This window comes from Balaenoptera musculus, chromosome 5, assembly GCF_009873245.2.
Source record: "Balaenoptera musculus isolate JJ_BM4_2016_0621 chromosome 5, mBalMus1.pri.v3, whole genome shotgun sequence".
NCBI classification, from domain to species: domain Eukaryota; kingdom Metazoa; phylum Chordata; class Mammalia; order Artiodactyla; family Balaenopteridae; genus Balaenoptera; species Balaenoptera musculus.
The window spans coordinates 49,985,169-50,057,257 of NC_045789.1; the positions used below are offsets into that span (position 1 = coordinate 49,985,169).

Genomic DNA, 72,089 nt, shown 5'->3' on the forward strand with positions numbered 1-72,089 from the left:
TCTAAGTTAATCTGGTCTGGTTTTAAGCAAATTCTTTCATAATTAAATTTAACATGCTAATTTGTTCCATTTATTGAAGTACTCCAAGATGTAGAAATTTCAACCGCAGGAAGGAATTTTATTTCTCAACTTGCACTTATTACACAAGAGGCAACAAATTGCTCATGAATTAACAGCAGGACAGCAATTGTCATTTCCTGGTGTGAGACTATCACAGTTAAGGCAGAAGTCTGACCCGGTCATCATGTGTCTTGGGATATGTTCTCAGATGGCTAAGCCTCATGTTCAGTTTATACAAACAATGTGACTGTATTAAATAGAGGGGAATCCAGATCTTAGAGCAAGAATGGTAAAGTCAGATGGCCTTGCCAAGTTCATCTTTGGAGCTTAACCTTTGACTACAGCTTCTCACTGACTGGCATTTCCACAGGAAATGCTGCTTTGTGGTTCAAAGAACTTGTTGGACTCATGGCTCAACAAACTAAAATATCAGCAAAATGAAATAGTATTGTGCAATATGCATTACTTACAGCACACAATATTGGGGGAAAAAAATCAGCAGGACTCAGTCTGCAGCCTCAGATCTGCCAAACTTGAGTCCACTAAAAGGAGAAGAAATGAAAGAAGAGGAGGAACAGTCTGATCTTGGTGGGAAAGGCAACAGGATACCATCAGACTCAAGGTCTTGTTGTTCTCCCTCTTCTATTGTAATGGTGAAACCAAGCATGACCCTGTGGGGCCCCTGAGCCTGGAAGCCTTTCTGTGTCCCCCGTTGAGGCTGAAATAGACTTCAGCCTCCATGACCTTCCCTGAATTCCAAAAGGCAGGTTCAAACAGTTGCTAATCAGGGAAGGCAGGAGATGCAGAGATAAGGGAGAAGCAGTCAAGAAACAATAGAATAGAATTCCCTGGAGGTCCAGCATTTAGAACTCTGTGCTTTCACTGCCGAGGGCCTGGGTTCAATCCCTGGTCAGGGAACTAAGATCCCACAAGCTGTGAGGTGTGGCCAGAAAAAACAAACAAAAAAAACATTAGTGCAGCCTTGGGACAGGATCCTGGTTCTGCTTCAAGAGATACACATAACAATAACAATGATTTAGCATAATTCTGAAGGACTGTAGGATTTTTGGAATAGTACATGAGCATTGGCTTCAACTTAAAATCACCAGCTGCATTAGCCCCTAACAAGTCAGCCTGTCCTTCGAAGCTCTGAAGCCGGGCATTGACTTCTCCTCTCTAGCTAACAAAGTCCTAGGTGGTATCTTCTTCCAATATATGGTTGTTTTATCTACATTGAAAATCTATTGCTTTGTGTAGCCACCTTCATTAATTATCTTAGCTAGAGCTTCTAGATAGCTTGCTGACATTTCTGCATTAGCACTTAATGCTTCACCTTGCACTTTTATATTGTGAAGACAGCTTCTTCCTTAAACCTCATGAACCAACCTCTGTTAGCTTCAAACTTTTCTTATGCTGCTTCCTCACCTCTCTCAGCCTTCACAGAATGGAAGAGAGTTATTAGGGCCTTGCTCTGGATTAGGCCTTGGCTTAAGGGAATGTTGTGGCTGATTTGATCTTCTATCCAGACCACTAAAACTTTCTCCATATCAGCAATAAGCCTGTTATGCTTTCTTATCATGTGCATGTTCACTGGAGTAGCGCTTTTAATTTCCTTCAATAACTTTTTCTTTACATTCACTACTTGGCTAGCTGTTTGGTCCAAAAGGCCTAGCTTTCAGCTTTTCTCAGCTTTAGACATGCCTTCCTCACTAAGCTTAATCAGTTATAGTTTTTGACAAAGTGAGAGCCTCTTTCTTTCACTTAAACTTTTAAAGACCATTGTATGGTTATTAACTGCCCTAATTTCAATATTGTTGCATCTCAGGGAATAGGGAGGTCTGAGGAGAGGGAAAGAGACGGAGAACAGCTGGTCAGTGGGGCAGTCAGAACACACATAACATTTATCGATTAAATTTACTGTCTTATATGAGGGCAGTTCATGGCACACCAAAACAATTGCAATAGTAACATCAAAGATCACTGATCACAGATTACAAATATATTAATAATAATAATGAAAAAGTTTGAAATCTTGTGAGAGTTATCAAAATGTGACACAGAGACAGGAAGTGAGCAAATGCTGTTGGAAAATTGGCACTGATAAACTTGGTCTACGCAGTTACCAAAAACCTTCAATTTGTAAAAAATGTAGCATAATAAAATGTAGCAAAGTACAATAAAATAAAGTGCAATAAAATGAGGTACACCTGTACTTTTAATTTTGTGACTATTACTGCTATGTTATTTGATCATAACTGTAATTCTGCATTTTGGATTGTACACATTTTCTTTTAGAGCATGCTTCTTCATGTAGTTCATCCTTCTTAACGTGTGTACTTCAATTAAAAATGGTTATGGCAAAAAAAAAAAAAAAAAAAAATTAGTGCAGCCTTGGGACAGGATCCTGGTTCTGCCGCAAGAGATACACATAACAATATCTCTGAGCTCTTCTGCAAAACTAAAACCCCCAACAAATGGAAGATGTTAACTACTTGATGAAGCATTCTTCATTCCAGAGAGAAGGTCACAATTTGATAACCTCCAGAACCACAGAAGTTCATCAGGAGACCACTTGAGGCCAGATTAAAGGAATGCAGGCCCTGCACACACCCTAATCTTATCAGAAGCCCCGCCCTTGAACCATTGCTACAAAACTCCTCACCAAATCCCCCCTGGGTTGGACACACAGTTTTGAGGGCATTAGCCCACTGTGTCCCTCTTTGCCTGGCAAAGCAATAAAGCTATTTTTTCTACTCTGTCTCCAAGATTCAGTTTGACACTGGTGCACAGAGGCTGAGTTTTGGCATCAATAACAGGCCCATGACAAATGTATGCAAATGTAACATGGAAGATAATTTCTCGAAGATGACGTCTTTGTGCCAAATGTTTCCCTGGTTTTCTTTGGCCTAGACTGTGGATGATAATTAGCTTATTTTAGAGTTTAGCCCTTCCAGTTTTCCTCCAAGCTAAGGCCAAGGGTGTTTATCTCACAGAAAGATCAGGGCCTTACATGCAGGGCTAGGAGTGAGAGAGGCCAGAGGGCAGGGTGAGAACACAGGGCCGTGTCCCTAATGCTCCATTCCTTTCTCCCACTCCTCCTACCATCTCAGAGTGGCTAGAGTTCACTCAAGGAATAGTGATTGTCATCTAAACTGGGGAGCAGAGATGCCTGTCATTTGAGGTGTAAAACCACTTTACTTTATACAAGCCCCTGCTCAAAAATCTCCTCTTGAAGAACAGGATATGCACACTGACCCCCTAGAGTAAAATATGGTCATAGTTTCATTAAAAGAAAAACTCAGAAGAAGTAAGTTTTTTGTAACTGGGAAGTTATCATCCCAAGGAGACCGTAGGAGCTTATCCTTCGGTCAGTGAGTTTTTCCTGGCATTGCTTACAGTCATTGCTGGGCTCAGGCCAGCTCATCCCACTGCAAGAGCTGAGTGGTAGGTTAATAATTCTGGTAGCCAGTTATTAATTCTCGGCAGCATAAATCTGGCCATGGGGAGAATGCTTATACCATGGAAATCAGCAAATGCTATAAATCTGGGCTTTTCTTTTTTTTTTTTTTTTTTTTCTTGAGAGTTGCTTTACCAACATGCTACTACATACATATAATCCCTCTCAGATCTGCATGAACATGATCCCCTATTCCCTCTCCCTTCTATAGCCTCCGTCCTCTGCCCCACTGTCCTCTGCTCAGGTCCTTTGGACATTTTTTATTTCGCTTAGCTGTCCTTTTCTCTTTCATTTTTTTTTTTTTCCCTGGGGTTTATCATTCAGGCAGCTTTCATGCATGGAAGATGCTTGGGACTTTGTTCTCCTTGGACTGATCAGAGAAAACAACTTTTTTTGGGGGGGGGTGGGTCGGTGGGCACAAGCAAAACTCTAGAAATGAAATTCTAGAAGATGAAGGATTTATTCCACTGAGATCATAAACCCGGGCACCCCTGCCTACATGTCCTGGGGCTGGTGAGGCATTCTGTAATCCCCAAATTACTGTTAATAGACACCAAGTGGCAATTCTCAATGACTAGCTCCGCTAATCAGCCTCAATCCCAGAACATACTGTTTTTTTCTAAGCAACATCTGAAGTCTGTATGCCCTAGGAATAAAGTGTGTATTTGTGGGTGGTTTAAATATTCCTAAAAGAATGTGGAAAGAGATAGTGTTTTAGAACTGAAGGAACCTTAGAAATAATCTTGTCCAGCTTGCTTTTTAATCTGGTGAGTAAACAGAGGCACCGAGAGATAGTGGTAGAGATAGTGGTGGAACCAAGACTGGGATTCAGAACCCTGACTCCTACTTCTGGGAACTTTCAAATTTGCAACAATGTCTATTTTTTTAAAAAATATTGTAACTGGGACCAAGATAATGTTCATTCAAATCAACAAATACTTTTTTTGACTATCAGATTTATATCTACGTGCACTTATTTATGCTAGGCACTGTACTAGGAGTTGAGGCTATAGATAAGTTCCCCACTTTCCTAGAGCTTTCGTTTGAGAACAAAGATTATTTGTGTTAGCATGACTTAATTACTCTGTGTTCCAGGAAATTCTTACCTATAAAATAAAACTGTCATCCAACTGAGAACTTTATTGTTTGCTTCAGGAAATGTTTATAAGTCAGTTTATCTGGATCAGCAATCTGATCATCTTGGCTAACAGCCCTTGTATTAGACAGTAGGCTGCTTATCAAGGTTCCCGTCCAGACACTTGTCATTCATCACCTCACTTGTCCACCAACCCGAAATTATCATGTCAGCTAACTTTGCCCAATTCCAGGCAATTTCCTGCCATGAATGTCCTGTTTTAAATTTTTGATCCCAGCCCCCCTAATACCCTCTCTTCTGAGAAACTACGATTCTGTCAAAAATACTCTTCGCCATGTTAAATAAATCTAACACCTACCTTCTGATCAAAAGGTTTATGTTGTTGGTATTTCTGAAGAGGTAACAGTGGATACATTCTACTTGAGAACTGGATGTTAGAATGAGGAATAGATATTTATCATGACCTGTCTGGGTATAGTAGGACCTTCACTTGCCACATTCTGTAGTGAGGTAATTTGCACTGGAAATGTCTGGCTGCATGTTGCTTTACAAACTTGGTAAGTACACAGAGGTTTTCTGTGAAATTCCAATTAAAAAAGTTCTCCTCTTCAGTGCATACTTAGGATTGGAAATTCTGCTCTCTGATTCTGGAAGCTGGGTGCCAAAATTCATAGGAGAATGCAGGAGTGGGTGACTGAATACAAGTAAAAGAAAGGCAGTCATGAGAGGAGCAACTCCAGGAAGCCACAGAACATTATCCCAAACTAGATGGGAAAGTTTTTGATTTAATGTAATTTTAAACATTATTGTTTTTATTTATTTTGCTTAGGGTTTAAGTCACTGTTTTCTCTAATTAGCCTTTTGTGTAAAATTCTCCACCCCTCCCCCCATTGGAAATACTGTATAGCATGAAATACAGTAACCACAAGCACCTAAATGACAAGGGCGGGACTGGGGGGACCCTGAACTGGTCACAAGGAGGTGATCTCTGGGAGGCCTCATCGTGGCCTGGACGGCACAGGCCTCAAAGCTACCTCCTTTGCCTTTAATCCCATCCAATCTTTGATTATTCAGGCATTTAGCAGAAAGAACCTTCTGGTTAGAGGCTAGCAACATACAGGTTAGGTTAAGACTAGGATTACAATTTGTAGAAATATCAATTTCTCAAAGAGGAATTATTTATTTGTTTGCTTATTTATTTATTATGCACCTGCTGAGATTTATCACTGTGCTATGTACTCTTGTCCTCAGACACAAGGTCCAACTTTTGTTCCATAAGACTTTACAGTGTAGGTGGGAGACCACCTGACACCTCACCTGACACCTGACAGCAGTTCCAGGTAAACTGTCCTAAGTGCTTTAAGAATTCAGACTAAGGGCCACCTTACAGCTGCCCAAAATTCCCTTGTGAGGTCAGAAGTCAGAATATCATTCTTGTTGAGTAGAACTCACTCATTTAACAAATATATATTGAGCACCTACTATGTTCCAGGTAGTATTATAGGAAGTTTGGACCCATGAGTGAATAAAATGGACAAAAATCCCTGCCCTCATGGAGCTTTCATTCTGGTAGGAGCTTGGTGTATCTGCTTTGGTACTGGGTTTGTTTTCGCATGCATGACCATGTCCCATGATGCTTTGCAGCACTCAAAATAAGCAGGATGGTTGAAGTTAACAAGATGAGTCACCAGAACCCATTCTGAGAAAGTAAGGAACAGAACAAGGAAGCAGAAATGACTTCCTCTTGTAATTTTAAACCTTGCCTTAAGCATGTCCTTGAAAATTTCCAGTCCAAAGTACTAATTCATGGACCCAGCACACTTTCCCTTTCTATAAAGTCCTGCCTATTGGATGTACCAGCCTGAAAGCTGTGTAAGACCCTCTGTGAGGAGAGTGGAGAATGAGGGGTTCTGCTGGACCTGGAGTCTGGAAAACTGGTTCCACAGTCTCCGCTCTGTAACTAACTAGCTGTGTAACCACAGGAAGTGGGTTATCGTCTCTGTTACCCATGACAGATCATTCTGAAAACTCCAAAGTATTTCACAAATGCACGAGCTCATTAGTAGACATGTTAATGTCTAGGTTTATGGGGCTTGAGGCTATCGTAGAGGTCACAATAAAGAAAAACAGCTGGGCAACGCTGCCAAGAGAGCGAGGATTAAAATATATGTTAAGTATCTGCTCAAAACAGTGTGCCCCAGGGTGCTGGTTTAGTGGGTGGATTAGTTTGATTCTCACACCAGACTTGAAGCTGAATCGGCCTCTCTACCCCAACACCGAATTAAATCTTGGAGACAGAGTTTTGGGTGAAGTAGAAAAGAATAGCCTTATTGCTTTGCCAGGCAAAGGGGGCCACAGCAGGATAATGCCCTCAAGATTGTGTGACCCAACCTGGAGGGGGTAGTGAGAAGTTTTATAATAATGGTTCAAAGAGGGTGTGATCAGCTCGTGAAAATTCTTCAATTGGTTGGTGGAGAGGTAAGTGGGAGGCAGCATCAACAACCTTCTGGTTCCAGCAGGTCTGGGGTCTATGTGTTTGTGGGTAGCATACCGTTAACTTCTCCCACCTGCTGGGGGCTTCAGCATCTGCAAAACAGCTCAAAGACATTGCTATGTATATGCCTTGAGGGGGGAACCAGGACCCTGCCCCAAGGCTGCACTGTTGTTTCTCTTGACTGGCCCTCCCTTGTCTGGGCATCCCCTCCCTTCCCTAATTAGCAACTGTTTGATCCCTTCCCTTGGAACCCAAGGAAGGTCCTGGAGGTTGAATGAAGCCTATTTCCCGTAATCAAGAAATGGGGGGCACAGAAAGGTTTTTGTGCCCAGGAGCCCCTCCTGCTTGGCATTAGCCTCACCAGGAAGCATTATCAGCCCTTCACCCACGAGTTGACTGGAACTCAGAGAGGTTGTCCTCAGTCACACAGGCAGCAAGTGGGAGAGCTGGGATTCTAGGTTAGAGCAATATGACTGGACCAGGTAGCTGCCTTTTCGCAGTAAGCGGTATATCACCGTGTTTGATTAAAATACCGTTTCCCTGAAACAAAGAAATAATGGCTTTAAAATTTTTTTTTTGGCCAGGGAAGACATTTTGAGCATATTTAAATATATGAGGACCATTTCTTTTCTTTAAAAAAATTTTAAAACAATTTATTGGATTATGAGTATAATGACTTTTTTGCTTGTTTTTTCAGCTTTATTGAGGTATAATTGACAAATTGTAAGATATTTAAAGTATACATGGTGATGATTTGATATATTATACATTGTGAAAGGATTCCTCCCATCTAGTTAATTAACACATCCATAACCTTACACACTTTTCCTCTTTTTTTTTTTTTTTTTTTGGTGAGAACATTTAAGTTCTACTCTCCTAGCAAATTTCAGTTACACAAAACAGTATTATCAACTACAGTCACCACGTTATACATTAGATTCTCTGGACCATTTTTTTCTTTAAATATGTATCTGGTATGAAATGTCTGATATTTATCTGGTTCAGTTAGTTGACTTATTTTCTAACATTAAGAGAGACTACAGTAGCAATTTCATTAGTGGATTTGAGATTGAGTTTAGAGTATTACTTTAAATAGATCTAAGTCTTTCAAAAATAATAAATAACTCATGTAAGAAATATAATTGAATTTCTGTGACACCTTGATAATGATACCTATCACTTATTGAGTATATATTCTGCGTTAGACACTGGTTGACAAAAATGTACCTTAATTGGCCCTCACCCCCTTCTGAGTTCCTTGGATCACCCTTGTATTAGAGGTAAGGAAATGGAGACTGAGAGAGAGCGAGCAGCAAAGTCATACAGCTAGTAAGTAAATTGTAGTGGTGGATTCAAACCCAGGGTGGACTGCCTTTTACAGCTACTGCTCTTGAATGCCATGTGAATCCAAGTGAGGGGACAAGGGCCCCTCTGCTGAAGACACCAACAGAGCAGTATACACATGAAACTTTTAAAAAATCTTAAGTTATGCATACCCTGGTTTTGTAGGGTCATACAATTCTGGAGCCACTCTAAACGAAAGAATACAAATTACAATGAAAAAATGAACATTAATTTTAAATAAGAAAAAATTTATAGCAAATTACAAATTCATAAAGCTGAAAAACACCATAAACAGAAAAAAATAGTATGTGCTTATTAAATAACTGTTTGCAATATCTCTAAAATACTCTTACTCTGGTTTTGGTTACATACTGTTGATCTCTTCATATAACAATGATTTTTTAAGATGATCTTCTATGCATAGAAAGATAGTTTATTCTTTCTGTTAGGATGGTTGATCAAAATTTGTTTTTATTATAGATAGCTGGATGCATAAAGCATGAAATTTCATATACAGATGTACTTATTTGTTGTGCTACTGCAGGTGCACGCTCCACAAACATAGGATTCCAGTCAAATAGGAAAAAACAGTATGAAACAATTGTAACTGTATTCCCTGAATTACTAACTATATTCCTGAAATGAGAGGGTTTGTTTTGTTGAGGGTTGATGTGAACTGAATCCTCTGCTCTTGACTTTACATTTTGATAACTGGAAGAGTTTTCCCCAGACTAGCTTCTGGCTCTGTGTATTTCAATCTTGTTTCTCCCATACCTACATCATTTTATTGTTGTGCACCTTAAGACCCATTCTAATCCTCATATCAGGAAGGTGGGTGAGTTGGCACAGTAAGTAGAGGGATATTCCTAGCAGCTAGTCTCACACCAGGATGGCTACTAAAAACAGAACCATTCCTAACATGACTGTGAACCAGTAAAATATATATCATTAAATCTACGTTTAAACATCTTCAACTCAACTTCTCCTCAGCCAGATCTCAAAAGCACAGCTAGATCGACATCAGCCAGTATAAGCAGAAGTGTAAAGAAGGAAAGTGAGAGTGAGAAAAATAAGCAGTCATGACAAATTTGGTTAAAATATGTGGCTTCAGCAAATTTTATAAAAATATATGACTCTTGTTAGTAAACTAGTGAGGGTCCTGGAGCTTAAACTAATTAGCTTCGTGATACATCCACCTATGGCTGTGATGAAGTTCTCATCTATCTGAGTGGCATCATTGCTTAAAACATGGAAAAATGTTCTTCCTTATGTTTAGGTTAGTAAATCTGACCCTAGTAACTGGTAACAGTGACAAATATGAGAGGATTCTGTTGTATGGTCAAAACGGTGAATCAGATCTGGGTCACTGAAATACTTTTATGAAAAACTTACATTAGGATAGGCTCAAAGAGATTTTTCTTTCCTTGGTTTAGTATTTTGAATTAGCCACAAAGATTTCTTTCTGCTTTTCTGATGTCCACCCAAACCACTCTCACATCTGCTATGTTAAAATTTGCACGTTAAATTTTAATTTATCAAATTTATAAACTAACTCTCACGTGGTTTCCTCTTTTGTAACTCCTAAAAGCAAAGTTAATGTGGGAGATTTTTTCAGTGGTTGATTTATCCTCAGGGTAGCAATGCCCTGTTACTCTTTTTCTCTGGAGGCACCTATGATAGAAATGTTGGGGGAAAGGGACTTTAGAGGGAGATTCTGAAATCGTTGGGAAATTCCATAACTGTTCTTCATAGCCATGTCAACAAATGATCTCATCCAGGATCCATGATTCATGCGTCAGGCAGGCCGATGTTGGAATAGAGTCAACAGAAGGAAGCTGGCCTCAGACACAGGGACTCACAGCTGCTGAGCCAGAATAACTTTGAAAGATGTCTTTTTTTTAGCAGATTTTTCTGGAATGTTTGCTCTGTGTGATGTGCTAGGGATTCAAATTCAACTCCTGTTGTTAAGGGAAAAGAAACCAAGAAGTCACTTAGGAAAGGGTACATTGGGCTATAGGAAGGCTCACAGACAGGAGAGGGCAAACCTTGAGATCCTCACCAGTATGGTGAGGTGGAGGCTGAAAGAATGAGCTTTCAGGAAGGGCCCACACCATGTTGTGACCTGGGTTGAATTTTAAAAGTTGCATTGGTTTTGTCATGTAAAAAAGGGGAAAGATAACTCCAGACAGAGAAAATAGTATGAGCAAAAATTCAGAGGTGCAAGAATGTAAAAGACTAAAGCTGAGGGTGGGAGGAGAGAGACATCTAGAGAGGAGGTTAGAGAGAACAGAAGGGGCCAAGCAGAGAAACACTTTTATCAGGGCAAGAATGTAAACTATCCTGAAGACCATGGCAAGGGGGTAGACACTGATGATTAAGCCTGGGAAAAGACATGGCCAGATTCCTATTTTAGAGAGTTCACTTGGCAGAGGTGAGTGAACAGTGGAGGGCAAAAGCTTGGGGTTAGACCATTTAGGAGATATTCTGTGGTGGTCTGGGGGAGAGAAAGGGGGGCTCAGTCCAGTGTAGTGGAGCTAGGAAGGGAGAAGAAATTCACTAAGAAATTATTTAAAAAGTTTAAAAGACTAGGTAGTGTTACATGTTGGAATACTTCACAGATGCAAGTAGAAGTAGAAATACTGGCCAGACAGTTGTGAAATAGAAATACTGATTGATATTAAGAAATGCTAACAGCACAATAGCAGGTGAAATAACCAAGACCTAAAGTTGTGGCATACACACAACACACAAGATTGAAATGAAATATATCAAAACCTTAATAGCCATAATCTCTGGATAGTGAGATGACAGATAACTTTTATTTTCTTTTTTATACTTTTATATACTCAGAATGAATCATATTTGTAATGCAGAACTATGACAAAAGTTAAGGAGAAAAGAAGGATGAAAAGAAGTGAAAAAAAGGAGGAAGGCAGAAAGGAGACATTTCAGAGATGTTAAGGAGATACGCTCAGTGGTGTATGGGAAGTGGAAATGGTTTCATAAACAGAGAGAGACTTATGATTCCTACAGAGGCCTCTTTAACTTAACCTATTCTAGAAGTTTCTACAAAGCAAGTGTTATAGGCTATAGGACCCAGGTTGGATATATAGTAGGTTGGGGAGTAAACATGAGATTGGAGCCAGGGCGGGAAAGTACTTAAGTTGTGTTCTTCTGACTGTCCATTAGTTTAGCTATGGCTGCTGAGGTAACTGGAGGGGAATGTGTAAAGTGTTTTGTAGGAAAGCAGCAGACTTTTATTCTGGTTTCTTGGATAGAGGCTGCCCTGCTGAAGTCGGGTCCCTGACTGGCTATGCAACTCTGCCCCGTCCCTGTCCAGCCCTAGGCTCTACTTTCCTGACTCAGAGCATTCGATGCCTTGGTTGTTCGTATATATTGAGAATTTGAATGTGTTGGAACAGAATATTGTGGTAAATACCCAGTCGTTATCTGCCCTGGCAGCTGCTTTTTCTTTTCTGAGCCCTTGGAAAATGAACCATAATACTCATAACTATATTAAAAACAATAGTCACAATGATGACTAAAAAATAGGGACAATACAATATATTTGCCAAAAGACTTAGGAATAATATCAGCAGCTTCACTGAGTGTTCTAAGATTCAAATTTGGGGGGGGGGTCATTTTTTTCCAAGAAGAGTCAGCAAGTGGCCTGAAATTCTGTGCAATATCTTCCTTTATTAGAGCTGTCTCTATGAGCAAGCTCAGTGTCTCTGAAGGAGAGACCGTGTGGATGTAGGTGCTCTTTTCTCCCTAGGAGTGCCACGTCTCTCTCTGTGTACCACCTTTGCCTTAAGAACTCTATGCTCAAACGCAGAGTTCAGTTCATAAATACATTCCCCCAACATGACTAAAAGGTCCTATCCATGTGCTCCCATGGCTTCTGCACTTATCTATATTATGACACTCCACCCATTGCATTTTACTTGCCTGTCTGTACTCGCACTAGATTTTAACATCTGTAAAGAAATTATATCTTATTCACTGTTGTATTCACAGCACCCACCACAAAGCCTGGCACATACATGCTGAAGAGGTTTTGCTAAATAATTAATAACACAGATTTTGTTAAGTGACATTGTTAAATTAATAAAGGATTAAGTTGAGAAAAAATACAAAAGTTAAAAACAAGAAGACCCAAATACTTCTAACATTTGCTCCCCTTCACTAGCGAGCACTTTAATGTAGATTTCACCCCTCCCTCCCCCAAGACACACACATATGCCTTACTGTTGCATTAAGCTCCTGAAAAGAGGAAAGGTGCTAGATCAAGATATTCACTAATTGTAACTACTGCAAGGCTCTTGGACAGTGCTCATTATACCCAGAAACTGAAACTATTCTTACAAAACAAGAGGAAGAACAGTGGGAACAGAGCAAGGGAGTTTCACTAAGCAAGTCTTTTTTCTAATGCACAAACTGATACTTTAATGTCTATTTTGAGGGGGTGCAAAATTATTTTAACTATTATTTGTGCATATGGAAATAAGGATATATATTCTTATATGAGGCAGCGAGAAGTACAAAACATCACCTTGGATATTGCTGCCCCAAATGAATCTAATCATGAAGAAATATGAGCCAAATCCAAGTTGAGGAAATTTTGTTTCAGAATAAAGAAAACCAAAGACATATGACAACTAAATGCAATATGTAATCCTAGATTTGGATCCTAGAATAGTTGTATCTTTCTCTGTCTCTATCCACCAATCCGTTCATCATTCATCTATCTATCCATCCATGTATCCATCTATCTATCCAACTATTCATCTATGTAAAGAATATCATTGGGGGCTTCCCTGGTGGCGCAGTGGTTGAGAATCTGCCTGCTAATGCAGGGGACACGGGTTCGAGCCCTGGTCTGGGAAGATCCCACATGCCGCGGAGCAACTGGGCCCGTGAGCCACAATTACTGAGCCTGCGCGTCTGGAGCCTGTGCCCCGCAACGGGAGGGGCCGCGATAGTGAAAGGCCCGCGCACCGCGATGAAGAGCGGTCCCCACTTGCCGCAACTAGAGAAAGCCCTCGCACAAACTGAAGACCCAACACAGTCAAAAATAAATAAATAAATAAATAAATAAATAAATAAATAAAGTAGCTATAAAAAAAAAATTGGAGTCATCAAAATATTCTTTAAAAAAAAAAAAAAGAATATCATTGGGACAATTGTCATAAATTGGATAAAGTTTGCAGATTAAATAATAGTATTGTATCACTCTTAATTTCCTAGTTTTGATCATTGTAATGGGTTAGAGGAGAATTTTCTTGTTCTTAGGAAATACTGGGAAATCTGAGTGAAGTGTATTCTAGAATTCTTTATACTCTTCTTACAACTTTTCTGTAAGTTTAAAGTTATTTCATATATAAAATAGATAACCAACAAGGACCTACTGTGTAGCACAGGGAACTATATTCAGTATTTTGTAATAACCTATATGGAAAAAGAATCTGAAAAAGAATACACACACACACACACACACACACACACACTCATATATATATGTAAAACCGAATCACTTTGCTGTACACCTGAAACTAACACAACATTGTAAATCAACTATACTTCAATTAAAAAATAAATGAATGAATTAAAAAAAAAATCCTGCGTGGGTTCCACGAGCTGCAGCATTTGATTAATGTGTGAACATATTTCTAAAAAGAAACTTGAATGAAATTTTCCAGACTGTGAAAAAAGTTTTCAAGAATGGAAAAAGAAATTTAAAAAACAACAAAACAAGTGGTAGTTTCTTAAAATTTGTGCCTAAATAAACCATATAAATAAATTTTTCATACTCTGTTCCATTAAAAAAAGTTATTTCAAAATAAAAATGTTATAAAAATTAGGGTTATAAATACAAACAATCAGATTGATAGATACATACTGTGATGGACTGAATGCTTGTGTTCCCCCCCACAAATTCATATGCTGAAACCTAATCCCCAATGTAATGGTATTTGGAAGTGGGGCCTTTGGGAGGTGATTGGGTCATGAGGGTGGAGCCTTCATGAATGGGATTACAGGCATACCTTGGAGATATGTGAGTTCTGTTCTAGAAACCCCCAATAAAGTGAATATCTCAACAAAGCAAGTCACACACTATTTTTGGTTTCCTAGTGCATATAAAAAGTATGTTCACACTGTACTGTAGTCTATTAAGTGTGCAACAGCATTATGTCTAAAAAAACAATGTACATACTTTATATTAAAAACACTTTATTGCTAAAAAATGCTTAAAATGCTAATCTGAGCCCTCAGTGAGTCCTAATCTTTTTGCTGGTGGAGGGTCTTGCCTCGATGCTGACGGCTGCTGACTGATGAGGGTGGTGGTTCCTGAAGGTTGGGGTGACGGTGACAACTTCATAAAATAACAATGAAGTCTGCATCATGAATTGACTCTTCCTTTAACAAACAATTTCTCTGTAGCATACAATGCTAGTTGACAGCATTTTACCCACAGTAGAACTTCTTTTCAAAATAGAAGTCAGTCTTTTCAAACCCTGCCGCTGCTTTATCAACTGAGTTTACATAATATTCTAAATCCTTAGTTGTCATTTCAACAATTTCCAATGCATCTTCACCAGGAGTAGATTCCATCTCAAGAAGCCATTTTCTTTGTTCATTCATAAGAAGCAACTCCTCATTCATTAAAATTTTATCATGCAATTGCAGCGATTTAGTCACATCTTCAGACTTTGCTTCTTAATCTAGTTCTCTTGCTATTTCCACCACATTTCCACTGAAGTCTTGAGCTCCTCGAAGTCATCCATGAGGGTTGGAATCAACTTCTTCTAAACTCCTGTTAATGTTGATAGTTTGATCTCTTCCCATGAACCGTGAAAATTCTTAATGGCATCTAGAATGGTGAATTTTTTCCAGAAGGTTTTCAATTGACTTTGCCCAAATCCACCAGAGGAATCACTGTCTATGACAGCTGTAGCCTTATGAAATATATTTCTTATAGAATAAGACTTGAAAGTTGAAATAACTCCTTGATCCATGGGCTGCAGAATGTATATTGTGTTAGCAGGCATGAAAAACAACATTAATCATAATCATACATGTCCATCAGAGCTCTCAGGTGACTGGGTACATTGTCGATGAGCATTAATATTTTGAAAAGAATCTTTTTTCCTGAGCAATGGGTCTCAACAGTGGGCTTAAAATATTCAGTAAACCATGTTGGGAAACGGATGTGCTGTCATCCAGACTTTCTTGTTCCATTTATAGAGCACAGGCAGAGTAGATTTGCCATAATTCTTAAGGGCCCTAGGATTTTCAGAATGGTACATGAGCATTGGCTTCAACTTAGAGTCACCAGCTGATTAACCATGAGAGTCAAAAGAGTCAGCCTGTCCTTTGAAACTTTGAAGCCAGGCATTGACTTCTCTCTAGCTGTAAAGGTCTTAGATGGCATCTTCTTCCAATAGAAGGCTGTCTCATCTACTTTGAAAAATCTGTTGTTTAGTGTAACCACCTTCATTAATTATCTTAGATGGATCTTCTGGATAAGTTGCTGCAGCTTCTACATCAGCAGTTGCTGCTTTACTTTGCAATTTTATCTTATGGAGACGGCTTCTTTCGTTAAACTTCATGAACAAGCCTCTGCTAGCTTCAGACCTTTCCTCTGCAGCTTCTTCACCTCTCTCAGCTTTCACAGAAGTGAGGAGAGTTAGAGCCTTGCTCTGGATAGGCTTTGGCTTAAGGGAATGTTGTAGTTGGTTTGATCATCTATCCAGACCACTAAAACTTTCTGCATATCAACAATAAAGCTGGGCTTCCCTGGTGGTGCAGTGGTTAAGAATCCACCTGCCAATGCAGGGAACAGGGGTTCGAGCCCTGGTCCGGGAAGATCCCACATGCTGTGGAGCAACTAAGCCCGTGCGCCACAACTACTGAGTCTGTGCTCTAGAGCCCGAGAGCCACAACTACAGAAGCCCGCACACCTAGAGCCTGTGCTCCGGAACAAGAGAAGTCACCGCAATAAGAAGCCCGCGCACCACAGCGAAGAGTAGCCCCCACTCACCGCAACCAGAGAAAGCCTGCATGCATCAAGGAAGACCCAACGCAACCAAAAATAAAATAAAAATAAATAAATTTATAAAAAACAACAACAAAAACCAATAAAGCTGTTTTGCTTTCTTATCATTTGTGTGTTCACTGGAGGAGCACTTTTAATTTCCTTCAAGAACTTTTTCTTTACGTTCACAATTGGGCTAAGTGTTTGGCACAAGAGGCCCAGCTTGCAAGCTACCTTGGCTTTCAACATGCCTTCTTCACTAAGCTTAACCATGCCTAGTTTATGATTTAAAGTAAGAGATGTGAGTCTCTTCACTTGAAGGCTTAGAGGTCATTGCAGGATTATTAACTGACCTAATTTCAAAATTGTTGTGTCTCAGGGACTAGGGAGGCCCAGGAGAGGGAGAGAGATGGGGGAATAGCTGGTCAGTGGAGCAGTCAGAACACACCCATTTATTGATTAAGCTCACCATTTTATATGTACATGGTTCGTGGTGCCCCAAAACAACTACAATAATTACATCAAAGATCACTGATCACAGATCACCATAACAAATCGAATAATAATGAAAAAGTTGGAAATATTACCAGAATTACCAAAATATGGTACAGAGACACAAAGTGAGCAAATGCTGTTGGAAAAATGGCATCAGAAGACTTGCTTGATACAGGGTTGCCCCAGACCTTTGATTTGTAAAAAAACGCAGTCTACAAAACGCAATAAAGCAAAACACAATACAATGAGGTATGCCTGTAGAGCCCTTATAAAAGAGACCCTAGAGACTTCTCTCACCCGTTCTGCCATATGAGGACACAGTGAGAAGGCTGCCTATTACCAGGAAGTGGGTTCTCACCAGACACCCAATCTGCTGGCACCTTGGTCTCGGACTTCCCAGCCTCAGAACTCTGAGAAATAAATGTTTCTTGTTTAAGCCACCCAGCCTATGGTATTTTTGTTACAGCAGCTCTAACAGATTAAGACACGTACATTAAACAAAATAGTTTTATACCAAATCAGTTAAACTGATGAAAATTTTTTGAGGCCTAGGAGTGTTTGTTTGGGTTAGTTTCAAAGTGCAGGGGGACATACTGGATTTTGTGTAATTTCCAGTGACGTAGTGCAAAGATGAGGTCCCACACACCTTTAGTGTTGCAATAATATAAAAAGCCTCAGGAGCACACCAACCAACACAATTGCTCAGAGACAGCCAAGCACACCAGCGTCTGGGGCTGCAGGACACTGGAAGGAAAGGATCCAGGGTAAACATGACTTCCAAGCTGACCATAGCTCTATTGCTTCCTTGGCAGTTCCATGCTTTCTGTACACCGTGCGAAGGTAGGCACATCCTTCTGACCACTAGAGCTTTCTTTTGTATAACTATGCTCCTCAGAAAGCAAGGGACTTTCAATCTGATCAAAATTGCTTTAAGGACAAACATTTATTTTTATTCAAACAAACAAAAAAAATTCATTTAACGTTGACAGGGCTACAAAATGACTTCCATGAACCCTAGACAATTTTACCTTTGTGGGGTTCTCCCATCATAATGATATCAATATTAAAAATTGTTTTTGATATAACTTTAAATACTTCACCTTTGTTTCTGCTTCAGGGAAAACTTAGTAGATTTTTGTGGGTCCAAAAAATTTCACCTTTTTCTGTCGTGAGGAAAAAAATAACACTTTTTTTGACTCTAAATCTTTGTTTCTTTTTTGATTTTAGAAGAAATCAAAATATTTTCAAAGGCCCCTAAAATTATTGTGGGCCCTAGGCACTGTGTCTGCTACGCTTAATGTATAAGTCAGCTCTGATTGAATTAGATTTTGAAATATTTAAGCTCTATCTCTATTCTTCTAAGGAAGGTGTAATATTTGAATTGATATAAGCATTTGGTTGCTAAAAATATATTTATATGTCTGAATATTAGTTGAATTTTATAGACCTATGTATCACTATATATACCTAAATCCATTTATAAGTTATATTATATTCCACTGGGAGCCACAGTTGATAAATATTGTCCATTAACATCAAACCAGGTAACCCATATATTTTTACTTAGCATTCTGTTAACAAAGGTTCAGACAACTATCATTTCCTATCTGTTTTGAAGACCCCATGATGGATCCTAGACCCTTCTGAGATCCTGTTCTATAACAAATAATATCTTGTTTTTAACATGTGGTTTCTGCACTTGAATTTTTTCTTTTATTAGCATTAAAGAATTTTTCTTAAACATAACACATGTCTGTGAAATAGTATATGTTTCTATTAATTCTTTCTAAAGGTGATTTCTTTGTTGATGAGATCATAGTTGACCTCCTGTAAATACCAGTATGGTGTCACAGAGGATTCTGCAAAATCAAGTAGAAGAAAAATTGTCATATGGAGGTTCAACATTAATTTTGAAAACTACAAATATTAATCTTCATATAGAAAGTTATTCAAAGTAGTCAGTGAAAATCATTTTTTAAAAAAGGAAATGGATGTCAAGGCCTGGCCAAAAAGTAATCTTTTATTTGTAGCAATCTGTTTCTTAAAATTAAGACTTTTTTTGTGGACCTCCAAATCATTATATTAGAGTTTAAAGAGTATGTAACAGAGTTATGACTTTTAATGAAACCGGTACCTGTTCCCTTATTGTTTTCACTGCTTCCATTGTGTCAAGTATGAGTGCAGTGTTTCAGTGCCAGTGGGTGATGACCCATTCCACTCCTTTCTATGCAAAATGTATCAAAGAATGAAGAATGATTCAGAATAAATCACGCTATAAAAGTTGAGAAATCATGTAAATGCTTTTAAAAGTGCCGAGTTATTTTGCATCTGCAAATGTAGAATATCTAGGTGCTGGGTGTTCAGTGGTAAACAAAAACGAGAAATATCTCTGTCTTGATGAAACTTAATGTGGTACTGATGTCTGTTTAGTTTTGGCTCCAGTGTTGCCTTACTTCTGAATCCTAGAGCAGTAGTTTCATTTATTTGATATAAGCAGATTCCAAAACACAGCCTGGGGAGCGGGTTAACCTCCATCCTGTAGAGTTAAAGTAATTGGAGAAGCAGGACAAAATTTCTGAAATAATTATTAAGTTTGAATTGGGAATTAGTGTGATCAAAGCAATTCTAGGTGCATGCTGGCTAACCCTAGCAATCTGACTCCAGGTAATCCGGGAATTCCTTTCCCTGTGACTGCTGGGTCCAATGGCCTTTGGCAATGTAAGTGAAGTGCTGCCGTGGCTTCCAGAAAATTGTGAAGAAATCCTGTTGGCACCATTTCAGTTCACCGCTGAACTCAAAGGACCATGATTTCAATAGCAAAGGAATATCTAAAACAGGTAAATAATTCATCCTCCAAATCTTTTTTTTTAATCTCATTCACAAAGACCTGTATCTCTGCCTAGACCTTCAGCAAAAGTGGGTGCAGACAGTTGTACAGATAGTTTTGAGGAGGTGAGCTGATTTTTCTCAATTAAAATTCTTTATTTATCATGCAACTAATAGGAAAATTCAGAAAACTCAGCTCCTCAATTACCTGATGGAATCTTACTAACTCCACTCCCCCTCTTTTTTTGCTGCTGCTTAAAAGTTTTCTTTCATGTATTTGCCTCTTCAATAATAGAAAAAAAATAGCAGCAATAGCAATTTTGCTTTTTTAATAACTGAAAATGTAGAGCAAATCAGTAAACCTAAAACTATTAATTTCTCAAAATAAAGAAAAAAGCACAACAAAAAATTCCTTTACTCTTTTTTTAAAATTAATTAATGTATTTATATATTTTTGGCTGTGTTGGGTCTTTGTTGCTGCGCGTGGACTTTCTCTAGTTACGGTGAGCGGGGGCTACTCTTAGTTGCAGTGCACAGGCTTCTCATTGCGGTGGCTTCTCTTGTTGCAGAGCACGGGCTGTAGGCACGCAGGCTTCAGTAGTTGTGGCACGCAGACTCAGTAGTTGTGGCGCACAGGCTTAGTTGCTCCGAGGCATGTGGGATCTTCCCAGACCAGGGCTCGAACTCGTGTCCCCTCCATTGGCAGGAGGATTCTAAACCACTGCGCCACCAGGGAAGTCCAAGTTCCTTTACTCTTAATTCATCGTTTGCTATTGATAGCTTTGAGGAATGAGAAAAAAATGATTATAAAAATTAAAGGATAATTCTTCCATGGTGTCCAAAAATTTCTCAGTGAATATGCTCATGAAATTCAAGTAAATAAAATCAGAGCTCTAGCCAATTCTGTTCGATCCCCACCCATATCACCCTATCCTCACTACTTCAGTACTCACTGTATTTAGTCTTTCAGGGCTTTCTCTGGCCACTGGAGTCCACTATAACAGCAGAACCAAAGGCTGGAAATACTGGGAAATTAATGCCCCTGGAAGCAGCCTTCAACTAATGACTCACTAGAGTAGTGTGTAAATAGCCCAGATCCCTCACCCCTCAGGTGGGATAACTCTGAAACATGCTGTACGTGGTTTCCAGTGAAGTTCCAATTAACCTATAGCAGTAACTGACACTTTATTGGTTGCCTTCTCTTTCCTTTGCTATTATCCCCCTCACCCACTGCTCTTGTTTACTGGGATCACTTCCAAAATAAACTATTGACACTTGAATCCATACCTGAGTGACAGCTTTTAGGGATAACCAGACTGAGACAGTAGCTTTGAATGCTCTGCAGGGCTGGGAACCAACCACTGTGTTTAGTTTCTCCTGAATTTCTAAAGTGGGATAAGAATATGCCACTTGGTATCACACAAGAGAATTGTGAGGACATGTAAAAATTCTTTAAGTTTTTAAATAGTCATATAAAATATTATATTCAAATGTAACTTAGTTCAAATATAGTATAACATATGTACTTAGATTGTAGGGTCAACCAAAGGTAATAGAGACAATTATAAAGAGAAAAAATATTAATAGGATAATATAATGGCCTATCAGAACATTTATATTTCTTTTAGATTCTTAATGATGTTCCATTAGAGAGCTTTTGATGCTGCTGGTCTCATCTTTTCTCTGCTGGTACCCTGCTTATCCTGCTTTCATTTTTACTCAGTTATAGCTTGAACCATGAGACTCTTGTTTTAGAGCAGTACCCCTATAATAGTTTCATTATATTGAAACACAAAATAGCAAGGATTCACTTGACATTGTGTTCAGTGTCATTGTTTATTGGTCAAAATTATTTATTCTCTACCATAGGTTGTCATTATTTTATTCAGATAAATGTCATTTGTCAATGTCAAGTTTTATTTTTTAAACTTTTAAAAACATATTTATTCATATGTTCCCAAAGACAGATTCTTTTTCTCCCACCATTTTGGTAGTTTGGAAATATATATGTTTGCTCCATTCTCTCTACTTCCTTCTTCCCTTTCTTCCTCTCTCCCTTCTTTCCTTCTTTTCCTCCTTTCCTTCATCCCTCCCTTCCCTCCTTGTAAATGTAAACTTTTCTTGAAAGCTTTTTATTTTATGAATCACATTTTGACTTAGAAAGTTTAAAATCTTCTACAGAAACTGTTATACCTTTATTTTCAAAATACAGAACTAATTCCAGAGAGGGTTTATATACTTGAGCCTCTTAGTTTCGGAATTTTCTCTCAAGTCCTCATAATGAGTTATTAGAAAAAGTCCTCACAGTTTAGATACTTGTTCCTAAGGCTGACTTCAGACTATCCATCAACCAGTGGCTATGCCTAGCAAGGCTAGCCCTCCTAGGCTCCCAGTGGAAGGGGAGAGGAAACACAATTGATGCTGAGATTATCAGTCAGTTAAGGAAATGAAATTTACACATATGAAGCAAAATCCTCTGATTATATGATCCTGAGGGTAAATTTACTAGCTTTTATTGTGTATCTAAATTGTGCCATACAGTTCACATCTTATTAACTGTTCACAACAATGCCATGAAGTAGATGGAATCCCCATTTTATCAATGAGAAAATTGAGGCTCAAAGAGGTTTAAAAACTTGTAGAGTTAATCTGAGTAGTAACAGGATAGTAAAGCCAGGCAGATGCTCAAATGAAAGATAACCTGGTTAGATCTAGTCAGGATGTTTAGTTCTAGCTCTGTTATCATGCTACCTTCAGGACACCCAGAATAAATTATGTTGTACAGATCATAAGACATAATGTAGGTATTATAAGGTTTGGACTAACCAGGATATTGATTGTGTTAGAAGTTCTGATTATCTTGGATCCATAGCACTTGAAGAATTTGTTTTCCCGTTTGCTGCTTCCTGTTGTTGTTTGTTTCAAGACGGCTTTGTGAGATTACATCTATAGTTAACTGAGGTTTAAAAATATGACCATGTGGTTACTTCCACTAACAATTGGGCTTCAAACAGATGGCTGCTTCTTCCTTAGATTCAATTTCCCTTCATTTTGAATCTACAGTCTATCCAAAGCTATACATGTTGTCCAGTCGGGGCAGATTATTAGCCTTAGGAGAGGGTCTGATTATTATCCACTTTCTCCCAGATAAGAGACTGGCCTGACAAGTGAGTTGACAGTAGACAATAGGACGAATATCTGTATTAGTAACCATTTTCAGAAACCAAAATGCTTTTCTTCCTAAATGCTTTACATATCCTAATGAGAAATGAACTTTTTTCAAGGGTTATAAGAGTGGATATAGTCACTCTTATAAGGAAATAAGGAATAGAATTATGGGCTTGAAACATAACTCTATAGACTTCTGTTTCTATCAAATGGAACAAGTATCTAGATTGACTCCTGAAGATAACTTTCAAAGCTATATTAAATATTATCTTAAACTATCTTTGAATCCATCAATAAACTGTTAAAAACATAAGGAAAACTTAAGCAAGGGAATGAGTAGAAGTTGGAATGCTTTTTGTGTGTTATATACTTTTGTCTAATTATCATTATTCTGTATCTTATCTGCATATTTATAATCCTTATAACAACCCAAAGTAGGTAGTATCATTTCTAAATTTAACAGATGAAGGGACTGAGGCACAGAGAAGTTAAGCGATATGCTAATGGTTATATAGCTAGAGGGTTCAAAGCTGGATGAAAACTTAAGTATTCCTATATATCTACAGATGTACAGATATATAGAACTACATATATATCAAGGCATATTAGAGTTGATGGGAGTAGTTTGGTGCAATAGTTAGGAGAAAGACTGGAAACTGTGAATAAAGGTAAAGCAGATTGAAAATTATTCCTGTTAAGACTTAGTACAGTCAGAGATACTTTGGGTACATCTGAAATGTGTCTCCAACAGGTTAATTTAAAACACGATGAAAATTTCATTTTTCCACAATGAGTTTTCAGCTTATTCAGTTAATTAATGATAACAAAGCAAGAAGAAAAAGACAATCTACTACAAAATGTGGGAGAACAAATATTGGCAATTCACAGGGAAGTAAAACTTAATGTAAGCCAATATGCATGTGAGAAGATGTTAATGCTCATTGCCCATCAGAGAAATGCAAATTAAACCACAATGAAGTACTAAAAAATAATATATTGAATAACTCTGATCATTAGTACATGGAGAAATGGGAACTCATACATTGCCCAAAGGGGAATGTAACTTTATATAACCACTTTGGAGATGATGAAGTAGCTTTCTAAATTACTTTCTATCTGCAACAGAGCATCTGGATATATAGACAGGATATAGCTGATGGAGAGTGAGGTGTACTGGGTTTCAGGGGAACTGTCCAAGGCGGTAAGAAGGAGGATCATTGGAACTAATCTGTAAGTCAGCGCCTATGAATACCTACTTTCAAAACACTTTTAAAAAAATTGTATTATCCTGAGGCTAGAAGCTAGAACTTGCAATTGGGAGTGTGATAATGTCCCTGGTAGAAGCTTTGAGGTCTCCAAAACAAGGTATATTTTGGAGAAGATAAAATTCCTTGAATAAATTTTAGGATTAAAGAAAGAGATAGACCTGGTTACTCTGGTCATATAGATCTAAAATTTATAGTAGGAAGAAGGGGCATTGACAAGACTATTTTTATTTTCTTTAAAGTCCAGGTATATTAGTGCCACAGCATGCCAGTGAAAATTAATTACCTCATAGAATATAGAGATGGGGAAAAAAAATAAAGCATACTCCTTTTCTCTCCTGGGCATCATTATAGAAAACCCCATGAATTGGATCTAAATAGCTTTTATTTAAGAGAAGCTCAAGTAATTGGGAAATAGAAGGATAAACTAGAGGGGAAGATTTGTGCTAGGGCTGAGGTATATTCTCTAGATGGAAAGAATACTGGATATATATATAAGGGAAGCAAGAAACGGTAACATTGAGTAACTGAAGGCTATTAAACAATCTCGGAGAATTATTTTTGGTAGAGACCAATGGTCTAAGAACATCTATTAATGAACAGATGACCAATATAATTATTATGGTATCTCATCATGAGAATACCTTTCAAGTTGTCATAGTGCAAAAGAATCCTGGGGAAAATGTGGCTGACTGTGGGTTTCCATACTTTTATTGGTCAACTAAGGCTGGCTGACAAGTACTTAGTTTCCATACCCTGTTATGAACTGTTCAGCTTGTTGTGAAGCCAGGGTTTCATAGTTAGATTGTGAGATGATAATACCAGGTACCAAAAGCTGTTAAAAATAAGAAAGAAACCACTTTTTCCCTTTCAAAAAGATTTTTATGAATTTTAATAGATGCTTCTGGGCTTATCTGAGAAGTCCCAGTAGGATTCAGTAGCTAAAGAGAAGATGGTCTGTGTTGAAACTCATCTGGAAAAGCTAGCTTAACTCTGGCATTGGGTGGTAGCAGAGGCAGCTGATGCCTTCCTTTTCAGATGAAGCACCAGAAACAAACACTTCCATGAAAGCAATCACTTTTTAGGAGTCCAGGGGTCAATGATGCAATCTGTGGTGTCCCTGTCCAATAAGGAAGAGTCATATTGTCTTTGTCAGCCTCATTCTGTTGTGAAATTCAGGTGAGTGTTTTTCCAGCTATGGGTCCTCTGGGCCAGACTTTCTGGCACCTGAGGAAATTCTCTGAGCTAATCAATCTCTCTCTCTCTCTTTCTCCAGCTTTGATGAGGCATACTTTTCCTACAAAAACTGCACATATTTAAAACGTATAATTTGATGATCTTTGATATACATGTATGTCTATGAAACCATCACCAGATTGTTGCATTACCAGAAACCATTCATCTTGGTAATTAATATATCCATTATCCTCAAAAGTTTCATCACCCTCCTGCCACTTGTAATCTCTCCCTCCAACCCTACCTCTCAAGTCCCCGGGAAAACACTGGTCTGCTCAGAGACTCCCAAGAAGAGTAGTCCTAGGGATTAAGGTGAAGCTGCAAGCCTTTATCTGTTCTAGCTCAAAAGTCATGTCATATCACTTGTACCACATCCTATTTGTTAAGCAAGTCACTAACATCAACTCAGTTTCAGACGAGGGTAATTAGATTCTACCTTTCAATGGAAGGAGTAGCAAAAAATTCTCAGCCATCTTTAAATTATCACAATAGGATTGAAAACCACTGTTAATAGCCTAACCTTCCCATTTTATAGATAGAGATACCGAAGCATGGAGTTTTGATGTGACATCAATTTTGAGTAAACACAATTAACTCTAAAACTCTAATTTTGAGTGAACACAATTAATTCTAAACTCCAAATGTGATTCTCAGGACTGAAAACTTTATGTAAAAACTTTGCTAGATACCTGCCACATTGCTTTTGGCCTCTCAATAAAAAGTACCTTTAGCTGTCTGCTTACCACTTCTCAGGAGAAAGCCTTCCAATTCCTATCTACTTCTCATGTGGGCTAGAAAAAAGAAAAACCTAAATCTTCAAGGTGCATGAAAAACATTCACAGACCCCGTTTTTAAAAAAAAGAGGGTGTAATCATTGCAAATACTCTGCATTATGTGGTTTCTGCCATCTTTCAATCTCACAATTTCATATTGCAAACCTGTTCAGGGTATTACCAAGAAAGAAGAGCTGCACTTCAAAACATCCGAAAAAGATTTAGATCATTAGAGAAAGTATGATCACAGACTGACTTTTCAGGAAGCAGATTCTGATGAAAAAGTTTTGGAGATTTATTGAACAGCAAAGTGCATACAGTTACCACTACTGTACGGTATACTTAAACATGGTTAAGGTAGTAAATTTGATGTCATGTGCTTTTTATCACAATAAAAAAAACTAGGAAGCAAATTCTGAGATGATTTTGGAGTTCAAGACATTTATTAAGGATCAAAACCTAAGAGAAGAAGTGTGAGGAAGTGGAATCGGGCAGAGGAGAACAGTCGAATTGCTTTGCAAACCTTACATAGACTTAGACAACCCAGCAGGGTAAGCCCCAGAGCAAATATTGTCATCCCACCTAGAACTGAAATGACCCACCTTTGCACTCTCACTGAGCTACTGGCTGCTGGCTGCTCCAGGAAGGCCATGACCTTGGTCAAAGCAGCTCCCTGCAGCAGAAACAGCAAGTTCTTCTATGAAGGGGGATCGGGGCAGTGGAACTCCATGTCTACTGCCATCACTGGAGATAGGAAATTCAGACAACATAGGGGGAAATTAATAATTCTACTTTTGAAGATGTTGTCTGCAATTCCTGAAGAAAAAATATAGGACACATGATTCAATGACAATTCCAGTACACTGAAAATAGACTTCAAGAGTATTTAGTACTAATTTTAACTAGAAAATATGTGCTCCTTTGTTTCACATACACACACACACACACACACACACATAGACACACAAATCATCTTTTAGCATGACAGAAAGGTCAAAAATAGGATCATAGGTGTATAAGTATAGGGCATGTAATTATTTATGCTTTTTAATTTCTATTCTGTTGAGTTTATTCATAATATTATCAGTTCTTTGGTTTTCTTCCAGGATTTTTGCATTTTTCTGTTATTTTGTGCATTTATAAATACAGAGCCTGTAATCCAAAATATGCTAATTAAATGCAATTTGAAGCTTTAAAATGTTACTAAAGGGTAATATGTTGATTTACTTCTTAATATTTTTATGTCATTTTTGCACTTTCATATAGAACAACTTTTTTTCCCCACATCTTCAGCCAGAGTATTTTGAGGCTTCTTAAGATCTCTCTTGCTCTCTGCAAGGACTTACACAAATTATTTATTCTCTCTAAACCTCAGTTGCATCAGCTGTAAAATGGACATATGATGGCACTTACTTCATAGGATTGTTGTGAGCATAAAATGATATAATATATGTAGGTGGCTTATGGCAGTGGCTGGCACATAGAAACGATTTAATATGTGTAACTTACTATAGCGTAACACTGGTAATCATGCTTTCATTAGTAAAAATCAGCCATTACCATATGAAACCCTTTTGCAAAATATATTTGTTGAAAGGTAACAATTTAGTAATTGAAACCAAAATTCCGATCCCAGGGCTTGGTCTCCAGGACTTTTCTAACTCTGTCACAAGGTGGCCCCAAATCCATATTCTTCATGGCTCTGTGTTCATGGAAAGTGAATCAAACAGCAAGAAGATATTGCAGCAAAAATCCATGGTAATAATAATCCAAAGTGTAGGTGGTCCACCTAATAATCAATTGTCCATTGCCTGGAAGAAGATAGAAAAGCAAGCCTTATATGTTTGAAATGGGCGAGAAGGTTGTTAAATGTGTCTAGATGATTTTTTTCAAGGTTAGTCTCAATAAAAGTGGTTAATATATCATCCTTGACATTGAACACTTCAAGTAGTATATGGCCTAGTATGCTTGGCTGAGAAAAATCTCTAATCTTTACCTTTTTCCTCTTTTATAAATTGGTTAGTTAGCAATTATTTATTTTTTGGTTTTTATCTGAACACTTATAAAGCAGTTTCAGAACCATTTCCTCTTTATTTTCTTCTACCTGAAACAGAGAGAAAAACTATAAATTATAAATCATGTAAGATCCTGTCAGGAAAGCCTCAGATTAAACGTTTTATAAGATCATGACTAATTCATTACTTCTTCCTCTTATTTCCAAATCTTTGAAGTCTCAAAACCTTCCTTCCAGACAGTGAAAAATGCTTTCCAGGCTAGGTAATGTAATTCTAGAAGAAATGCTTGTCAATTGATTGCAACTGGTAGATAATACTTGAATAAATGGTAAAAGAATTAATACCGTGGGACTGAGCATTTAAGAACTACCATATTGTAGTATAGTGGTTACGAGTCTTAGCATAAGAGTCAGAAGCTTGGTATTACAGTTTAACTTTATAGTGGAGTAGCTTGGATAAGTCACTTCAAGATTATCAAACTTTCTTCATGGAGGTTTTTGTGAGAAATGAATGTGTGTGTAAATTGCTGAATATTTTGCTTGGAACACAGTAAGGACATAATAGTACCTTTTATTACCATCACTGCTTTCACTCATGATACCATGGGATAAAGGAAAGAATTAATTTAATCTTCAATGGAAAGATCGAAACACATCCCTGCTGATATTTTTCAACTGATTCTGAATTGAGCTTCAAAACCCAGCTCTAACTGACACACCATCTTCCATGTTGGTTGGTTTGTTTTTGCAGAGCAAGAGGGGGTCAGCAGTATGGACAGCCCAGCATCGCTTGGAAGAGTGCAGCCTGGAATTTAGTAAGGTGGTCTGAGTATACACTTTAGCCAAAAATACAGAAAATTATATTTTTTGAGTGAGCTCATAGACTTTTCAAAGTAACTGAGTGAGACCTGCCTTGATGTGCACACTCTACTACATATTTGATTTTTATCTCAGGAAAAGAAGCAGAAATAAGATAAAATTGTTGGGCTTCCCTGGTGGCGCAGTGGTTGAGAATCTGCCTACCAATGCAGGGGACACGGGTTCGAGCCCTGGTCTGGGAAGATCCCACATGCCACGGAGCAACTAGGCCCGTGAGCCACAACTACTGAGCCTGCGCGTCTGGAGCTTGTGTGCCGCAACAAGAGAGGCCGCGACAGTGAGAGGCCCGCACACCGCGATGAAGAGTGGCCCCCGCTCGCCGCAACCAGAGAAAGCCCTCGCACAGAAACGAAGACCCAACACAGCCAAAAATAAATAAATAAATAAATAAATAATAAAAAAAAAAAAAAAAAAAAAGATAAAATTGTTGAACTGAGTAATCTACAGAAGTCTTTCCTGCATCTGTCTTTGTAAGTAAGGAGGTAATTTAGACAGTCTAATTGTAGTGTAGATAAATTACAATTCATATTCAAATGTGACTCACTGTATGCCCAGGATTTCCGACTAAATGTTTTATGTGAGTTGTTAAAATTCTATTTTTACTTGCCTTATGGCAAGGGCTTGCAGGTAGCCATCAAGACCAAGGCCTTAGACAGCATTTGTAACACCTGATGGAGGACACATGTTTGATATTCTCCCTCCACTTTAGAGAAAGCTGTTCAGTGCGTGTTTCCCAAGATAAATGTGTTATTAAGACATGGCCACATTCATCAAGAGTGTACTTGTAATAGATAACTAATAAGATCCTGCTGTATAGCATAGGGAACTCTACTTCACTGTACAGTAGAAACTAATACAACATTGTAAAACAACTATACCCCAACAAAAAAAAAAAAAGAAAAAAATGAAAATTCATTCTTCATTGTGCATTGTATTAAAATTACAAGCAAATCAAGAAAAAAGAAATGTACTCCTAAAACATTTCAAGATGGATTCAAATGCAATATTCATACATAATCTTTTGAAACTTACTAAAAATTAAATTACACTTTTAAAGACCAATTTTAAAATTGGAACAAAGATTAGCACAACTAGCTATATAAATTACACACACACATCAGGCACTCTGTTGCATATTTCATTCAATTTTAACAACAATTTTATAAGTATTATCCCCATTTGTTCTGAACCATCAATTTCTTCTGTGCATTTCTTTTTTTTTTTTTCAAATTTTAATCACAGGTTTTTTGTCTTTTGTGTTTAAACACCTATTAATTTCCAGAGTCACTAGTATTTCTCAAAACCCTTTTTTTTAAAATTAATTAATTTATTTATTTATTTTTGGCTGTGTTGGGTCTTCGTTTTTGTGCGAGGGCTTTCTCTAGTTGCGGCGAGCGGGGGCCACTCTTCATCGCGGTGCGCGGGCCTTCTCAGTATCGCGGCCTCTCTCGTTGCGGAGCACAGGCTCCAGACGCGCAGGCTCAGTAGTTGTGGCTCACGGGCCTAGTTGCTGCGCGGCATGTGGGATCTTCCCAGACCAGGGCTCGAACCCGTGTCCCCTGCATTGGCAGGCAGACTCTCAACCACTGCGCCACCAGGGAAGCCCTTATGTGCATTTCTTAATGTATCGCATGATAATTAGAAAAGATTAGTATTTGGGGATAGGTATCCTAATGTTTTTAATATACTGGTAATTAAGGATGGGGAGAGAGATGTGCTTAAACACTCATGTGTGTGATGTGTGTGCGTCGTAATATATAGAGCTTTACTTTTACAGCTCTTTTTAATTAACCTCTTTCTCTCTTTTTCCAGGTGGGGACCAAACTCGACGGGGAAAACTGGGATGAGTTGATAGGGAGTTTTGTCGCCTTCGTACTAACCTGGACATATTGTGAGTTCACTAGGTAAAATTAGCAAGGCATGATGGTTAAACAATTTTTCTTTTTGTCACCTTCCTACCTTCATTCCCAAGCCTTTTTGCTTCCCCCTTGTCCTTGCATCTTGGCACCTAGAACTTTGTCAGAGCTCTCCGGCAAACCAGAGCCTGCTCTCCAGAGCTTCTGCCTCTCCTTCCAAATAGAGATGACCCCTGCCACCACGCCTCCCCATTTCCACCCCCGCCTCAGTGTTGCAGATAAAATAAGTCACTGATCTGGTTATAATGCTTGATGCTAAGATAACTGAACGGGCCATAGCTTTTATCAACGAACTTTAAAGAGAATTTGCAGAACTAAAAGCCATCTCTAATAGAAAAATATATGGGGGTTAATTTTCATTGTGGACTACCTCTTTTTAATTTATTTATTTATTTTTGGCTGCGGTGGGTCTTCATTGCTGCGCGCGGGCTTTCTCTAGTTGCGGTGAGCGAGGGCTACTCTTCATTGTGGTGCGCGGGCTTCTCATTGCGGTGGCTTCTCTCGCTGCGGAGCACGGGCTCTAGCATGAGCTTCAGTAGTTGTAGTACGTGGGCTCAGTAGTTGTGGCGCACAGGCTTAGCTGCTCCACGGCATGTGGGATCTTCCCGGACCAGGGCTCGAACCCATGTCCCCTGCATTGGCAGGTGGATTCTTAACCACTGTGCCACCAGGGAAGTCCCTGCAGAGTACCTCTTAAGAACAACTTAACAATGCACAAACAGAAGCCGCCTCCCACCCCACACACACACTCCCATGCTGAAAGTAAAATGACAAGAAAGGAACTTTTCCAACACGTACAATCCTTTGCTTCCACACGTCTCCTCTCTCGCCCACTCTATATTTTCATACGCAGAGCTTTAGTGCTGGAGAGGTTTATATGTATGTTCTAACAGTGCACTCTTAAATGCCATGCTTCACTTCCTAGAAGTGTCCTGTAGATTGACGCATTGTTTTATCCAAAGGAATGCATCCTTGCTGTTAGCAAGCAATCTGGTATTGATTTGGTCAGGATGAGGTTCAGAAAGCGATGCAAAGAACTAACATGTTATTCAGTATTTTAAGTGATTTTGTTTCTCTCAGTTATAAATAATTTAATCTCCCTGCATCAGAATTCAACTGTTAAATAGAAGGATGAAAGATGACTCCTACTTCTTTTGTAGTCAAAGTATATTTCCAACCACATCAGGATAAAACAACTAATAGAAACACTTCAGGTTTTCAACACAGGAAAGTGCAGTGGAATTAGGGCCATTTCTAATTTAAGCTTCTAAGAGGCTCCTAGAACTATTAATTCTGTTTCTTTTAGTCTGAGATACAGGTAAGAGCTGGGTAGCTCCATTACAGATGGAAAAACTGCCCAGAGAGGGTAGGAGGTTTCTCAACATAATAAGTAGAATCGTAAAAAGGAATCAAGGGCCTCTGACTCAACAGTCCAGTGTTTTCTACAGGCAGACCACACTTAGATGTTTAGATTCATTGCCAAATACCTACAAACACAACTAACCGCAGGCACTGTGAGATCAGGCCACTTGGGAAAAATACATAAGGACTGTAGCCTCTTGAGCGAGTGTAAAACATACCCCTGAAGTATGGTGGTGTCTCAGCTTTGTTCACTGTAACATAAAATTAGGGGAGGTGAGGGACAGAGCATCAGGGGCTGCACTATCACCATCCTGTGACCAAACTAGGATCAGTGTCTGGGGGTAACTGGCTATTTCCAAAAAGAGAAGACAACATAGGATCAAAGAAAGGCAAAACAAAGCACTTTAATGTGGATAACTGGATAATGGAAAGCTAAATATTTTTACAATCCATAGAACTCCCAGAAAGAGATGTATTTCTGTAGACAAAAGAATTTTTTTGCGTCTCTCTCTCTCTTTATTTTAAAAAAAAAGAATTGCCATAATTTTTGCTTTCCTAAAATCAGAATCTGAGACGAGGCCTTGGGTGCTGGTAGTTCATCTGTGAAGGGATCCAGGACAGCAGAATAAGGAAGTAGAGAAGTGGAACAGGGAACAGTGGAAAGCCAGCGTAAGTAAGTATGCCTCACTGAGTTGCTGCTATGGGCGACAGGGAGGGTCTCCATTCCCCTGGAACTTCCAGGAAGTAGACAGAATGCCTCCTAGAATATTCTTCCTTAAAGGCGTGGAGTCTGGAGTATATAACATCAGTTCTCCTCACCCAGTGGTTGAGGATGGCCCTCAGGGGCATTAACTCCTACCCCCTACTTGTAGCTCTTCTTGCGCACTAGTCAGGCACACTCCCACTACCTTGCGGAAAGCTGTGAAAGCAGAATGCAGAAAGATGCCTGCTCTTGAGGTGGGAAGATGCAGTGCAAGATGCAGCTGAGATTATTGTATAGAACTCTTCCCCACTGTTGTGACTGAAATCAGAAAAACTTTTAGGGGTATGTGATGTGGAAAACAATAAATGCATGTTGGAGGCTGCCTCTTGTACTACTCAGATGTACTGGAGCTCCAAACTGAGTTCACTTGGTCAACTGAGCCTTATTGGAATAAGCTACACTCCCCATGACTGCCCCTGGTCCTAGGTAATTATTGATATTAGTCATCTCCTTCCTTCACATTCATTCTAGATTTTCATTATCCTTGGTCTGAAATTGAGCTGATTTCATTTGCTTACCTGGTGGAGGAAACTAGACCTTCATCCCTGAGGGGTTTGAGCTTTTGGTTGTCTTTGCCTTATCTGGCCAGTTTTTGAAATTGCCCATTTCCCATTTTCCCATGGCATAGAGACACCACAAGTCCCCATAAGTGTCCTAACTCCTCATGATAATCAGGGTCAATTATTTCAATCAGGAAGGTAACCCCTTTATTTATCTGCTGGTCCACAAGCCCAAAGTGACCAGGCAGCAATTGTAGTTTTAGATTCAGTGGAACACAATTTTTGTGCCTTGGTACCAACGTTTTTCTCCTTGGAACCAGAATCTTTGAGTTGTCAGAGTTTAGCATCATGAGTTCTGGAAGCACAAAACCTGCAAGTGGGTAGCTGAGCATGGTGGTTAGAGAGATCGGTACTACTGCTACCCTTTGTTTCCCAGATCTGTGTATATATTCTAGCACCATTTATAATGGCCATTATTTGATCCTTTTCTGAACGTTCTGAGTTGCTTCTGTCCCACAATGTCTTTGCAGAAATGTCTATTGCCTGTTTTGGAGCCCATATTATTAAACCATGATAATTCTTATACTAAAGTTACACATTTATTTTTTAAAAATCAAACTTCAATTATTGAGTTGTCTTTATTCCATATCCTTTGAAGGTTTTGCTGTCCTTCAGTATGATCTGCAAAATATTGCACAATGCCTATTATCTGGGAAAACAGTTGTGATTTTGCATCTCTTTCTCTAACACAGGCTCTCTATGTTCTCTTTGGGGAAGGAGGCCTCTGCCACAGGGAGAATTCTCAGCATTGTGTGGCAATGTAAGGAATGCCGGCAGTAAGTGTCAATTCCTATTTGGAGTACAAGCTGGAAGCACATCTTCATTTCACAGTGTCACATTCTTTCTGTGGGTTACCATTAAACACCCCCTCAAAGCATTAGTTAGGGTTGTTACTATTTGATCTCTTTCATGTCCCAAAAAACTTGGGCTACACTAGTGTAGATTCTATGCATTTATATTCCTCAGAAACTGTTATCACTTTACTGACAGCAGATAAAAACATGTAATTATTATTTGACAGTATTTCTTATCTTATAAAAACATGTATGGGACTGACTATTTATAAAGAGTGACTATTCCTGAGACAGCACATTTAAGCTTAGTTTAAAGCCACAATATGAAGAAGTTTTTGTATTTTATTACAAAGAACAAAGTGATTGATATTGTGGGAAAGCAATGGGAAGGGAGAAAGTAGAGACAGAATTGAAGGTATGTGCCCCTCGGCTCTCCACCTAAGATGTTTTGTTCCTTTTGAGGGGCAGCTGGAAAAATGGGGGAAAGAGGTTGTAAACAAGATCAGGAGAATGGGACTGAGATTGACTTGATCTCAAAGAAACGTCTGGCTATTTGAGCAGCTATTTTCATTTGTTATTCTCTGTTTTATCAGAACATTACTAGATTTTCACTTTGAACAAGCCAAAGCTCATTATCCTAATTCTCTCTGAACATTTTCTCTATTTTGCAAATTTCTACTGCCAATAGCCAGGTTCAAAGCATTGAATATTGGAGTAGCTCTATAGGTTACCATGTTTGTCCAACAGAAAGCACTTCCATGTGATTGTACACCTTTCATCATCAAATTCAAAATAGGGGCTACCTCTGGAGGTGCAATCAGGGAGAGTCCACAGGGGCTTCAAATACCATAGTAATTTTTTAGTTCCCAAAGGGGGACAATTATTTACTAGATTATTTTTACACTGTTCTTAATTTCCAAAATATTTTACAATAACAACTTTTAAGCTACTCAGTTAAAAAAAAGGATTATATACTTCTTCATGATTATTTACCTGTCAATACTGAGAATGTCTTATTAGCTCTACATCCACCTATAAATGGTAATCAGTAAAACAATACAATAGTTCTTGCAGAGATTTCATGCAAGTTCTTTTGTTCATTTACTTAACAGGAAAGAATAACTACATGATCAAGAACAGGTGATGAATATTCTTCCAAAAGTAGCCTTTGCAGAATATATGACCTCTCTTTAAGCTTCCGCCTGGCTAAGATGCTACACCATATTTTTCTTCACAGAATAGATGTACACATCTCCCTTCCAGAGTAGGTCATTAACCTACCTTTGGCTTAGCCTCGGTATTTTACTTTTTTCTTCTCTTTATTTACTAGTAGTTGGATCTGTATTTTTAGATTGCCAGGAAACTGGTGTTTATATTCAATATGATATTGTCTTTATTAATATACTTATAAACTTAACAGTCAACTTGACTTGCCTCCAGTCATGTCCTATAAATCATAATCCTTTGCTCAAACGTGTAGGACTGTCTAATTCCATGATCTCTGAGCATTCACTTTAGAAAGTGAAACTGATGCTCTATAATGTGTAATATTCCTTCCTACCTACTTAGCTTCTTCTTTTGAAGTTCTCAGGAGGGTGATACATTAATTTTGGAGCATTCTAACATAAACTGTGTAACAGATATGTTATATAATATCACTCCCAGCATCCTCAATCTTTCTATTATAGTGTTGAAATCAATATTTGACTAACATTTCTTTAAAAGTTATGTAAGGCCCTTAAAACAGTTTAAAAGAGATAAAAACATTAACAGTTCCTGCAAATAGCAATCAAAATTGCTCTCTAAAAAAGGTTGCATGATTATTTCCAAGGAGATGTTTATTGGTAGCCATTAGCATAGGTAGTTGCATCTTTAAATAAGTGTCATCTTGTATTACTGGAGAGTAAAATTTAAAGGAAATTATGGGCTTTTCAAATTACTCCATGTCCCTGTTGGAATATAAAAACACATTCCTGAACAACCATAGCATTTCCATAAGCCAATAAAATGATGACTCAGAAGGTGAAATATTCTAGACCACAAACCACTTACATATGAATATTTTAAAATTATGTAAAAGTCCTATTTTAAAAGCATTCGTATAATCAAGAAAATAAATGTATTGTGCAGAAGTCATTTAACCCCTGACTCTTCCCTGAAATGTCTGAAGGCAATTCATTGATTTCATGAAATACTGTTCTAAAGGAGATTTTTAGATTTCAAACAGATTTATTATAAAGACTTTAAACATTCTTTGGGGTTCATTTTCTTTGATGTCTTAATGCAGAAAAGAATTATATATAAGGACTGTTTGCTAGTATGCATTCTATTGCATTGCTTGCAGTTCTCTGATGAGCAAATCCTAGTGTATCTCACTTCAGCCATGTTAATGGCCACTTAACAAGACTCTGAAGATCGTGGCCTGGTCCCCGGTTATTTCTATGGTCTAATATCTGGTCCAAATTTTTAGACATTTGATTCTGTTAATTACGTGGACAGAGGACTTGAGTGAAGAGCAACACCAGATGAAAAGAATGGACTTAAAAAAAAAAAAAGGAATGGACTATGTTGTGGTTGATTCGGTGGACTCAGCAGAAGGGGATGAAAACACTAAAATGGCAGCAGAGATCCAAAAACAGCAATCTACAGCACCCCATGTAACTATCTCTATTGAGATGTTACTCAATACAAACTGATGAATGATCTTGGTAATTACTCTAAAACTGTGATCTTCAAGTATGAAAATATGTATTGTGGATGACGAAGATACACTTAATTCATTCTTTTGTAGCCGCTGAAATCTTAAATAAAATTAATTTCTGCACTGAACACGGTACTGATTTTCATCCACGGAGGCAGATAGATTCACTTTAGAATATATATATTTTATGTTTTCTATAAACCAGGCAAAAACTGTGAATACAAAGATCTGGTTTTTGTCCTTGAAGAGTTCACAGTCTAGAGCGAGAGACACACTTTTTAAGACAAATACTAATAGAGTTGGCATGGAGCTCCAAAGCATATTTCATACTTCAAACTACATTTTATACTTAGTAACCTCACTATCTAAAACAGAGAAAAGTTAATATTGTGTAAATTAATTTTGGGTAAAATAATATTATCCAACTCTAAAGGCTGTTGTGAGGATTAACTGTGTTAGTATAGGTAAAGTGCTCAAAATAGTGCTCGGCACATGTTAAATATTGGCAATTATTTGCACTTGTTGTCATTACGGAAACTCCACATTTCCTTTTGTTCTTAAGTTCCTGTACAGTAGTAGCTACCATTTAATGCATGCCTACTATATACCACATATCTTACCCCAAGGAATATTTTGTTAATCCTTTCAATAACTCTCTGAAATAACTGCTATAGCTTCTCATTATAAATGGAAAATTCAACATTCAGAAATTAAATAATTTTCCCAGTTTCAGCTCTAGTAAGTCCAGAGCTAAAATTCAGTCTATAATTTTCTACTAAACCACACAACCCCATGGATAGAGATCATTAATGAAGAATTGGGATTAAACTGCTTAGTTCTCTGAGGGATTGGCTCTTTCAATCCACCCTTTGTTCCCTTTTGGAGCAAAGACAGACACTGAGAGAACTATTATAACTTATAGGGAACTGGAAAAATATACAAAGTCAATCCAATGCATTGTTCTAACATTTCCTCCCTTTTCACAGCTGGCCTGTAGAGAAGATGGAGTTTTTGGTCCTTGATGAATGGAGAAGAAGTATGTGAGCATTATACTTCCCACATTCAATGGTTTGTAGAAAAATCTATATGTCCAAGTCTATCATGTCATATTCATAGGACATTATTAATAATCTCAAATCATCCCAAAGCAGTGAGCAATCAGGAGAGAACTGGATGAATATGATCCTTGAGGAACAGGGATGAATGAAGTAGGGAAGAGGCATGCTTTGCTTCGGCAGGACCTACACCTATGGCCCTGACCAGCCTACTCTTTGCTTGGTTCCTCCCTATGTCCGTCTCAAAGTAAACTAAGTAAGTAGGGTAACTAAGTGTGCTTAAATTGGGTTTTTAACAATACTCAACTCTCTTATTGAATGGGCATCTTGATTATTTTCTTTGTTTTAAAACTTAGATATGTGTGTGTGCATATGGACGTACTCTTTTTTTCCAAGGTAATAAATAGTTAAAATTTATTAGATGGTTAACTATGTGCCTGGACTGTTCTATGCACTTTACATTATTTCATTTAAGCTTTAAAACAGGTCTATGAGTTAGGTATTATTATTAACCCATTTTCACAGATGAGGAAACTGAGGCCCAAGATGATAAGGCTGGTAGACTATATGAGATCATAAAGCTGGTAAAAATGAGAAGCCAGACAGCCAAATGCAGACCTTGAGTTTTTATGTGTTATGTTAGACTGCTTTCCATGTTCCTTAGAAAATTTGGAAAATAATTGAGAAATAAATGTCACCTATAATTGCATTGCCAAAAGATAGCCATTATCTATATTTTTACAGTTTTGTGTACATAAAAATATTATGCCAAAGTTTTCATATTTTCACTTGGTACATCATAATGCACAATTTAAGATATTTTAAATTTTTTGAACATTATGACTTTTTTATTTTCCATGGTATATAATCATTTATTTAACAATTTCCATGGTTTTAAGAATTTATGTGGCTCATTTTTAATCATAAAAGTATTACATTGATATCTTTGTGTTTAAAGTTTTTTATGTAATTATTTAAGATTATCTTTTAGGATACATTCCTAGAAGTCTAATTCCTATTCCAAAGACACAATTTTGTTTTAATGCTTCAGATTTTTTTTGAATAAAAATTTATTTAGAACTTCCCATGAGACTTTCTGTCTATTCTTTCTGTTGACCCCTTATTTGCCCCTTTGTAATGGCTTTAACTCCCAAAGAATTCCGAATTTCCAATCATTTAGAGTTAGAGGACAAGTTAATTTTTAAATGGAGGTCACTATTTACTTTAGCTAATATTAGTATAGCAAGTTAGTGTTCTTTAGATTCTTGAGTGCTTCTGGATCGAGTTCTGTCTGTGCTGCCACTTACCCCAGAAAGTCTGGCTCTTCTTGAATTCTTTCCAGTTTCTCTCTTCCAGGCTTTCACATTCTGCCTGTCTCACAATATTATTGAAATGTGGCTTCAACCTCCAGGTTCAAGGTAGATCTACTGCTTTCCTAGCTTCTTTGGTGGCTGAAGGTCTGCTTGTTTTGGGGGGCGGGGGGTCTGGGCAAACAGACCTTGCATCTGAGGACACCTGCTTGTCCTCCCAAGTCCCCCGACTTCCCTTGGAGGCTGGGCTCTATGGCCAGGTTTTTACTTGGAGTTGTTGTGGAACATAACATGTCTAGGAGGGAGGGAAAGGAAAACATCTTTCAACCGACAAAATGTCTCATAAACATGACCTGAGAATAATTCAAAATCCTGGAGATAAGTGGGACTGTAATTATTCTCAACACCATAACTCAACACTTAAAAAATTCACCATGAAGAGAGAAACTTTTCAATTGCACACTTAGTGATAAATCCACATTGCAAACAAAAGGTAGAATAACACAAATTAGTTAGCTGGCAAATAAATTTCAACTTTTAATGAAAGGACTGGGAAGAGCTTTGCAATGAGTTGCAAAGATGATGGCCATGGGAGCCTGCAGAAGATCATTAGAGACCAATTGTATTGTCCATGACAGCTTTCTGTTTAGATGAGATATTAGTACCAGCCTTATAGAAATAGAGACCAGAAGGAGAAGAATCCTGTGAATCAAGCTGAGGACTAGGAGATAAGAACCAGAAAACCTGGGGTCTAATCCTAGCCTTGACAATGACTTTATATATTTGGACAAATTACTTTAACTTTTGTTTCTTAATAGCAAGTGCTAACTATGAGGGAACTTACATTGCAATAACAAATACTAACTACAAGAAAAATTACAAAGCAATCCATTCAGGTAAGATTCTTTATCTGAAGAAGATGTGGGAATAGAAGTCACTGTTCACCTTGCAATCCATATCATCTTTTAAGTGTGTGTGTGTTTTAGTATTAATATTTACAAATTTTTATGAAATAATGGAAAAATAGTTGTTATATTCCAGCATATAACAGTTGAAATCATTCTAAAATGTTGGTCAGCTGGTGGAGGAATTAACAAAGATGAAAGCCTCATAAAGATATTCATTGGCCAGACTGCATCTCTTAGATTATTCATTTCCCAAAAGAAGGAAAATACAGACTCATTTTGTTAATCACATGTTGACAGATTTTTGGAACCATGGGAAAGAGAATAGTCAGTCTTATTCAAAACACTTTTAAACATTTATCTCGAATCCTGAGTGACATTTCTTAACAAAGAAAGTATCCTGGCTGAGGCACAAGAGGTCAGGGAACACAGTAGAGAGGTAATGGGCTATTCTAGGGACAGACAGCCAAGAGCTTAGAAGATTTACAAATTCACTGAAACAAATATGGCTTGATTGTCTATGACTAAAAACTTGAACTTAGATAAGAAAAACTAGAAAATAAAATGGAATAAAGTATGGAATGTATTTTAAAGCCAAACAGGATAAGTAAAATCGAAACCCCATTTTGTAATGATTTGATAGGAAGTTCCTTGGAAACTACTGCATTACACAACTTGCCAAAGAAGCATGTTATTATTGATAGAGGGGATCTGTTCACTTCTAGCATGGTAATTAATTATTTATTCTAATGTGAGAGAGAAAAATAGGCCCATATTAATAGATTTCCGGGGATCTAGTAAATCAGTACTTGAAAAACTATATGGAAAAGGAAATCTACATCTTTTTGCTGGCAGAAAAACAAGGTAGTAAAATATTAGGTGGCAGGCCCAGATTTGCATTTTCTGTCATCAGTTTAAAATTTATAAGTGGGTTATATTCTAAAATTTTTAATCCAAGTTAGTTGGTTAGTATTTGAAATGTTTTTCCTCTAGAAATAATGTTCTGGATGATGGATTACTTCACAGAATTACCTTTGTCCTGACACACCCTCAACACACACACACACACACACACACACACACACACACACATTTCTATCAGTTTCATTTTACTCATTTGAAGATGGAAATAATAACTTCCTCATAGGGTGGTTTGTTGTCAGCCTTAAGTAAGGCAAGGTAAGCAAAAATTCTATTTACATTGCAATAGCCTACAAAATATTAATGATTAATGTACTCTAGTACTATATGGTTTAGCTTCTCTTTGGATTAAATCACCCTTTGTAAACAAGGTCGATAACTAAGTACTATTTATAATGTTTCTATAGAGGAAAGTGCATTGTGTGTTAAGAAGAGGCTGCAGCAGATCAAGAAATATGGAGTCCCCAGCTGTGGTGCTGCCAGCCAGCCATCTGGCCAACAGAAATATTTCTTCACTGCTTCCCCTCCCTTTCCCAGCTGTAGTGATTGCTATTTCCCAGAAAGCAGCGTACAGCTATTCTCATTCCTCTGGTGGGCCCATATCCTGTGTTTACCATATTCTCCCTTTTTTCATAATTTCCTTGCCTCTATTCTCTAGTTGTTTCATGCATATGAGATTTGTTTCTTTTATTAGATTCTAAACTGTTGAGAAGCCAGACCCATATTTTGCACCTGTAGACTCAGGGTACGTAGTACAACTATAGGCACAAAATCGGCACTTGACAAATGCTAAGTAGAGAACAGGAGGGCGCTTTCCAGGTAAAGTTAATGCTATTACAAAGCTAGAAGGTGAAAATAGCCCTGTTGCCTCCAAGAAGTATTATATGGATTGAAGGAAAGGCAGTAAGATCCAAACCACACGGAGGAGTGGTAATGACTACATAAAAGATTTATGAGCCATGGCCAAGCCTGAAGATATTTGAGAAGCAAATCACTTGATAAGAATGTTTAATAAAAGTAGTTTCTCAAGAAACAGAGAAGTTCTATATATCAGAAGTTTAGAAAAACAATTTTTTAATGGGAAAAGAAGATGGTATCTATTAGGAAAGTCATTTTCAGGAGAGTAAATTTAGGTTAATGCTATACTGAGTAAATCTAAGAAATTATATCATTCAGGCTGCAAGGTAGATGTCTAACTCATCTTCCTTGTCATCTGCACCACCTACAATAGCTAGATAATTACCTCTACTTTCCTTATTTTGAGCTGTGTTGACTTAGCTAAAAGCTGAAATCACAATTACAATATTTAACATTTTGAACACTCACTATGTGCAAAGACTATTTCACCTGCTTTGTATGGATTATAATATTTAATCATTGCATTAATGTGATGATTTAGGAACCACTGAGGAAACTGCTGCTCAGAAGTTTTTTCTTTTCTTTTTTTTTTTGAGTTTTTTTTTTTTAATTATTTATTTATTTTTGGCTGTGTTGAGTCTTCGTTTCTGTGCGAGGGCTTTCTCCAGTTGCGGCAAGCGGGGGCCACTCTTCATCGCGGTGCGCGGGCCTCTCACTATCGCGGCCTCTCTTGTGGCGGAGCACAGGCTCTAGACGCGCAGGCTCAGTAGTTGTGGCTCACGGTCTTAGTTGCTCCGAGGCATGTGGGATCCTCCCAGACCAGGGCTCGAACCCGTTTCTCCAGCATTGGCAGGCAGATTCTCAACCACTGCGCCACCAGGGAAGCCCTGCTCAGAAGTTTTAATTACCTTGCCAAGGCTATACTGCTCACAAGTGATGGAGTCAGGGTTGGAACTCAACAATCACTATTTCTAAAGCACATTTCTCAGCCACTATGCCATAACACCTTCCAAATATGAAGAAAGCTTATTCACTTAGGTGGTCTAAATCTGTGTTTTGATGTGAAAAAAAAAACCCCATCTCCCTCTAAATTAATGTATATGCTGTCCTCTGCTCTAGATCCATTATAATCATCACTTATAGTTTCGATCCCCAAATGCCCTGTCTGTTGGCCCTTCCTTCTTTCCTTATTTTCCACACTTTACCCAGTTGAAAACATTGCACAATGGCTCACCCACCCATTGGCGGTCTGTGGCTAATTTTGGTTATGTGTTAGTGGGAGACAGACAGCAAGAGGCCTGGAAAGTGAAGGGGTTGGTTTGGTTTCATTCTTCTTTTGTCCTTCTCTGAAACCCATAACTAATGATCCGAAACAGTGCCTATCTTCTGCCTGGCTTCTCACCAAGACTGGCTTTGAGGCTAGACATACCTAGGTTGAGGTCAGGGTGTGTGATTTTTCATCTCTTGCAGCAGATGTAAGAAGAAGCTCAAAAAAGATGGGGAATGAAACTTCTACTATGTGCTTACTCTGCATCAGTCTAGCTACTCTATGTAAATTGTTTCCTATGATCTTCACAACAACCTTTGGAGGGGGGAAGTACTCTAATTATTTCAGGAGGAAACAGGGTGGCCCTAGTTTTAGAAAAATGCCCACATTCACACCACTTTAAATGACAGAACAAGCATCAGGTTTACCTGATTCCAAAGCCTGTGCTCTTTGCATCCCAGGGGCTGGGAGTTATCCAAGGGTAAAGAATTATGGGATTACAAGCTCCCTGTGTGAATACTTCTTGATAATAAAAACTATCCTTTTGGGAGACCTTCAAGATGGAGGAGGAGTAAGACGAGGAGATCACCTTCCTCCCCACAAATACATCAAAAATACATCTACATGTGGAATGACTCCTACAGAACACCTACTAAACGCTGCAGAAGACCTCAGACTTCCAAAAAGGCAAGAAAATCCCCATGTACCTGGGTAGGGCAAGAGAAAACAGAAAAAAAAGAGTCAAAGGGATAGGAATGGGTCCTGTGCCTCTGGGAGGGAGATGTGAAGGAGGAAAAGTTTCCACACAGTAGGAAGTCCCCTCACTGGTGGGGACAGGGGGTGGGGAGCTTCAGAGCCACGGAGGAGAGCACAGCAACAGGGGTGCAGAGGCCAAAGTGGAGAGATTCCCACACAGAGGATTGGTGCAACCAGAACTCACCAGCCCGAGAAGCTTGTCTGCTCACCTGTCAGGCAGGTGGGGGCTGGGAGATGAGGCTTGGGCTTCAGAGGTCAGACCCCAGGGAGAGGACTGGGGTTGGCTGCGTGAACACAGCCTGAAGGGGGCTAGTGTGACACAGCTAGCTGGGAGGGAGTCCAGGAAAAAGTCTGGACCTGCCAGAGAGGCAAGAGACCATTGTTTCAGGGTGAGTGAAGAGAGAGGCTTCCTGCTCCATGTACCCACAGAGAGCAGAGCACCGCCTAAGCAAGCTCCAGAAACGGGGGTGAGCTGCAGCTATCATCTTGGACCCCAGAGGCGGACATGGACCGCTACCACTGCTGCCACTGCCACCGAGGGTCCTGTGTGCAAACACAGGTCACTACCCACACCCTCCCGGGAACCTGTGCAGCATGCCATTGCCAGGATCCCATGATCCAGGGCCAACTTCCCTGGGAGAACACACGACGCATCTCAGGCTGTTGCAACTACACACCGGCCTCTGCTGCTTCAGGCACTCCCTGCATGCAGTTATGACTACCGTACCCCTCCTTATCCCCAGCCTGAGTGAGTAAGAGACCCCTAATCAGCCACTGCTTTGACCAACTCCTGTCTGGGGGGGGAACAGATGCCTGAGGGCAACCTACATGCAGAGGTGGGACCAAAACCAAAGCTGAACCCCAGGAGCTGTGTGAACAAAGAAGAGAAAGGGAAATCTCTCTGAGCAGCCTCAGGAGCAGTGGATTAAATCCCCAAAACTGGCTTGGTAAACCCTGCATCTTTGGAATACCTGAATAGACAACGACTGTTCCCAAAATTGAGGTGGTGGACTTTGGGGGCAACTGTGGACACAGGGTTTGCTTTCTGTGTTTGATTTGTTTTTGGTTTTATGTTTCTCTTAGTTTAGTTTTTAGTGTTTGTTTTCATTTGTGGTTTTGTTTACTGGTTTGGTTGCTCTCTTCCTTCATTTAAAAAAATTATTTTTCCCTCTTTTTGTGACTGTGTGTGTGTATGTTTCTTTGTATGATTTTGTGTGTTTAGTTTTGTTTTTACCATTTGTTTTGGGGTTCTGCCTGTTCATTTTTTTGTTGTTTGTTTTCTTGCTTTTCTTCTGTGACATGCGGCTGCCAGGGTCTTGGTGCTCTGGCCAGGTGTTGGGCCTGAGCCTCTGAGGTGGGAAAGCTGAGTCCAGGACATTGGATGACCAGAGACCTCCCAGTCCCAAGTAATATTAATCGGTGAGAGCTCTCCCAGAGATCTCCATCTCAACACTAAGACCCAGCTTACCCAATGGCCAGCAAGCTCCAGTGCTGGACACCTAATGCCAAACAAGACAGGAACACAACACCACCCATTAGCAGACAGGCTGCCTAAAGTCATACTAAGTTCACAGACACCTTAAAACACACCACCAGACATGCCCACCTGAGGGACAACATCCAGCCCCACCAACTAGAACACAGGCACTAGTGTTCCCAACAGGAAGCCTACACAAGCCACTGAACCAACCTCACTCACTGGGGGCAGACACCAGACATAAGAGGAACTACGAACCTGCAGCCTGTGAAAAGGAGACCCCAAACACAGTAAGTTCAACAAAATGAGAAGACAGAGAACTATGCAACAGGTGAAGGAGCAAGGTAAAAACCGACTAGACCAAACAAATGAAAAGGAAATAGGCAGTCTATCTGAAAAAGAATTCACAGTAATGATAGTAAAGAAGACCCAAAAACTCAGAGATAGAATGTAGAAAATACAAAAAACGTTTAACAAGGACCTAGAAGAACTAAAGAACAAACAGTGATGAACAACACAATAAATGAAATTATAAATACTCTAGAAGGAATCAGTAGCAGAATAACTGAGGCAGAAGAATGGATAAGTGACGTGGAAGATAGAATAGTGGAAATAACTACCACAGAGCAGAATAAAGAAAAAAGAATAAAAAGAACTGAGGACAGTTTCAGAGACGTCTGAGACAACATTAAATGCAACAACATTTGAATTATAGGGGTCCCAGAAGAAGAAGAGAAAAAGAAAAGTCTGAGAAAATATTTGAAGAGATTATAGTTGAAAACTTCCCTAACATGGGAAAGGAAATAGTCAATCAAGTCCAGGAAGTGCAGAGTCCCATACAGGATAAACCCAAGGAGAAACACAACAAGACACATATTAATCAAACTATCAAAAATTGAATACAAAGAAAAACTATTAAAAGCAGCAAGGGAAAAGCAACGAATAACATACAAGGGAATCCCCATAAGGTTAACAGCTGATCTTTCAGCAGAAACTCTGCAAGTCAGAGGGAATGGCAGGACATATTTAAAGTAATGAAGGGGAAAGACATACAACCAAGGGTACTCTACCCAGCAAGGATCTCATTCAGATTTGACGGAGAAATTGAAAACTTCACAGACAAGCAAAGTTAAGAGAATTCATCACCACCAAACCAGGTTTACAACAAATGCTAAGGGAACTTCTCTAGGCAGGAAACACAAGAGAAGGAAAAGACCTACAAAAGCAAACCCAAAACAATTAAGAAAATGGTAACAGGAACATACATACCGATAATTACCTTAAATGTAAATGGATTAAATGCTCCAACCAAAAGACACAGACTGGCTGAATGGGTACAAAAACAAGACCCATATATATGCTGTCCCCAAGAGACCCACTTCAGACTTATGGACACATACAGACTGAAAGTCAGTGGATGGAAAAAGATGTTTCATGCAAATGGAAACCAAAAGAAAGCTGGAATAGCAATACTCGTATCAGACAAAATAGACTTTAAAATAAAGACTATAACAGAGACAAAGAAGGACACTACATAATGATCAAGGGATCAATCCAAGAAGAAGATATAACAATTGTAAATATTTATGCACCCAACATAGGAGCACCTCAATACATAAGGCAAATGCTAACAGCTTTAAAAGGGGAAATTGACGGTAACACAATAATAGTACGGGACTTTAACTCCCCCCTTACACCAATGGACAGATCATGCAAAGTGAAAATAAATAAGGAAACAAAAGCTTTAAATGACACTTTAGAGCAGATGGATTTAACTGATATTTATAGGACATTCCATCCAAAAACAACAGAATACACTTTCTTCTCAAGTGCACATGGAACATTCTCCAGGATAGATCATACCTTGGGTCACAAATCAAGTCTTGGTAAATTTAAGAAAATTGAAACTGCATCAAGTATCTTTTCCAACCACAACACTGTGAGACTACATATCAATTACAGGAACAAAAACGTAAAAAATACAAACAAATGGAGGCTAAACAATACACTACTAAATAACCAAGATATCACTGAGGAAATCAAAATATACCTAGAAATAAATGACAATGAAAACACAATGACCCAAAACCTATGGGATGCAGCAAAAGTAGTTCTAAGAGGGAAGTTTATAGCAATACAATCCTACCTCAAGAAACAAGAAACATCTCAAATAAACAACCTAACCTTACACCTAAAGCAATTAAAGAACAACAAAAAACCCAAAGGTACCAGAAAGAAAGAAATCATAAGGATCACATCAGAAATAAATGAAAAAGAAATGAAGGAAACGATAGCAAAGATCAATAAAACTAAAAGCTGGTTCCTTGAGAAGATAAACAAAATTGATAAACCATTAGCCAAACTCATCAGGAAAAAAAGGGAGAAGACTCAAATCAACAGAATTAGAAGTGAAAAAGGAGATGTAACAACTGCAGAAATACAAAGGATCATGAGAGACTACTACAAGCAAGTGCATGCCAATAAAATGGATAACCTGGAAGAAATGGACAAATCTTAGAAATGCACAACCTTCCGAGACTGAACCAGGAAGAAATAGGAAATATGAACAGACCAATCACAAGCACTGAAATTGAAACTGTGATTAAAAATCTTCCAACAAACAAAAGCCAAGGACCAGATGGCTTCACAGGAGAATTCTATCAAACATTTAGAGAAGAGCTAACACCTATCCTTCTCAAACTCTTCCAAAATATAGCAGAGGGAGGAACACTCCCAAACTCATTCTACGAGGCCACCATCACCCTGATACCAAAACCAGACAAAGATGTCACAAAGAAAGAAAACTACAGGCCAGTATCACTGATGAACATAGATGCAAAAATCCTCAACAAAATACTAGCAAACAAAATCCAACAGCACATTAAAAGGATCATACAATATGGTCAAGTGGGGTTTATTCCAGGAATGCAAGGATTTTTCAATATACACAAATCAATCAATGTGATACACCATATTAACAAATTGAAGGAGAAAATCCATATGATCATCTCAATAGATGCAGAAAAAGCTTTTGACAAAATTCAACACCCATTTATGATAAAAACTCTCAAGAAAGTGGGCATAGAGGGAACCTACCTCAACATAATAAAGGCCATATATGACAAACCCACAACCAACATCATTTTCAATGGTGAAAAACTGAAACCATTTCCTCTAACATCAGGAAAAAGAGAAGAGTGCCCACTCTCACCACTATTATTCAACATAGTTTTGGAAATTTTAGCCATGGCAATCAGAGAATAAAAAGGAATCCAAATCAGAAAATAAGAAGTAAAGCTGTCACTGTTTGCAGATGACATGATACTATACATAGAGAATCCTAAAGATGCTACCAGAAAACTACGAGAGCTAATCAATGAATTTGGTAAAGTAGCAGGATACAAAAGTAATGCACAGAAATCTCTTGCATTCCTATACACTAATGATGAAAAATCTGAAAGAGAAATTAAGGAAACACTCTCATTTTTCACTGCAACAAAAAGAATAAGATACCTAGGAATAAACCTACCTAAGGAGACAAAAGACCTGTATGCAGAAGACGATAAGACACTGATGAAAGAAACTTAAGATGATACAAAGAGATGGAGAGATATACCATGTTCCTGGATTGGAAGAATCAACATTGTGAAAATGACTATACTACCCAAAGCAATCTACAGATTCAATGCAATCCCTATGAAACTACCAATGACATTTTTCACAGAACTAGAACAAAAATTTTCACAATTTGTGTGGAAACACAAAAGACCCAAAATAGCCAAAGCACTCTTGAGAAAGAAAAACAGAGCTGGAGGAATCAGGCTCCCTGACTTCAGACTATACTACAAAGCTACAGTAATCAAGACAGTATGGTACTGGCACAAAAACAGAAATATAGATCAATGGAACAGGATAGAAAGCCCAGAGATAAGCCCACGCACATATGGCCACCTTATCTTTGACAAAGGAGGCAAGAATATACAATGGAGAAAAGACAGCCTCTTCTATAAGTGGTGCTGGGAAAACTGGACATGTAAAAGTATGAAACTAGAACACTTCCTAACACCATACACAAAAATAGACTCAAAATGGATTAAAGACCTAAATTTAAACCAGACACTACTAACTCTTAGAGGAAAACATAGGCAGAACGCTCTACGACATAAATCACAGCAAGATCCTTTTTGACCCACCACCTAGAGTAATGGAAATAAAAACAAAAATAAGCAAATGTGACCTAATGAAAGTTAAAAGCTTTTGCACAGCAAAGGAAACCATAAACAAGATGAAAAGACAACAAACAAAAGAACTGACAAACGATTAATCTTTAAAGTATAGCAGCCGCTGATGTAGCTCAATATCAAAAAGCAAACAACCCAATCCAAAAATGGGTGGAAGACCTAAATAGACATTTCTCCAAAGAAGATATACAGATTGCCAACAAACACATGAATGGATGCTCAACATCACTAATCATTAGAGAAATGCAAATCAAAACTACAATGAGGTATCACCTCACACTTGTTAGAATGGGCATCATCAGAAAATTTATAAAGAACAAATGCTGGTGAGGGTGTGGAGAAAAGGGAACCCTCTTGCACTGTTGGTGGGAATGTAAATTGATACAGCCACTCTGGAGAACAGTATGGAGGTTCCTTAAAAAACTAAAAATAAAACTACCATATGACCCAGCAATCCCACTACTGGGCATATACCCTGAGAAGCCATAATTCTAAAAGAATCATGTACCATGATGTTCATTGCAGCTCTATTTACTATAGCCGGGACAAGGAAGCAACTTAAGTGTCCATCGACAGATGAATGGATAAAGAAGGTGTGGCACATATATACAATGGAATATTACTCAGCCATAAAAAGAAACGAAACTGAGTTATTTGTAGTGAAGTGGATGGACCTTGTGTCTGACATACGGAGTGAAGTAAGTCAGAAAGAGAAAAACAAATACCATATGCTAACACATATATATGGAATCTAAAAAAAAAAAAAAAAAAAGGTTCTGAGGATCCTAAGGGCAGGACAGGAATAACAATGCAGATGTAGAGAATGGACTTGAGGACATGGGGAGGGGGAAGGGTAAGCTGGGACGAAGTGAGAGAGTAGCAGTGACATATATATGCTACTAAATGTATAAGATAGCTAGTGGGAAGCAGCTGCATAGTACAGGGAGAACAGCTGGGTGCTTTGTGACCACCTAGAGGGGTAGGATAGGGAGTTTGGGAGGGAGATGCAAAAGGGAGGGGATAAGGGGATATATGTATACATATAGCTGATTCAGTTTGTTATACAGCAGAAACTAACACACCATTGTAAAGCATCATACTCCAATAAAGATGTCCAAAAAATCCCCAAACTATCCTTTTGTGAGTGATTGCTAGGAACCAGGCTCTTTGCTGAGAACTTTGCATGTGTTTGTAACTAAATTTGTACCTAATTTAATCCCTCACAACTCTATGAAATAGGTAGTTATGCTTATTATATATCAGGCATTGTTCTAAACCCTTGACATGAATTACTTCATTCAGTCCTCATAACAACCCTATGAAGTAGCTATCATTATCATCCTTGTTTTACAGATGAGGAAAATAAGCCACTGATCAGGTAAATCATCTGCTCAATGTCACACAGCTATCAAGTGGCAGGATTCACTTTGGACACCATACTTCTATGCTCACTGAGCTCAGCTGCCTTTTACCATTCATGTTGTCCCCAGAGCTCTCTTCCTAAAACTTTGATCCAGTCATATCCATCCCCCTCTTAATGACCTGCAATAATTTCCCATTATTTATGAAACAAATTCAAAAATATTTTGCTCAGCATTCAAGGCTCTCCACAATTTGGGTCGCATAACATTCTATCTTATTTCTCCTTCTTTTGACTAGCTGCTCTATCTACTCTGGACTAATTGCCACCCCTAAACTAGCCAATCATACTCAGAAATTCATGATTTTTTTCGCAGATTGTAAGACTCTTCTATAGCTTTCAAACTCCAGATCAATGTTCAGGCTATCTCAGGTGGTTCTCTTCCCACAAAACCTACCTTGTTTTCTCTTCACAGAGTAACCACCGCCTTCTTCTGTCCTTATTTATACTGACATAATATCATGTCTTTTACTCTGCTCTGCATTATACTGTGGTGTTTGTTCCTCTTCCATTCAGATGAAACCCTGCAACTCTTGAGGTCAAGGACTCTGTCTTATTAACATCCCAGTGCCTAACACTTAGTATAGATTGTTGACATTCACGAACATTCCTGAATGAATGAGTGTATGAGTAAGTGAATGAAAGTACTGAATATATTTTCAGCTTTGTGGGAAAAACAGAAGTTCGAAGTGTTAGTGAAATAAATTAACTTTCAGAGTAAATAAAAATTATTTCTGTATTGCATGCATGTTTCAGATAAGTGTGCAGCAATATTTTCTGTTTTTGATAAAACTAGCACATCAGAAATATTAATTTGTTCAACAAGACTTTGATGCAAAGGAATTGTTCCTTAGTTGGAGAGATAAATAAAGTTGGTGCTATGATATTAGATGAAGATGGAGAGCATTGTTTTTCAAACACTTTTTGAACATAACTCAAGAAATTGATATTACATCTTGACTGCATGATCTATTTGTTATAATACTTCCTAGCTGTATTACTAATAGTGCAAAATTTCTCTTTGGGGACTATTTAAGGGTAGCATAGGCAAACTCTCTTTCTCATGATGTTTTAAGCTATAGCCCTTGCCACTCTTAGAATTCACCCTGAAATATCCTGGCTCCTTGCCTTTGCTTTTGCTCTGTACAAATGCTCTTCATTTTCCTTCCTATGTCCCCCCACCTGTCACCTTGCACCTAAATTCTTAGTCACAGAGGTGACTAAAATGTCCCATTCTCCACGATCTCCTGAGTAAAAAAAAAAATGACTCTTATTCTCTGCTACCAATACATCATGTTTGTTTGCATTTATAATAGCATTAATCATGTTTGCTTACTTCTGTCTCTCCTAGTGGATTATAAATTGATTGCAGGAGGGGATCCTGACATTTAGCCTCATGTCATACTACTTTCTCCAAGCCATTCTAGTCTCCATCCCATTCGTTTAGTGTGCCAAGCTCTTTCCAATATTTTGGCTTTTTATTTTTGGTTTCCTCTTCCTGTGTGGTAGACATCTAGGGGAAATCACAATTAGTTTTCCATTTTACTCAGAATATGATTGTCTAGTGAGAGACTACATTTCCTACTTGCTCTTTCATCGAGGTGTAGCCATATTACAAAGCCATCTGACATCAGTAGCATATGAGTGTAAGGGATTATCTCATTTAACCCTCTCAACAACCTATAGAGAAGGCACTGATATTAGCATTATACCACTTCACTAGGAAGAAATAAGCTTAGAAAGGTTGAGTAACTCAGTCAAGTAAAAGTTTATCCTTTTAAGGATACTCTTTGATGCTCATATATCTCTTGTGAGTTTGGTTTGCAAGAATCAGGTACACAATATCCAGACTGTTCTAGGATCTCTATAATTGAGATCCAGGTCCTAGTGAATTATGACGGCTACACCAAGGCAGGCCAGTTCAATGACAGCCTGTCGGAACATCCAGACAACCTTCCTGTATAAGTGCAAATTTTGGGTTGTCTGTTTAAAATTCTTCCTGGATGTCCATCTCCCTTTCCTTCCTGCTGGCTGGAAATGATGGTGGGGAGCAACTCTAGAAGTCACAGTGGAGAAAACAGACCTGCCCTTTCAGCCTGGATCCCCAGATGACTTTACAGAGCAGAGCCTGACTACTGACCCTGGACGGGAAAGGGAAAGAGAAATGAGCTTCTGTCTTGTTTAGTCATTGAATTTTAGTCTATTTATTAACCATTACTCCAAACTGACCTGTCCTGAAACACCTTTCTACCAGTGGTGAAACCTACTGATACTTCAGATCTCAGCTTAAATGTTCTTTCCTCCAAGAGTTCTTTCTGGGCCTCTCAATCTAAATGGTTTTCCTTATACATCCTATTTATGACTCAGCTCTTCTCAGAGAAAGCTCAGCACCAGCTAGAACTCTTATTTATTTATGTAATTGTTCGTCTCTCTTCCTCACTAGTTGTAAGCTCCATGTTGTGCAGGGACCACATCTGCTTATTCACCAGTACTAACGCACTGTCCAGCACATGATTGGCTCCCAATAAAGATTTGCTATGTAAACACAGCTAATAGTAATAATTTGGGCACTACCTGCCTCTTATTGAGTATTTTCAATTTTCAGGAGTTGTACTAAGTGTTTTACATACATTGTTTCATTTAATCCTCTCAACAACATATAGAGAAGCCACTAATAGCATCATTATCCCATGTTACTTGGGAAAAAAATAGGTTTAGAGAGATTTAGTAACTCATACAAGCGTCACACAATTCAAAGCTTATATTTTCAACTTGAGACTCTCCTCTTGGGAGTAGGATTAGCAAGAGTCAGGTGCACAATATCCAGACAATTCTACTAATTGAGAAATCCAGGATTTCTGCTAATTGAGATCCAGATGCTAATGAATAATGACTACACCAAAGCAGGCCAGTTTAACAATAATATGTCTGAACATCCAGCTGACCTTATGTAATTGCAACATTTACATTCTTGTCTCTTTGTAACTGCAACAGAAACAAAGCCCAAAACACTGTTTATAATTTAAAAACTATCATCTAAAGCCTGTGTAGTTAATTCAAGATGAGGCATGAATAAACATTCTTTCAAACTCTGTATAACTCTTAAATGGGCAACTACAAGATTTTTTTGTGTTTTTTTTTTCTTTTTTAGAGTCAAAGATTTGAGTTGGAATTTATATTTCAGAGCCACACATGATAATTCTCTTATTGTATGTTTGTTGTTAAATATCCCCTTACCTACCACATAAACCAAGCCAAGAGTTTAGTAGTTAGCAGAAGAAAAATGTGTTTCCAACTGTAAAAAAACTTGTGTAAAAGACTGGGAAAAATATTAAATCAGGAGTCAGGGCACTGAGGGTCTAGGTCTGCATTGCCCAATATGGTAGCCATCACCCACAGTGGCTATTTACATTTAAATTTAAACTACAAAAATTTAAAACTCAGTTCCTCAGTCGCACTAGCCACTAGCCACATTTTAGGTGCCATCAGTCACATGCAGTGCAGTGCAGATTTATAGAACAGAATATTTTATAGAATATTTCCATCATGACAATAAATTTTATTGGAAAGCATTGTTCTAGAAATGTAATTTTTTCTTCTCAAGATACTTTTAAACTGTTAAAAATTATTGAGGACCTCAAAGAGTTTTCTTTAAAATATGAGTTATAACAATTGATATTTACTGTATTAGACATTAAGACAGAAAATTCAAAATACCAACTCATATTCCATTAGCCATCAGAGCAATGACATCATCACACATCACTCGGTCACCGAAACCTCCCCTGTACACTCAGAGAGAGTCGGGGCAGGGCGGGGGAAGGCAGGCAACATCTTAATGTTGTGAAATGTTTTGACCTCACTTTGAGACCTGGAAGTGTCTCAAGATCTCCTAAGGGCCCCCAGATCACACTTTGAAAACCACTGGTCTAGACCTCACTCTAGTGACCCTACTCTGTCACTACCTAGTTCTTATTTTGCCCAATCAAAGATCAGTGTTCTGCCAAATGTTGTGTTTGGCAAAGGAAAATAAAAATAGTCTGAATCCTTTGTCAAAGCCAGGCTTCTTTGAGGGGAAGGAAATGAAGACCCTCTCACCCAGAGACTATTTCTGGCTAAATTGAGTAGGCTAACAGCCTACTCCAGGGAATGCATTAGCCGGGGTTTGAAGTGATTTCTCTGCTTTGGCTCCAATAGATTTTCCCAAACATGTATGAAAATCACAATGGCTCAAGCTGCACAGCCTCAGGCAGCAACTTGATATTTATACTTCGAATTCTCCCAATATCTTTTGTGTTCACCATCGTGTCACCATGTTAGATAGGGTCTCTTAAAAGATAGTTATGATTTTGCAAATGTATACAATTATGTGACTATTATGTTGAACACCTGAAACTAATATAATGTTATATGTAAACTACTCAATTTAAAAGACCGCTATGCAGTACAAATGGTAAGTTCAAAAAGCATCAAAGTCCTGACTCTGACCTAAACACCATTAAAATTATTTCAGAACATTTGATTTTAGACCAAGGAGTCACAGGTCCTTTCCACCTCGTCCTAAAAGTGTGAAAACGTTCCAAAATGCTATACCACATCTTGAACTTAAGAGTCGATTCTTTCTCTGTCAATGTACTATTTCTAAAAGTAGAATTGATTTGTTGATAAAGCACATTGTAACAGGTTAACCATAATAGAATATTCAAAAACGCCTTTAGTAAAAATATGGCTCTTTTCTGGGAATTTGTAAATGTCCATTCTGGTAATTATCTGAATTTGAATGATTTTAATGACCAAAACTCAAGGAAGATTCCATAGATTTTATTACTCTCTGTGATCCAATTTACCCCTTGCTAGGGTACCTTTTTAGGTAGGTGCATGATGTTTGAGATATATAGTGAATGAGATTGGAATGGAAGAATTCCCACTGCAGTGGTTAAAGGTAGACCCAACTTGGTAAACACTTCATCAAAGGAAATTGTTGCCTCTTCTCTTCTGAATATTCTTTGCTAGTCATTGGCAAGAGAAGTAACTCACAAATGGTCTCTTTACTCTGTGAATGACAAAGTCCTATTTCCTCTTCTTCTTTCTAGATCATATCTGTTCATCCTTCAAACCCATAAAAATATTTTTTTCTAGGTGAACCAAGTGTATATCTTGAGCCAGTGTGACCCTTGAGGCCGCCAAAACAAGACTCCTGAGTGATTCTGTTTGGCTGGGCTGCTGGATTGATCTTCATTCATTCCAATTTCTTTCAGTATTTGAACCAGGTCTACAGCTGAAGGCAGTGATATGAGGAGGACCTTTGTCATATATAACCCAAAGAGAAAGAAGTCACCTCTGCAGACTCATAACAGACTGACTCCTCCACAGTAAGCCTGGCCTTAGAAAAAAACAGGAATGGGTACAATTATTTCATTATTGATCTGGCCTCAGTGAGTTGCTTCTCCAGCTTTGCTTTGGAAATGTCTCACTGATAAAAATCTCACAAATACATAATCTGTAATTGTGTTGGAAACACACTGGGCTTGGCATCATGTGGTAATTGGATCATCTTGATTTGAAAAGAAGAGGCTTTGTAAAATAAGTTACCTATATTTAATAATTGTATCATTGCAATTTGTAATGTCTATGTAGCATGTTGTAATGGATTAGATCTATCTAGAAGTACTGAAAGTCTTCCAAAGAAGTCTAAAGTAGTATTTTTTAAATCATTGTAAGCAGAGTTGACCTTAGGCTAAATTATGTATTCATTGAGCACTGAGTCTCACTTTTGCTTCTTCATTCTTGCTCTCTTTCTAGTTGATGATCATAACCTCTCTTTCAGTTAGAGAGCTATATCAACATCCTTCCTTTAGGGCCAGTGCCTTTCTCTTGAAAGGATGTAAGATCAAAGTGTGGTACAAACTGGTTTGACCATCTCTGTCTGCATTATTCTAAATTCACTAGCTCAAAATGTTATTCTATCCTTTTGAGGAAGTTCGTGTTTTATCATACTTCTGATCTTTAGGGATGGAACCTCTACAACATGTTGCAGGTGCAGAGACAGTGATAGTACCCAGTGTAGATGTGCCTCAGAATTGTCTGCCTTAGGGACAGAAGGGGGAGAATTTACCCACCAGTATTCCCCAGTATCCACTGGTGGCACCAAAGGGGTCAACCGCCTTTCACTTCAGGGTGCCCCTGTGCCAGAGAAGTTCCAGGATGTAAATCGAGAGACATGATGTATAGCCAAGGCCAAGTGCTGTCAGGTTATACCTGCATAGAGCTGTTTGCTGCATAAATGGCTGGGTAGTGGGTGGGCCAGGGGATGTAAGACAAGACACAACCTAATAAAATAATTACAAATTGTATAAGTAATATGCAAGTATGTGGAATGCATGGGGATAGTTTCCCTCGGTGCAAAAACACAAAAGTAAGCATTGTGGCTGAATTTTTATGGCAAAAAATATAATTTATTTGTTTTGATACAGAATGTATACAAGGAAATAAGATGAGCATGGAGCTGGGCAAGATTCCTCCTGTCCAATGTCCTGGCTGTTCTCACATCTCAACTTCTTGATATTCCTGCATAGCTACCTTTGGTCCCAGTTTGTTGGTCTCTGAGAATGTGGCCAAGCAAAGTGGGTTGTGATTTTATTGGTAAAGTTCCTTATCCTCCTAATTTGATGGCTCACAGTAATTCAATATGTGGCCTTTGCTGGGCCTTTAGGTAATACTCTGTCATCTCATAGACTGCAGCTGCCTGCCCTTTATTTGGTTTGGATCAGTGCCTGGGTTGCTTCTCTGCTGGCTAGTGGCAATGAGAGGACAGCCAAGTTCATCACAGGCCAGAGATAAAGCTTTGGATAGCACTGTTGATGGGAGGAAGCTAAGACAAGCCAGAGAAGAGGGAAAATAAAGGAGTGGTCCCCCTCCTCAGCAGATAAGAAATATTTGATATGGGCTGGTTGTCTGACTGTATCAGACAGGGTGAGGAAGGGACGGTTATGGGATGAACTGAATTTCCCAATGACATCTTGAACAGGCAGCCTTTATCATCATTTCTGTATTCTAATACAGAGGCCTGCCTTTTCATTAGAGCCAAGGGCAGGTAGAATAGTTGTTCTTTTAGGGAACTTACAAATAGCACCTTGTTAAAACTTCCTGAATTATGAGTCTTGATCCAATTAAGAAAATGTACAGTAGAAAAGAGACCAAAATATCACCCTTACTAATAATAAAGCTGATGTTAGAAATTGTGGTTTATTTCTGTGGGTAGGTGAACTTTGTAACACTGATCCAAGGAATTAGGCAGATGTACCTACCCAGTCACAAACTGGGTTAGAAAATCTCAGACTTTCCCTGTGGGGTAACTTTCATACATGGCATAGCAGATCACTTCCTGTAGGTGGGCAGGTGGCTTTCCTGAGAAAGGTGAGAGGGAGATGTTATGTCATACAAACCCTGTTAATTTATTGCAAACTCACCCATTTAAATAAGTCAGTTTTCCTCTTGGAAGTGGAGAGATCAGACTAGTTAACTTTCTAATACCCCTTCTTCTCCATAGGTAGATACATCATGAGAGGGTATAAGCAAGTTTACAGATAAACTTTTTCTTTTTCTGAGCTGTACAACTTATAGCTCAACCAGCACAACCTCCTGTGATCTGTTTTTTTGTGGGTAGGTTTGGTGCCATATTCCTTACTTTCACACTCTGATTCATTCTGTTCCTGTAGATTGTGACTCCGCTGGGTCAGTATTGAGACTGATAAAGAAAGGATAACAAGGAAACTAACATTTATGAAGAACGTACTTTTTTATTTAGACTATTACATAAACTTAGTTGATAAAGCAGCAGGGTTTTTTTTTTATTGGAGTATAGTTAATTTGAAGAAAGTATTTTTATAACCATTTGTCTACTGAATGAAAACATGGAGCTTTAAAGATGTTAAGATCTATACTATACTCCAATTATTCTAAGAAGCATATTATACCACCTTTTACCATTCCTGAAATCACAATATGCTTACCACAAATGGGAAACATAGATTAGTTGACTGATTTTTTCCTTTCTAAATGGAAAGGAAATTATGATATTTTATAATCCAATAATGATATTTTATAATCCATGGTATCTCAGATTCAACAAGTAGGTAGAAAAGGGCAAGCCTAGAATTTGTCCCCTGGGTTGTGTGATTTCAAATTTTAGATGATTTTCTGGCAACAATAATTTTTCTTAGAAATACACAAGCAATTAAGGCAACACATGGTTCACCGTCTTTCCCCACATCATTTTATGTGTTGTCGTGCGGTTTGACATTCAGTCTTGCTTGACCCCGTCTGTATAGAATTATGCTCCTTGGGAGCCAATTCCTTCTTTCCCTGTGAACTGAGGCTACTTAGTGGGTCTGTGAAGTAGGCTGATGAAACGTCTTTGTTATCAAAAATTGAACTAATGGTGATTGAATGTTCTAGCAGCTGGGTCTTGTTAGAAGAAGAATAGACTGGGCTGTCACATTACTTTATGTAAACTCTACTTCAGTGGAATATGAGGGAAAAGAATTGGGAACTTTTTTTATTGCTCAAGACTATTCCTTGTTGCAATTGAGAAATGTGGGAAATAACTGAAGTGATTGTATTATGGTTGGTTTCTCAAGCAATACTTTGAAATCTTTTTCAGTTAAATAAAGTGTTTGCTTTGTGCAAAGCATGAACTAGTTGCTTCAGGGGATAAGACATGCCACCTGCCATTAAGAATCTGCATGATATAAAAAGAGAACTGCTGAATGCACTCATGACTAATAGATAGAAGAGTAACAGAGGGTCAGAGATATGATATGGGGTTTTGAAGGAGGAGGAAATCACATGTGTATGAGGCAATCAAGAAGAACACTGTGGAAGCAATGGCAGAGTTTTGAAAACTTGGGTAAAATTTTCTCTAGTAGCTACGGGAGTGAGACTTCTGGTTTCCAATAATAGCAGGCTAGGTTATTTGGATCACAATCCCACAGAAAACAAATAAAAATGGTAGATAAAACATTTTAAAAAAATCTTTTAAAAGTTGAATGGTCAAAAAAGAGAGAATTATTAGATCAAAATTTGAAGAACATCAGGAACTCAGATAAATAAATGGAGCATGAAAGACCCCTTTGTCCCTAAGGAGATTTGTTAATTCCCCCAAATCTGAACTTAATTTTGATCACCTACATATAATGTCCAGTCTAATAAAAGACTGCCTTCAATAAGTTCATAACCTAGGAGACAGCACAGACAAGATGAAGAAGAACCAGGTGTAAACTAGCCTTCAACCATATTTCATATTGGATGATGAAGTCCAGGTAATAACCTCAAACTTTAAGATTTAAGGTGGTCCTGGGCTGGTAGCAATTTGGAGCACAAATCAGTTTGGAGAAAGGCAATGAGCAGCATACGGGCATGTACCATCAAGTTCAGTATACTTTATTTGCTGCTGGTAAGAATAAGACCACATCAGTGCAGAAACTGAGAATGTGTAAAGGTGTGAGTGTGTGTGTGTGTGTGTGTGTGTGTATCTGTTGGTGACACTACTTTACTTGTAGCTATTACCACTTTTTTTTTTTTTTCAGGCTGGCACCTTTAATGATGAAGAATCTGCCTGCACTTGTAATTTTCTCAAATTAAGATACTGGGTGAATATTTAAGTGAAAAAATACCCAGTTTAAGGTTTTACCTGTATCACACATCTTTCCTGCCATGAAATAGTTTCTCTTATTCTAATAGTACTGAGTATTGAGCCATTACAAAGAATTTCTATCTTCAAAATACACTAATCATGGATCAGTGCCCTTTGAGAATTTGTAATCAATAAAGCAACTTTACTCAGAGTAAAGTATGGCAGATATTTTCCTTCAGTTATTTGGAATATTATCAGGTGTCACATATTTGGTGCATTCATGTTGGAACCAGGTTCATTAGTTATTTGAAATACAAGTATAAAATATAAAGTTTTTTTCTTTCAGTCTCCATTGCTGGATCATCTTCAATATTCTTTTTTTTTTTGGCCATGCCACGCATGGGATCTTAGTTCCCCATTCAGGGATTGAACCCAGGCCCACAGCAGTGAAAGCGCTGAGTCTTAACCACTGGACTGTCAGGAAATTCCCAATCTTCTATGTGCTGACCCCTAAATGCTGGCATGTACTCAAGTCCCTCTTGTGTGACCTCTTCTAAATTTCATCTACAATCATGACTTATGTTAACTGATCTCCTTCCATGGCTTTTATTACCACTTGTATGCAAAACTTGCATGTCCAAAAAAGAACTTGAGTTATTCTCCAACACAAACTTACTTATTCCTCATCTTTCTTTCATAAATGGCACCATCATTCACTTAATTACTAGGACAAAACTGTGCTGCGTGTTTGGATTCTTCACTTTTCTTGCTTTACACCCTGCATCAAATCCATCAGCAAATCCTGTAAACTCTATCTTCAGAATGAACCACTCCTTCAGTATTCTCACTTCCCCTACTCTTACCTCCTTGGTCCAAGCCACCATCACTCTCTCACATGAACTACCAAGCTTGTCCCTTTGCCTGTATTCTTGCTCCCCATCCTCACTGCCTACTCCCTACACTTTAGCCAGGGTGATATTTTACAAGGAAACAGAACATTTCACTCTCTTGCCCTCAGGCCTTCAATGGCTTCTCACCTCCACTACATGGAAAATGGAAAATAGTTTCCATGGCTACAAAGTCCTTTATTTTAGTCCCTGGCTACCTCTTCAGCTTCATTTCCGAGACCCTTCCTCTCATTTATTCCACTATTTTCACCCTTTTTTCATTATTCTTTCTAGAACTTGCTACTCAAGTTTCATTTCAGGAATTTTGTTCTTGCTCTTCCATCTGCCAGGAATGTTCTTCCACCAGAAATTCACATGACTTGCTCCCTCATTTTATTCACTTTTCTGTTCAAATGTCCCCTCCTCAGAAAAGCCTTTCTGGAACATCCTAGCAATTTCCTTGACTGTTTATTTTTCTTCCTTGCCCCATTTCATTTTTCTGATGTAAATATCAGAATAATCCTAATATAACCTGATATTATGTGATATATTTGTTTGTTTGTTTGCTATGGTCTTGTCTCTCCCACTATGACATAAGCTCCTTGAAGTCAGAGCTTTGCTAGATCCTCAGTTTCTAGAAATAGGTCAGGTAAATGGAAGCACTCAACACATATCTGTTGATTTATTGAATGAATGAATGAATGAAAATATACTGGTTAAACTTAAATAAAATAGTTCTGTTCATTCCACATAACTAGATTATTAAATCTCTTCACCCCGTTGTAACTGTGGCGATAATAACTACCTACTTTATAAGATTGTTGTGGAGATTAAGTAACTTGATACAAAAAATGTTATAAGGTACCTGGCATATAGTAAGTGTTCAATAAGTATTATCTATTGCCATTAATATTACCGTTACGTTATCATTTTTTCATTTTTTCATTGAAGTACAGTTGATTTAGAATGGTGTGTTAGTTTCTGGTGTACAGCAAAGTGATTCAGTTATACATATATATATTCTTCTTCATATTCTTTTCCATTATAGCTTATTACAAGATACTGAATATAGTTCCTTTTGCTATACAGTAGGACTTTGTTCTTTATCCATTTTATACACAGTAGTTTATATCTGCTAATCGCAAACTCCTAATTTATCCCTCCCCCACCCCCTTTCACCTTTGGTAACTGAGTCTGTTTCTGCTCTGTAAATAAGTCCATTTTTACCATATTTTAGATTTCACACATAAGTGACATCATATGGTATTTGTGTTTCTCTGACTTACTTCACTTAGTGTGATAATCTCTAAGTCCATTCATGTTGCTGCAGATGGCATTATTTCATTCTTTTTTTATGGCTGAGTAGTATTACATTGTGTGTGTATCATATATTATATATATATATATATATATATATATATATATAAAATCTCACATCTTCTTTATCCATTCATCTGTTGATGATCCATTTAGGTTGCTTAATATTGTTGTTACTTTAAATTTAGAGTTTCCTGCTACAAATTAAAAACATCTAAAAAAAAATTTAGAGTTTCCTTCTATATTTATTTTAACCAATAATGGGTTGCTTTCATTCTCTGTATCTGGCATATGGAAGCACTCATTAAATGTTACTGTATTTACTCTATCTGATATAGACTGTTCTGTCCTCAATTTACACAAATGTGTGAGGCTACAAAAATGACCGTGCAAGATGCAATTATACAAAGCGTTCTTAGTAATTATGGGGAAAATTATGATTTTTCCATCACTTTAAAAATTTTTGTCAACACATTAAAATTCATCTTACTGTCAGTTATAAACGTATAGGGAAATGAAAAAATAGAAAAATAAAATTTATTTAGTACATTAATTTTCAAGATTATAAACATCGAGTATGAAAGTGTTTTATTTATTTGTAAAAAAAAAACTTGGCTAGTTAAATAGTGTTTACCTTCTTCTCACTGTATAACTTAGGCTATGGCCTGAGCATCTTTTCTATGTGTTGGCTGTTAGATTTCTTTCTAACTTTGGATCAGCATTTTACATTTTATCCTTTGTACTTTCATTGTCATGAAAGTTACATATGTCTGAAGTTATGTAAATGTGCAGGTTTTTTTGTTTGTTTTTGTTCGTATTTTTTTTTTTTTTTTTTTGCCAGAGTCAATTCCTCTGGCATATTCTTATCCTTTTCATCACAACCACTCTCCTATCAAGGTGGATAAGTTCACCTTGTCCAAATTCCTCTGGCGACATAGCTAGAGTGTCTTCAAAGGCAGTAGCGTCAGCACAGTCATGACATCAGTTATTTTTTCTGTAACTACATTTATGTTTGACTTGAATTTCACATCCAGACTTACCACTTTTCATTTATTTGCTGCACTTTCTTCTTTGCTGGCCACGTTCCCTCTTTCAATGATCCTTTTGTAAAATATCCTGTGGGTTTACCACTGAGAGGACAGAGAAGCACCATGACTACACTCCTGGCTGTATGTGAACTAACATCAGATGTGCTGTGACCAATCACCGACAGACTTTGTAAGAAGTACCATGATTGGTCACTGATATGATGCTCATCTGTTATTTACATAGTGATTTGTGAGCTGAGGAACTAGCAGCAAAGTTTGCACCTTATGCAATTACTCATGGTTAATATAACTGAAATTTGACATGTATTGGGGGATTGGAGTTATTTAACTAAACTGTACTAGCTGAAATTTGTGCACATTGGAACTGGAATCATGCAAAGCAAGGGCTGCCAGTATATTAGGCTAATACGAGTTGCTGCATTGTTTGCCGGAATTATAAGTAAAAAGATCTTCCTCTGCTATATCCATTTCATTCTTCGTTGTCTAGAAGTTGTGTTAGCATAACTGTGAAAGAGCTATTTATGGTACTTTCTTTTCTTACCTTTAATGTATAAAGATAAAAAATTCTCACTCACTGGAGTTTTAAAGAGGCAAGGGACTTGTGTAATTTCTTTATGAACCTATCTAGACCCCCATGAACCCCTTGGGAATGTTCACCAGGATGTCTAACACGGGGATTTTGTAAAATGTAAATTAGCTGTTAAAGAGTTGGGTATTGGGTATTTTTAAAATTTTTTTCAATTGAAGTATAGTTAATTTACAATGTTGCATTAGTTTCCAGTGTACAGCAAAGTGATTCAGTTATACATGTATATATGCATATATATATATAATATTCTTTTCCATTATAGTTTATTATAAGATATTGAATATAGTTCCCTTTGCTATACAGTAGGACCTTGTTGTAGAGATTATCATACTAAGTGAAGTAAGTCAGTCAGAGAAAGACAAATATCATATAATATCACTTATATGTGGAATCTAAAAAAAGATAAAAATGAACTTATTTACAAAACAAAAACAGACTCAGAGACATAGAAAGCAAACTTATGGTTACCAAAGGGAAAAGGGGGTAGGGAAGGGATAAATTAGGAGTTTGGGATTAGCAGATACCAACTACTATATATAAAATGGGTATTGGGTATTGACTGAGCACTGATTCTCCATATTTTAAAGCAGTGTTTCTCAATGTTGTTTTTGCTATTATTAGTTATTATTATTAACCTCTCTCCTGCAAAGAGACTTTTTAAACATGATTTTCCTAATCAACCCCCACTCCTCTATGACATTTTAAAACCACAGATACGTCTGTTCATGTACTGTGGCCTTTTGGAAAGTCATGAACCGATGTATTATCTAAGACGATTCTACTCTCCAAGCATCAATGTTTTTGTCTCTTTAAGGGCACTATCTCCCTCACTGAGGTTGCATGTCTTAATGTAACTCCAGGTTGCTATACTCAGTTCCCATTAGAAACATCTATAAATTTTAACTCATACAAAGGAGATAAGTTGGAAATAGCAAAGTCAGATGGGGTGACATCCTATTATTTAAGCAAATAATTTGGGACCACAGCTTCATGAAATATAGACCCGAGCCAGACCCCTATCTGCCCAATAGAATAGGGTCAACCTTCCCCCTCATTCTCCAACTTCTTGCAAATTTCTTTCCCGTTGCCTTATCGTAATGTCTGTAATTCTACTGCTGCCTTCAGTGGGGGTGGGGGGCTAGGTTTATTTGATTTCCAAAGGCCCTCACTAGTAAAGGCCTACTTCCTCAAACTCCCACTTACCTTTCGAGTCTCAGCTCCTGTGTGGCCTCCTCTCTAAACGACTCTTCCCCACCCACCCGGCCCTGGCTCTCTGGGTCACTTGCAGCCACTCTCACCAGGCTCATTACCCCTCCTCCTCTGTCTGAGTCTCCACTATATGTCCAGCTCCTTGTAAAGTATCTTAGAAGGTCGTGTGGAACAACAAAAGAGAGAACAAGATAAGGGGACCAAGGGTGCTAGACAGGGTAGGTAGCAATTGTAAATAGGCTGATGGGTCGACTTAATGGAGAAGTTAACATTTGAACAAAGACTTGAAGGAATGATGGAGTTATCCATGGGGATGTCTGAAGGTAGTATACTCCAGGCAGAGGAAACAACCAGTACAGAGTCCCTAAAGAAGGCATGTGTATAAATTGTTCAAGGATCATCAACCAGGTCCATGTGGCTGGAGAGAGTGAGCAAGGGGGACTTAGTAGGAGATAAGGTCTTATTGTTAGTGAGGGTATTATGGACTGAATGTATTGCCGCCCTACCCCCCCAAAAAAATTCATGTTGAATCCCTAATCTCTGATGTGACTGTGTTTGGAGATAGTACCTTTACAGAAGTAATTAGGGTTAATTAAGGTCATAAGGGTAGGACTCTCATCCAGTAGGGTTAGTATCTCTATAAGAAGAGACACCAGAGGACTCATTTCTCTCTCTCTCTCTCTCTGCCACATGAGGATGCAGCAAGAAGGTGGCCATCAGCAAGCCAGGAAGATCACTCTCACCAGAAACTGACCACGCTGGCACTCTGATCCAGCCTCCACAACTGTGAGAAAATAAACTTCTGTTGTTTGAGCCACCCAGTCTATGTTATTTTGTTATGGTAGACTAAAACAGAATGAGGTGGAGGTAATGGGGAGGGGCAGATAACATAAGGCTTGTTGGCCGTTGTTAGAACTTTGGCTTTTCTCTGAGACAAAAAATGATTGAAAAGTTTTGAGTCAAAGAATGACAATCTGATTTATGTTTTTAAGACAGAGTTATGGCTGCTATTTTGAAATAGACTGTGGGAGTGAGGGAGACAAGTATAGAAACAGGAGGTCTGTTTGGAGATCGGGGCGTCTCCAGGGAAGAGAAGATGCTAGATCCAATCAGAGAGGTAGTAATTGAGGTGGCGAGAAGTGGTCAGAGTCCATATATATTTTAAAGGTAGACTCCACAGGATTTTCTGACAAAAAAATAATATGCAATGTGTGGGTCAAGAGAAGTCACGAAAAACTCCAAGATTTTTGGTCTGAACAATTGGAAGGGTAAAGTTGCCATCAACTATAATGGAGAGAGTTTGCAGGTAGATAAGTTCGTTGGGGATGATCAAATGTTCAATTCTGGATGTGTTAACTTTGAGACGTGTATAAAGTGGAGATGTTCAGTAGAAGAGTAGATATACAAGTCTGGAATTCAACAGAAGGTTCAAGGGTGGAGCTATAAGTTTGAGAGTCATTGGCACATAGATGACATTTAAAGTCATGAGACTGGATGAAATCACTAAGGTCTGTTCTTTCTCTCTTTCTCTACTTTCAATTTCCTCTCTTCCTCCTCTACTCATTGTGCTGCTTCTGCATTTTCTAGGGTCAGAACAGGGGTAGAGGGATATAGTGGAAAAGGGCAAAACTTTATTATTTTTTGCTTAACTGGTACTGTTTGCAATTGTTTCTTGGCTGACAGTGGCTGGTTATACATTATTTTATAGCAGGCTACACATGTTAGCTTTTTATGGGTATGTTGGTTAGTTCTCCAAATACACTTACACAAAATACTCTGCAACTTTCCATTTCCTGATTAGGGGTGGGGTAGTGTGGGATGGGATGCAGGCCCCACCAAACTTCTTATAAACCCCTCCCTCCAACTTCTGCTCCCAAAGCACTAGACCTCCAACTTCTTTCTGCTGTTATTTCCTTGATCTAACAGGAGACCCCTTTATAGTGTCCCTTAAAGATGACTTATGCCATTATATTTATAACTAAAATATATATACATGGGAAAACAGACTGAAATGAGACACACTAAAATGATGGCAGTAATTATATTAATATAGTGGGACTTGGGTAATTACTTTCTCATCAATTATCCAAAATATATTATAATGTGGTTAAATAAATATCTTTTTCAGTGAAAAAGTTACGTATATAGCATTTTTGTATATAAGTATGTATAGTATATTTTGTATACAAGTATGTATATCATATTTTTGTCTTAAATATATATGTATATAAATATATATAAATATGTAAAGATAGATATTTCTATACATATATATTTAAGACAAAAATACTACATATATAGTTTTTACTGAATATATATACATACACAAAGACACACAGACACTACTAAGGAAACATTTAATGAATTAACTATGCTAAAAATAATACTTTTTAAAAACTGAAATAAAATAAAAATACAAGTGGAAAGTAAAAAATAAATATTTTACAATTTATTCTGAAGAAAAACGTTTCTTTCCTCAAAGTATAAATACCATTTTTAAAAATGATAAGGCTCATGAACAATAGAAAAACTCCCCAGCAAGTAAAATATAAATGGCTGGGGAAAAAAGAAAAGAAATGCAAAGAAGCCCTATATCACTCAGAATTAGAGAAATACAGACTCAAACAATGAAATGGCATTTTTCACCTATCAGTCTGGCAAAGGTCAAAATGTTTGATATGAGCATGATTACCAGGATGTTGAGAAATAGATATTTTCAAAGTTTAAGAGGGAGTTCACTACTGCAAATTCTTTGAAACTGTTTTGGCGATGCTTATCAAAATGTAAAATGCCCATACCCTTTGTTTGTTTTGGGTTTTTTGGGGGAGGAGGATTTTTTTTTTAACACCTTTATTGGAGTATAATTGCTTTACAACGGTGTGTTAGTTTCTGCTTTATAACAAAGTGAATCAGTTATACATATACATATGTCCCCATATCTCTTCGCTCTTGCATCTCCCTGCCTCCCACCCTCCCTATCCCATCCCTCTAGGTGGTCACAAAGCACCAAGCTGATCTCCCCGTGCTATGCGGCTGCTTCCCACTAGCTATATATTTTACATTTGGTAGTGTATATATGTCCATGCCACTCTCTCACTTTGTCACAGCTTACCCTTCCCCCTCCCCATATCCTCAAGTCCATTCTCTAGTAGGTCTGTGTCTTTATTCCCATCTTGCCACTAGGTTCTTCATGACCATTTTTTTTTTCTTAGATTCCATATATATGTGTTAGAATATGGTATTTGTTTTTCTCTTTCTGACTTACTTCACTCTGTATGACAGACTCTAGGTCGATTCACCTCACTACAAATAACTCAATTTCGTTTCTTTTTATGGCTGAGTAATATTCCATTGTATATATGTGCCACACCTTCTTTATCAATTCATCTGTTGATGGACACATAGGTTGCTTCCTTGTCCTGGCTATAGTAAATAGAGCTGCAATGAACATTGTGGTACACAACACTTTTTGAATTATGGTTTTCTCAGGATATATGCCCAGTAGTGGGATTGCTAGGTTGTATGATAGTGCTATTTTTAGTTTTTTAAGGAACCTCCATACTGTACTCCATAGTGGCTGTATGAATTTACATTCCCACCAACAGTGCAAGAGTGTTCCCTTTTCTCCACACCCTCTCCAGCATTTATTGTTTGTAGATTTTTTGATGATGGCCACTCTGACTGGTGTGAGGTGATATCTCATTGTACTTTTGATTTGCACTTCTCTAATGATTAATGATGTTGAGCATTCTTTCATGTGTTTGTTGGCAATCTGTGTATCTTCTTTGGAGAAATGTCTATTTAGGTCTTCCACCCATTTTTGGATTGGGTTGCTTGTTTTTCTGATATTGAGCTGCATGAGCTGCTGGTAAATTTTGGAGATTAATCCTTTGTGACTTGCTTCATTTGCAAATATTTTCTCCCATTCTGAGGGTTGTCTTTTCATCTTGTTTATGGTTTCCTTTGCTGTGCAAAAGCTTTTAAGTTTCATTAGGTCCCATTTGCTTATTTCCATTTCTCTAGGAGGTGGGTCAAAAAGGATCTGGCTGTGATTTATGTCATAGAGTGTTCTGCCTATGTTTTCCTCTAAGAGTTTGATAGTGTCTGGCCTTCCAATTAGGTCTTTAATCCATTTTGAGTTTATTTTTGTGTATGGTGTTAGGGAGTGTTCTAATTTCATACTTTTACATGTATCTGTCCAGTTTTCCCAGAACAACTTATTGAAGAGGCTGTCTTTTCTCCACTGTATATTCTTGCCTCCTTTATCAAAGATAAGGTGACCATATGTGCGTGGGTTTATCTCTGGGCTTTCTATCCTGTTCCATTGATCTATATTTCTGTTTTTGTGCCAGTACCATACTGTCTTGATTACTGTAGCTTTGTAGTATAGTCTGAAGTCTGGGAACCTGATTCTTCCAGCTCCGGTTTTCTTTCTCAAGATTGCTTTGGCTATTAGGGGTCTTTGTGTTTCCATACAAATTGTGAAATTTTTTGTTCTAGTTCTGTGAAAAATGCCAATGGTAGTTTGATAGGGATTGCATTGAATCTGTAGAGTGCTTTGGGTAGTAGAGTCATTTTCACAATGTTGATTCTTCCAATCCAAGAACATGGTATATCTCTCCATCTATTTGTATCATTTTTAATTTCTTGCATCAGTGTCTTATAATTTTCTGCATACAGGTCTTTTGTCACCTTAGGTAGGTTTATTCCTAGATATTTTATTCTTTTTGTTGCAATGGTAAATGGGACTGTTTTCTTAATTTCACTTTCAGAATTTTCATCATTAGTGTATAGGAATGCTAGAGATTTCTGTGCATTAATTTTGTATCCTGCTACTTTACCAAATTCATTGATTAGCTCTCGTAGTTTTCTGGTAGCATCTTTAGGATTCTCTCTGTATACTACCATGTCATCTGCAGTGACAGCTTTACTTCTTCTTTTCCAATTTGGATTCCTTTTGTTTCTTTTTCTTCTCTGATTGCTGTGGCTAAAACTTCCAAAACTATGTTGAATAATAGTGGTGAGAGTGGGCAACCTTGTCTTGTTCCTGATCTTAGTGGAAATGGTTTCAGTTTTTCACCATTGAGGATGATGCTGGCTGTGGGTTTGTCATATATGGTCTTTATTATGTTGAGGAAAGCTCCCTCTATGCCTACTTTCTGGAGGGTTTTTATCATAAATGGGTGTTGAATTTTGTTGAAAGCTTTCTCTACATCTATTGAGATGATCCTATGGTTTTTCTCCTTCAATTTGTTAATATGGTGTATCACATTGATTGATTTGCGTATATTGAAGAATCCTTGCATTCCTGGAATAAACCCCACTTGATCATGGTGTATGATCCTTTTAATGTGCTGTTGGATTCTGTTTGCTAGTATTTTGTTGAGAATTTTTGCATCTAAGTTCATCAGTGATATTGGTCTGTAGTTTTCTATTTTTGTGACATCTTTGTCTGGTTTTGGTATCAGAGTGATGGTGGCCTCGTAGAATGAGTTTGGGAGTGTTCCTCCCTCTGCTATATTTTGGAAGAGTTTGAGGATAGGTGTTAGCTCTTCTCTAAATGTTTGATAGAATTTGCCTGTGAAGCCATCTGGTCCTGGGTTTTTATTTGTTGGAAGATTTTTAACCACAGTTTCAATTTCAGTGCTTGTGATTGGTCTGTTCATATTTTTTATTTCTTCCTGATTCAATCTCGGAAAGTTGTGCATTTCTAAGAATTTGTCCATTTCTTCCAGGTTGTCCATTTTATTGGCATAGAGCTGCTTGTAGTAATCTCTCATGATCCTTTGTATTTCTGCAGTGTCAGTTGTTACTTCTTTTTCATTTCTAATTCTATTGATTTGAGTCTTCTCCCTTTTTTTCTTGATGAGTCTGGCTAATGGTTTATCAATTTTGTTTATCTTCTCAAAGAACCAGCTTTTAGTTTTATTGATCTTTGCTATCGTTTCCTTCATTT

At 38.0% G+C, this 72,089-nt stretch overlaps 1 long non-coding RNA gene across 2 annotated transcripts; it reads left to right on the forward strand.

Moving 5' to 3' along the window:
- Positions 1-17,697: 17,697 nt before the first annotated feature.
- LOC118896074 lies at positions 17,698-39,086 on the forward strand. 2 transcript variants are annotated; one of them, XR_005020078.1, is made up of 5 exons: positions 17,698-17,821; positions 19,646-19,818; positions 29,015-29,083; positions 30,955-31,033; positions 38,225-39,086. It is a non-coding gene; the product is annotated as an uncharacterized LOC118896074 (long non-coding RNA). The 2 variants fall into 2 exon arrangements; XR_005020077.1 differs by lacking the exon at positions 29,015-29,083.
- The last annotated feature ends 33,003 nt before the right edge of the window (positions 39,087-72,089 follow it).